Consider the following 72,089-nt stretch of genomic DNA (forward strand, 5'->3'; position numbering starts at 1 on the left):
AATGTGATATCGGTATTGAGGGCTGAAAAGTGGATTCGGAAAGGGTGTGAGGCCTATTTGGCATTTGTAAGTCAAACAGAGGTAGAGGGGCTGACAGTGGATAAGGTTAGAACTGTAAAAGAGTTCCAAGATGTCTTCCCGGAAGAGCTTCCGGGATTGCCTCTAAATCGGGAAGTCGAATTTAGAATCGACCTGTTGCTTGGGACAGCACCAGTGTCCATTGCACCATATAGGATGGCACCAAAGGAGTTAGTAGAGTTAAAGGCGCAAATTCAAGAATTATTGGATAGGGGCTTTATTAGGCCAAGTGTGACTCCATGGGGAGCACCGGTGCTATTCGTGAAGAAGAAGGATGGGATGATGTGCATGTGCATTGACTATCGCCAGTTGAACAAACTGACAATTAAGAATAAGTACCCTCTGCCAAGGATTGACGATCTGTTCGACCAGCTTAAAGGAGCTTCTGTATTTTCCAAGATCGATCTTGATCCGGGTATCATCGATTAAGGGTCAAGGAGGCAGATATTCATAAGACAGCATTCAGGACTCGTTATGGTCATTATGAGTTTCTGGTTATGCCATTTGGACTAACAAACGCTCCTGCAGCATTTATGGATCTGATGAATCGTGTGTTCCAACCATTTCTGGATTGGTTCGTGGTCGTCTTTATTGACGATATTCTGGTATATTCTGAGACCGAAGCAAAACATGATGAGCATCTCCACACTGTGTTGCAAGTGTTAAGGGAGAAGGAACTTTATACGAAGTTCAGCAAGAGTGAGTTCTGGTTGAGGGAGGTAACCTTTTTGGGGTATGTGGTCTCTGCAGAGGGGATTAGAGTGGATCCTCAAAAGATTGAAGTAATTTTGGAATGGAAGCCACCTAGGTCGGTTTCAGAAATTCGAAGTTTCCTAGGGTTGGCAGGATACTACAGAAGGTTTGTGGAAGGTTTTTCTGTGATGGCAGCACCTCTCACAAAACTCATAAGGAAAGGAGTACTGTTTGTATGGACCGAGAAGCAGCAAGAAGCTTTTGAGAGGTTGAAGAAAGTTCTGACTGAAGCACCTGTGTTAATTCAACCAGAGTTTGGGAAAGATTTTACTGTGTACAGTGATGTATCACACGTAGGTTTGGGTTGTGTGTTGATGCAAGAGGGTAAGGTGGTTGCTTATGCATCTCGACAACTTAAGCCTCACGAAGGGAACTATCCTACTCAAGATTTGGAGTTAGCAGCAGTGATCTTTGCGCTTAAAATCTGGAGACATTACTTGTATGGAGAAAGGTGTATTAGATACACAGATCATAAGAGTCTCAAGTATTTGCTGACTCAGAAGGAACTGAACCTTAGGCAAAGAAGATGGATCGAGTTGCTTAAGGATTATGACTGTTCGATCGAATACCACCCAGGCAAGGCTAATGTCGTAGCCGATTCTCTAAGTCGTAGAGCTGTGTCTGATCTGAGAGCAATGTTTGCTCGTCTAAGTCTGTATGATGATGGAAGTCTGTTGGCTGAATTGCAAGTAAGGCCAACCTGGGTGGATCAGATTAAGGAAAAGCAGTTGAAAGATGAGTCTTTGGTCCCTCGATTTCAACAAGTTAAGGAAGGGGGAACTTCTGAGTTTGGGATAAATGATGGTGGGGTTCTGTGTTTTCGAGGTAGAATTTGTGTTCCGAAGGACCCTGACTTGAGACAGTCAATTTTGAAGGAAGCTCATGGGGGACTTTGTGCCATGCATCCTGGAGGGAATAAGTTGTACCATGACTTGTGAGAACTGTATTGGTCGCCTGGACTTAAGCGGGAGGTAACGGAATTTGTGGGGAAATGTCTGACATGCCAGCAAGTGAAAGCTGAGCATCAGTTACCTTCTGGATTATTGCATCCAGTAAAAATACCACTTTGGAAGTAGGAGAGGGTAACCATGGACTTTGTGAGTGGGCTACCCTTGACACCATCGAAGAAAGACTCGATATGGGTGATTGTGGATAGGTTGACCAAGTCGACTCATTTTATACCTGTTCGCACAGACTTTTCTCTTCAAAAGTTAGCCAAGTTGTATGTGGCGGAGATTGTGCAACTGCATGGAGTTTCAATTTCGATTATCTCTGATCGGGATCCTAGATTCACATATCGGTTTTGGCAAAAGTTGCATGAGGCGTTGGGAACGCGATTGAACTTTAGTACGGCTTTCCATCCCCAAACTGATGGTCAGTCGGAAAGAGTTATTCAAATTCTGGAAGACATGCTGAGGGGATGTGTTATTGATTTTCGAGGTAGTTGGGCGGATTACTTGCCTTTGGCAGAGTTTGCATACAACAATAGTTATCAGTCGAGTATTCAAATGGCACCTTATGAAGCTCTATATGGGCGAAGGTGTCGAACACCTAGTTGTTAGACTGAACTGGGGGAGCGACAAGTTCTTGGACCTGAGTTGGTGGCGAATCTTGAGGATAAGGTCAAGTTAATTAGAGATCGCTTAAAGGAAGCGTCGATAGGCAAAAGTCGTATCACGGTCTGAAGCGTAAGGAGATTGAATACTCGATTAGGCGATATAGTCTTCTTGAAGGTTTCACCTTGGAAGAAGATACTAAGGTTTGGTAAGAAGGGCAAGTTGAGTCTGCGGTCTATTGGGCCTTATCGGGTTTTGAAGCGAATAAGCCCAGTGGCTTATCAGTTGGAATTGCCTTCAGAGTTAGACAGGATTCACGATGTTTTTCACGTCTCCATGTTAAGGCGCTATCATTCTGACCCTACTCATGTCGTGCCGGTTGCAGAAATTGAGGTGCGAACTGATTTGACCTTTGAGGAGGAGCCTGTACAAATATTGGATCGAGACGTTAAGGTTCTGACGAGGAAATCGGTACCATTAGTGAAAGTGCTTTGGCGTAACCATGGCAGAGAAGAAGCTAATTGGGAGCCAAAGGATGCAATGCAACAACAATACCCTCATCTGTTCGGATCAGGTAAATTTCGAGGACGAAATTTCTTTAAGGAGGGTAGAGTTGTAACGCCCCAATTTTCGAGAATTCTCTAAAAGTTGTAAAATTTAAAATTCTGTGTTCTGTTTGTTATGTGTAGGATTAATCATGTTGGTGGGCCTCTAGAAGGCCCAAGCTTAGGATAAAACCCGGTAGTTTTAACTAAATTTAATTCTATAAGAAAGGGGTTCGATAAATTGGGCTTTTAGGAATTATTTGTGAAAATGGATCACAAGGAAGCAAGTGGTAAAGTGGCATGTGACACCACCGGGAAGGATGTAGTGGCGTGTGGAAGCTTGGGGAGGACCTGTGTTCAAGTCACAATGACAAAGAAATTAAGTGATTAATTTTATGTACAGAAAGGGAAGTGATGGAACTGAAATAAAAGTCATCGGGGAAGAGTTTAAGAGGGTAAGGGATTGAATAAGGATAGAGATAAGGGAGGAAATCTAGGAGCTGATTGGGGTGAGTGTGTTGGCGAATTTTAGACTCTTGAGGAGCAAGAGGTGGCCGACCAAGGGTTTCTTTAGGGGTAAATTCGACTAGGTTAAAGTGCCAAGATAAATTCGGCAATAGGGAGGGAGTTGTGCCGCTTGTTGCTTTTCTCACCTTCTCCTTTAGCCATTTTGCTTTCTTCTTATTCTCTTTCTCCATAGCCAAACCTTTCAAACCTCTTGTCCATCTCCACCCTACTCTACATCACTTTCCTCAATTAATTTTCTTAGACTAAAGCCGAACCTCAAATCTCAAAATCCCGAAAGCTATATTCTTGTGTCGTTTTTTTTCCAAAGCCATATTCCTCAATATGTTTTCCTTTTTGACCAACATTCCTCTCCTCTAAACCCCTAGCATCTGTCGACAACATTACCCAGGGTTATAGCCTCAAATCATTATTTTCTATATCACCTAGAAAAATTGAAACTACTATAGAGTTAGGGACTTGTAGCCGAAACTTCAAAGCTTCTAGATTCAAGTTTCTTGTCGTTTAAAGGTTGAATCAGACGATCTACATGGAAAGCGGGAAGGAATAAGTGGTAAGTGCTCATCACTCCAAATCTAGTCTTATTTTTCAAGTTAGGAAAAGCCGAAGTCCCTAAAATCTAGGGAGGCTATCGATTTGGGCATAGGGCATAAAGGGTCTTTAACCAATGATTTATTTTGATGATTAGTGTCTTCTCAAGGGTTGGATCAAAGGCTTTGATCTTTGGAGCGATCAGACTTGGATCTAGCCATCGGATTTCGGCAAGAAGGTAAAGTTTTAAAGGCTTTTAGGGACATAGTCGAATATGGGTAAGTAATTATGGAGATTAGTGTTGTGATTTGCAATCTAAGAATTGTAGCAACGTAATTGTAGGCAGTTCGATGCGTGGATCTTGTCGACAAGTCGTCACAAAGCAATGTGTAATCGACACCCTTTCATAGGCTAGATCGGCAAAAGTCGAAAAGTCAAATACCTAAAAAAGCGGTATTTTGGGCGCTATGTGTGCGAATGCTCGTGAGACGTATGGGTAATTATTACTGGTAATCGGTGATAAAACTGCAATGCGCGATTTAAATGCGTTTTGATATTTTGGGCTTAATGGGCCAAAATCGGGTTAATGGGCCAACGGCCCAATTGATAAGAACACTCGGTAAGTGTTTACGGCTAAACGTAATGGCTACGATATGCATGAAAACCTTAGAAATAGTTAAATGTACTAGAATACCCTATCTATGCAAAATTACCATTATACCCCTATGTATGCAAAATGACCTTTATACCCCTAGGGTTAATTTTGTCTGAAAAGCATGATGAATTAAATCTGTATGATGTATGCCATGAATGTATATCTTTTGCATGGGGACATGGGTTATATTATGGAGGAAGCGTCCTGGTGGCTATGCCACAAATTATCTGTTCTGGTGGCCCTACCACAAATTATCTGTTCTGGTGGCACTACCACAAAATATCTGTATCTGGTGACTCTGTCACATTCTCTGTATCTGGCAGCCATGCTGCATATTTCTGTGGCATGTAGCGGTTGGGTGGGTCGAGTAGTCTCCCCACATGGTGAAAGGATGGTATGGGGGTGTATGTGGCTGGATATGGTTGGGTTTCTGCATAAGCATGATATATCTGTTTTGATCTATTCTGGGCTTATGGGCTTTATTCTGATATCTGTTCTGGGCTGAGGCCAACTTATTTTGTCTCTGTGGTTTGAACTGATTTAGGCTATGGTTGGGTTGAATTACACACTGAGTTTCCCAAAACTCACCCCTTATTTTCATCCTCGCAGGTAATCCTCAACCATAGTGGGCTTGGAGCTGTGAGGGATTCGGACTGGCCACATGTTTTTACGAGCCTAGTTTCTTTCTGGTGAACTGGACGTCCTTTTAATTTCATTTATGGTTTTGGGTTTTGTTATGTAATAAGGCCGCTTATGATTATTCTTATTTGGGTTTTGATCTATAACTTATCATGACGATCTTAAATTATATTAACTATCAAAATGGGCTAGATCTAGGGTTCGTTTCCAAAAACATTAAGTGATTTCAAAATAACACGATTACAAGTAAAACTTCCGCTAAGCAAACGTTTTCAAACTTAATCATTTTCTTAAGATAGACATAACCAGACGATTTTTCTCAAAATTATACGAGTCGTTAAGGTGTGGCAATGGTGGTGTGCATGTCTAGGATTGGATCCGAAAGGAGATTGGTACTTAAGCAGTCCGACGGACTCACCTCCTCTTCTTCCTAGTTTCCTACCTGGTGCACGACTTCTATTCACCTTAACCTCGCTTTAAAAGTATCTTTACATTTCAACTAAGTTTTCCAAACTAAGTAAAACGGAACGTTTTGAATGCATCGATGTGGCGCACCGGATCCGGTCATAACGTTTAGGCCGGGTTTGGGGTGTTACAACAAAAATATACATTATTAGGGCGTTACACTTTGTATATTTTTACAGTATATGTTGAAAAATATACCATTAAAATATAAGTTATTTTGTACCTTGATCCACTTATAAACATCTCTATGTTTAGCTCACAAAAATTGTCATTGAAATATTAAAAAAATATTATTTTGTACCCTAGTCCGACTTATAAACAACTCTAATTTTTTGCTCACTCATTAAATGTATAAGGGTTAATTTTTCCCATTTTTCAATAGAGAGACTGAAATTCAATAGTGTATAGTTCAAGGGGTTTTGTGATACTTTAACCACCTATACTCTCTAACCTCAATATTTAAACCTCGCTTTGGTTTCTCAAGATATTTTCTATTTTTTCTTTTTCATTTTCAAAAATATTTTTATTTTAAAAATGAAAACATGTTTGATAAAAAGAAATAAAATTTGTTTTAATAATGAAAATTGAAAACTTGTTTGGTAATTATTTTTCTTTAACTGAAATAAAATGTAATTTTTATATTTATATAATTGAATCAGATACTAGATTTAATATTTAAAAATTGTTGAAAAAACATAATATTTTTTGCATTTATATGGGTTTGAACCAAAATCAATTCATCAAAAGCTAAAAACAGGGATGAGAAAAACTCGATTTAATTCGAAAAAATAAAAAAAATCAAATTGAATTATTCAAATAAATTCGAGTTTTGAGTTCAAGTCGAGTTGAATTTTACAACTTGAGTAATTCAAATAATTTGAATAACATATTGGTGTAAATATCCTTTTGGTCCCTGTCAATTTTGACAATGAGATTGAGTCAAGTTGGATTTTACAATTTAAATAACTTGAATAATTCAAATAACAGATTGGTATAAATACCTTTTTGGTCCCTGTCAATTTTGAAAATGAGCAAATTGGTCTCTCCCAACAAAACTTACAAAAAATTAAAATAAATTTTAAAATTCAAAATATTTAAAAAATTTAAAATTTATATTTTTAAAAATAATAAAAATTCTAAAGAATATATAAATAAATTTTAAAATTTTCTAAAATAATAATTTTGGGACCTAAATAAGTTAATTAATGATCCAAGTTTATCATACTAAAGCATTTTATATTTTTTACTATTTTGCTTTGTAAAAGATTTGAATATATATGGTTTCAAATTTATGTGCTCTAACATGAAATTAGTTATATTGTAATAAGTTTTTAATTTGACATGTTTAATTTTTTTAATTTAACTTGAACAATTTCACTTGACTCGATTCGACTCGACTCAAATTTCATTTCACTTAGCTTGGAAAAATTTCAAATCGAGTTAGGATGATAAAATAAGACTCGTGAACTCAAATTTTTATCACTCAATTCGATCGAACGCTCACCCTAGTTAAAAGCATTGTTTTCATCTTTTTCACTTTTACAATGTATTTTACTTTTACAATGTATTTTTGGTGAAAACAATTATTTATTATTTTCTAATTTTCACATATTTTCTTTTTTTTTATTTTTCAAAATTATTTTTAAAATTTTCAACTAAACATGTTTTCTTCAATATTTTTTATTTTCTAAGAAAATGAAAATGACCTCTATTTCTTGAAACCAAACGAAGCCTACACTACAAGAAAACAGGTTTTTAGCGGCATTTTTTTGGCCCTATAACGACGCTTATAAATGTTGCTAAAATAATTTGTTGCGCTTATAAGCACCACTAAAACAATTTTTGGTGCTTAATAGATAACGCCACTAAATTTTGCAGCGTTTATGTGGGAAAATGCTGCTATAGAACATGATCTTTAGCGGCGCTTCTCATAAAAATGCTGCTAAAGAACATGATCTTTAGCGGCGCTTTTCCTACAAATGTCGCTAACATGATTTTTAGCGGTGCTTTTTTACAAAAGTCACAAAAGTTCATGTTCTTTAGCAGCATTTGTAGGAAAAGCGCCACTAAAGACCTTGCTCTATAGCGGCATTTGTGAGTAAACGCCACTAAAGACCTTGTTCTATAGCGGCATTTGTGAGTAAACGCCACTAACTTTAGTAGATTTTACAAACCCATTTTATTTCATATAGAACCCAAATTTTCAACATATTTTCCGGTGACATCAAATCCAACCAAAAACTTCAAATCTAAATGATACTATCACAAAAGAAATATGTATATGATATAAATTAATAAATGAAATAAAAATATATTATATTCAAAAGTTATATTAAGATATTCTCACAATAAGAAAACAAATGTCTAAGATGACAAATTTTGCGATTGATTCTACTGAAACATCTTCATCATATTTTGAAGCTGTGGCTAGAGTTCGTCATATTTTCTTGTTGCCTTACTTCCCTTACTGCTTCCTTCACTGCGGCCTCCTCTTTAAGTTGTAGCTGGAGTTCATCATATTTTCTTTGAGCCTCTACTTCTCTCGATGCTGCCTCAGCTTTAAGTTGAGCAATTTGCTCAACTGTGCTCGCTCGCATCTGAGCCATCTGATCTTTTAACCTTTGAACTTCAACTTGAGTCTGATTCGCTGAAGGCATGTATTGTTGCTAGCTGGATCCAAAATATTGGGTTGGGTTAACAAAAAATTCTTGAAATCGAACCCGACCATACCTTTCAGGACCCAAAACTTCCGTAATAATTCGGTTATCAATGTTGTCCAGATTAACATAACTATCACTTGAAGCGATCGCTTCATACTTTGCCCTTTTATCCTTTAGTTTCTCCTAATAAAACAATCAAGGAGTTACAAATGAAATATATAATCAAACAAATGCAACATAACTTTGCATTATTTGCATTACAAAAGATGAATTAAATCATTATAATTAAACATGATAAATATTTAAAATAATTCAAATTTTATCAAGTAAATATACCATAATTTCTGCAGCTTCAATAGTCATAGGAGATCCATCTTTCTTTCTATGTGTAATGTCAAAAAGTTGAAGGCGTCCAACTTTTTGACCAGAAAACAGTTCCTACAATATAGTAGGAAAAATATTATTTAATTAGTAGAAAGTAATTAATATTTGACACAGTTAATAAATTCAAAATGCCTCGTCATCAGCTACACAAGCAAAACTTTTCGACCCAGCTGTGTGCATGAATTTTTGTTTTTGCCTACTTGTAGTTCCTACATTATGAAATTATTATTACATATATAGTAAATACTATGAACTGAAATAATTATAAGAGTTTAGAAGTACATAATACCTCTCCTTTCTTTGAATTCCAAAATCTAATTGCATCTTCCCATTAGTACCTCAGCATTCCCAGCCGGACATTTCACAATTTCTCTTCGAGGCTTATATTTTTCTTAAAATATTCCTTCTTTAAAGTAATTTTTTTATCTCTCCATTTCTTTCCTAATGCTTTCTTCACACAATTATCCGAGACCTCTAAAGCAAATCTCTCCTGCAAATAACACAAGTTTAGAAAGTAAATATAAATAAAACTTAAACTAAAGTATTATAAAGTACATTCACGTTATTACCTTAATATTATTGAGAGCTTGATTTTTCTTACTATCAAGCATATGATGCCATGACTCGTAGTTGATTTACAACAGATTGACATTTCATGCTATAATGCCCAAATATCCTGTTAAAAGTCGAGCTTCTGATCCAATAGGCTGACCATGATTGTTTCTAGATACTTTGACATGCTCCACAAAATTTAGATCGTATAAATCCTTTAATAGCGTACGTTCTCATGTTTTGAGCCCCCACCACTTTCAGCTAAAAAAATGGTATATGATAATATAAGAATTTGAAACAAAAATAAATAATAAAAGTCAACATGCATGTAAATTAACGTTAACATTACTTTGAATTTCTACAGGTTTGTCAACTGTATTCTGAACATTCAAAGATCCAATAGCAGTATGTTAATCACTATTTGTTTCTTTCGAATTTGGAGGATTTTGAATAATACTTAGATCTCACAATCTTTTTCTAGGCATATAATCTAAAATTCACATAAAATAGTTGAAATATTAGTAACTAATTACAACAATAATAGTATATATAAAATAGTTGAAATATTTAACATGATCAAGATTTAAATTATAATATTACATATAATTAAAAAATCATAAAATTTTACTACATCATGATTCGTAAATATCTTCATCCATATCCTAGCAAACCCATTGAAATTGTGTACTAGTACTAGGGATAGTTTCATTTAAGTTTTGTTCTGGAAAAGGTAAAGTTTCTAATCTTTCGTCAATCTCATATCTACTTCCATTGCCCATGTCAAACAAGTCTCTAGGGGTATTACAGAGTACAACGTACCAACCCTCATCAGTTGGATCTTTCGAGTAAAAAACTTGTTTGAATTGAGAAGAAAATACATACGGCTCGTCTATCAATTATCGTCCAGTGTGAATTAATCGAGAGAAGTTCACCATTGTAAAACCAAAATGATCTTTTTGAATTTCGCGAGCAGTATTAACATCAGCCCAATCACATCAAAATAAGACAACCTTTTGTTTGCCATAGTAATCCAACTCAATAATGTCCATAAGTCTGTAATACTCCACATAGAGCTGATCATGGGCTGGGCGGCTCGGCTCGGCCCAAAGGCCCGCCCGAAAAATGGGAGGGTTTGGGTAAAAATATAGGCCCGAAAAATGGGCTTGGGCAAAAAAATGAGGCCCATTTAGAAAACGGGCAGACCTCGTAAGAGTTTTTTGGCCGGGCCCGGCCCAATTATATATTAATATATATTTTATTTTATTTTTAATCATTTTAAATTTTAATATAACTATTTTTTATTATATTGTCAATTTATGTATTGTTTTAAGAATTGTTTTAGTATTATTTTATTTGTTTTAATATTTGTTTTTATATTTTTAAATATATTTGATTTATTATATTTTTAAAATTTTTATTTAATGAAATAAGTAAAAAATTAATATGGGTCGGGCTGGGCCGGGCTCGAGCTTAGCAATTTTATTTCGGGCTGGGCTTGGACAAATTTTTAGGCCCATATTTTCGGTCGGGCCGGGCCCGGGCCTAGTAGACAGCCTAAAATTTTGTCTGGGCCCGGCCCGGCCCATGATCACCTCTAACTCCACATTTCCCTCAACAGGGTTACTGTCCTTAGCACTAGCATAAGTTGTAATTGAAGAATTAACAACTATTCTACAATTTTGAGTCCTCCTCAATCTTACGCGAGATTTTGTATGAAACATGAATCCATTAATGAGGAAGGCATTATATCTTTTTACTACTCTATTCCTATCTTGGGAAAGCCATTTAACTTCTTTATTGACGTCCTTTCCACTCCAAACCTATTGAATTGAAAGTAAATTGATTAATTATAATGTTATATGAAAACATTATTATTTGTCATTGAAAGCTTCAGTTGCATACCATCTGCCCTAACCATTCATGAAAAGATTCTTTTAATTTTTTTTCGGCATGCTCTAATTGAAAAGAATAGAGGAAACTAAAAAAAAATGAAAAGAAGAGAGGAAGAGGAAAATAAAAGATATTTTATTCTCTAAAAAAGGTTGTATATGGAAATTAAAATTTAAAGAATTGAAGAGTTTGGAATGAAATTTTTATTATAAAATTAAATCACATTAATTAATGCAATTAAACCATTTAAACATTAAAAAACCATGGAAAGTTTAAATTTTTTTATGCAATTAAACTATTTAAATGTTAAAAAACCCATTAATTCATGAAATAAAATTTCCGTGCAATAAAAACTATTTATTGTAAAAAGTTGTATATGATTTTGCATATAAAAAATCATTTAAATGGTAAAAAGTTATATATTGTTTCCATGCGATAAATCCTTTAAACGTTATAAAAGATATTAATTCTATTAATTATTTCCATGTAGTTTAATTTCATGCATTTACTTTACCTTCTTCTCTTTCTCTCTCCTTTTCATTTTTCCTTTACTTCCTCACCTTCTCTCTTCTTTTCACCGGTCACGACAACTAGAGTACACTGGTAAAAAAAAAAAACTATAACCACATTGGTGCCAACCAAAAGAACGCCGGCACCAAAAAATCAAATAGTCATTTTTTCTTAAATTTGAACCGGTGCCAGCAACGTGAACGCCGACACCAGAAAAGTAAAAAATCATTTTTTTAAAATTTAAATCGATGCTGACAACGAGAACGCTGACACTTATTAAAATATTATTTTTATTTTTTATCCCTAGATACCCGTATTTTTTAAGTGCATTTGAAAAATAAAATGTTCGTCGACACCAAAAAAATCATTTCTTAAAGATCAAGCAATCATCGGATAATCATTAGGGGATGATGGAAGGTGGTGTCGGCAGTGAGATGACCAACACCAGCATGCACTGTAGAAGACAGATCATTTTTGTACTAGATTTTGAACCTGGGTCATTTTCATAAATAATCAATTTAGTTAGTTGCTTCAATTATGTTTTGATGCTTTTCACCATGTATTTTGAAATTAAAAAATATTAAATGTAAAAATGTGATATTTTAATAAAAGTTATTTTAAAGATAAAATGTGAAATTGATACTAATAGAAAATTTTAACATGAATATTTTATGACACCATCAATAATTCAATTTTAACATAAATTGATAACGATTCGGATGATTAAACAATTCAATAATATAAATAGTATAAAATGTTAAATTTAATTCAATAATATAAATAGTAGACATAAATTGAAAAAAAATTTGGGGTTTGAAAAGAAGTAAAAGTTTTTTGAGAGAAAGCAAAAGGAAAAAAAAATGGGGTTTGGGAAAGTAAACATTTTGGGGAGAAAGTAAAAGGAAAAAGTTTTTAAGGGAAATTAAGAGAAAAAATTTTTGAGGGTTTGGAGAAGTAAATTTTTTTGGGGAAAGTAAAATGGTATGAGAGGAGGGGGATTGGGAGGAAAAGAAGTAAAAGGGTTTGGTATTTAGTTTATTCGAATTATTTGAGTTATTTGAATTGAAAAATTTAACTCGATTTGAACTTAAAATTTGAAAAAAGAATCGAGTTGAAGGAAATCAAGGGAATAGAATGATAAAATGAAGTTAAAGGAAATATTAATTTCAGGTTTGGATAGTTAAATTTAACAAAAGAAAGGAAAATAAATTTTAATTTTTTCCTTTGATTAAGACAGGAATTTTAATATTAGCTTCACTAGTAAAAATTAGGCCGATTAAGAGTTGCAAAGGAAAGTAAATGATTTACTTAAATAATTTTTAGTTATAACTTCATTTAAATAATATATAATAACTAAATCAAATAAAATTATAAAAAATCAATGTTCTTCATAACACTAATTATAAGTGTTAACTAAAAAGTATAAATTAATTTGATAAATTTGTTAATTTGATACCATTTTATAAAAAAAAATTAAAGAGTCTTAACAATTCCAAAAAGTAAAAATAGTTTTGATATTTTGTTAATTTGATAAAAAAAAGAGTAAAAGGAACCCTTACAATAATCTAAAAGGTAAAATGATAATTTAAAAGAATAATTAGAACTAGTCACAGAAAATTAAGAAGCTATTAAAAAAGAGAAATTTTTAATGTATTGGTGAGAGAAAATTCAAAATAAAAAATCATTAAAAACCAAAAGATAAAATGAAATTTTAAATAATAAAATATTATTATATTCTCTTTTCTCCCACTATCCTCATTTTAAAAATGAAGTAAAACAAAGAAAAGTGAGATTTTTTTTTATGGAAACAAACAAAGGAAATTAAACTAAATTAACATGTCCACAAATGCATTTTAATTTATCGGAAACCAAGACTTCTATTATCTCCTTACGTGGCCTCTCGATCACTTGTAAATCTTCCTTCCTAATAAAAGACATTTTTGCTATGCCGTTAGCAGCTTGATTCTTTTCTATAGGGATATGTCTTAAAAGCCAAAATCTTTCATGTTGCGAAACTTGTTGAATATGCCTGACCAAAGCTGAATTTGATTCTTCCAATGAAGTGTCTTGGATAGCTTTGGCCACCTACAAACTATCTGATTAAATCACTACATTTTTATAGCCTTCTTTTTTGAAGGAGTACCAGACCGTCTAAGATACCCCATAATTTTGCATCAAACACCAAGCACTATCCCACATATCGATTGTATCTGAGAATCCAATTACCATTTCAGTCACACATCACTCCTTTAGTTGTTTCAATTCCTGAGTCCAATTTAATAGCACCATAATTATTTAAAAGATCCTAATTATCTGTCAAAACCTGATTTGAGTTGTCCTCATGTTGACTAATCTGAGTGCTCTTCTGAATTGAAATGTATTGCTTTGCCTAACTATAGGAAACTTTGACGATCTCAGTCAGGCTCTAAGAAATACCTTGAAAAGTGAGAAGACTCTTGTTCTTCCAAATACACCATGCCAACAAACCAAAAAGACAAGGCCAAGGAATCCTTCCTAAAAACGTCTTCGAGTTACTATGTAAATTAGAAACAAACCACTCATAAAAATTAACTGAGAAAAATCTATTTTGATGATTATTGGGAATAACCCACAACCAATCTTCCTTGGCAGCTTGACAGTCTCTAAAGCTTGACAGTCTCTAAACACATGTAAAATATATTTTGATGCATGTCCACAAAACGAACAAAGAGCTATCATTTCCAATTCCTTCCTTAACTCGTTCTCCATTGGTAAGTAATCGTTGTTTGAGTACTAACCAAATGAAAAATCTCACCCTTTGTAGACCTTGAAACTTCCATGCGAATTTCCATATTGCATCTTTGGAAGACCAAGTACACTTTCATAATAACCAGTATGCGCTTTTAATAGATAAAGTTTTGTTTGAAGTTCTTGTCCACATAATTTTTTCCGGTCCCGTTATAGGATGAGGTGGGGGAATACTCACAATACATCTTATGAAGTCTTTCGATACCCAAACCCAAAAGAGATCAAGATTCCACATACCTTCGTCCATTACCATTTCACTAAGGAAGCAATATAGAAAAAAGTTTGCTTAAGAAGGAATTTGTGTAGATAAGGGGCCTACTTATGGGATCCAAGAGTCTATCTAACACAGAATATTGTTTCCATTTCCTATAGACTAAGCTAGATTACCATGAAACAAAGGCCAGATCTTGGAAAGGACCTTCCAAAGAAAGGAACACCTACCTCAAGTAATACTTTCCAATAGTCTCTGTTTCATGTTATATTTAGATCGAAGAACATTAACCCACAAAGCATTCCTTTGAAGCTATGTTGAATCCACATTTCAACAAAAATGATGTATTATGGTCACGCAATTGTCTAAAGAAAAGACCATCTCAACACCTAGGTTGACAAACCAAATCCCAACCTACAAGAGTCAATTTTTGAGGCCTCCCAAATGAATTGCCTAGCCATACGCTCGATCTCTTCACAGATACCTTTGGGAATCATTATGGATTGCATGAAATAGGTAGGAATCGATAAGAAGACTGCTTGTACCAAAATAGCTCTTCCAGCTAAAGAAAGTTGTTTGGCCTCCCAACTTTGTAACTTGCTACTAACCTTCTCCACTACAATTCTCAAGGTACTATTAGTAACTCTCCCATGGAATAAAGGCACACCTAAATAGTGTCCAAATTATCCACTATTTGAAACCCAAGAATATGTTTCCCCAGCTCATTAACAATTGTATTGGAAAAGAAGATATTTGTTTTTCGAGCGTTGATCCTATGTCTAGAGAAAGCACAGAAACACTCAAGAGTATCCTTAAGGAGTCAAGCTTGTTGCATGTCCACTTTGCTAAAAATAACCAAATCATCGGCAAAGAATAAATGAGATATGATTGGGCCAGGCTGGGATAATTGGATAGATACCGCTTACCGTCATATATAGTAGAGTGGAGGTTATGGCAAAGCCATTCTATACACAAAACAAAGAGGTAAGAAAATAAAAGAGCAACCTTGTCTAATCCCTTTAGCTGGCCTGAATTTCTGTGTCGCAATACCATTCCACAATACCCACATGGTAGAATTAGAAATAGAAAACATTATTACATTCTTGAGGAAGTCCAGAATACCAGCTGCTTGGAGAGAGATGTCAATAAATTCCCGTCGCACTCTGTCATATGCTTTCTCTAAGTCAATTTTCACTGCCATCCACTTTTTCCTGTTCTATTTACCTTTCATGGAATGAGTTGCTTCCTGTGCTATGATAACATTATCTTTGAAGCTCCTCATCATAATGAAATCAGCTTGCTCTTGAGCTATGATCTTAGGAAAAATAAGGTTAAAACGGTTAGTGATTACCTCTATAGCCAACTTGTAAAAAATAGAGCGCAAACTAATAGGCCAAAATTGAGTGAAACTCTCAAGGCTAGCTACCTTGGGAATAAGCACAATCAAAGTATTATTCAACTCTAGATCACTAACTTCTCTAGCAAAAATCTTTTTGACCCAAGCACAAATATTAGCACCAACTACCTCCCATTGATTCTAAAAAAAGAAAGCATGAAACCTGTCACTACCTGGGGCCTTCAAATGGGTCATATCAAAAAGTGTCTTTTTTATTTCCTCATTGGAGAACTCTCTACCCAAAAACTCAATATCAGAGACAACAAGCTGAGGAGAAGAATTTGTAAGTAGATCACTCATAAGCTTCGAAACATCCCCATATAATTTTTGAAAGAAATCAACTACTTCAACTTTTAGTATTTATGGATCAAATATCCAATAACCATCAAGATTACGCAGAGTAGTGATTTTGTTGCACTTCCTCCTCTAAGCCTACGTTTGTGAAAAAACTTAGTATTCTGATCCCCAAACTTAAGCTAATCACATCTAGCTTTTTGCTTCCATAAAAGTTCCTCATGATGAAGAACTGTCTCCAATCTTTTCCCGTATATGTATTTCCAACTGAAATAAGTGATCCAAGCTAGAAAATTCCATTGCCCTTTGAATATCCGCCAACTTATTAATCAACTATTTTTTATGAGTCTTAAAGTGCCTGTATACCGATTTATTCGAATGTTTGACGCCATAAGTAAAATTGGATAAAGAATATGACATACTCCTATTGAAACACTACTTGCTTTGAACAAAAGCCGCAAAATTTGGATGTTCAACCCACCTAGCTAAGAACCTCAAAAGCCTTCTTTAGACATGGTGAATTCTGGATTTAACGAAAGGAGAGGTTTATGATCAGAGTTAATTCATAGAAGATGAGTAACCATACTGTTGGGAAATGGTTTCAACCAAGTATCATTACCAATGGCTAGATCTAACCTTTCAAGAATACCACTTTTCTGCTAAGTGAAAGAACCCTTGAAACCCAAATCATGTAACTCAGCCGAATCAACAAATTCTCTGAAAAAAGGACATATCCTCCTACTAGAACGCCCACCTTTCTTTTCATTTATGGATAAAATAACATTGAAATTTCCAATAGCCACCCAAGGATCTGATTTGGATGGAATTAAAGATTTCAAAGCCTCCTAAAGAAATTTGTGTTTCTGTTTATCAGGACTGCCATAAACAAATGAAATAAAAAATAAACTTTGAAGGGATACCACATGATACCCGTACTAAAATAAATTGAGGGTGATTTCAAGCCACATCCACTTGAATCGAGTCCTTCCAACCTATCCAAATACCCCCAGAATATCCAATTGCTTCCACCCGGTCGGAACACTAGAAACCCAACTTAGTAGTAATAGAGTCTGTGTTGTCTCCACTCACTCTCGGTTCAAGAAGGCCAACAATATCTGATTTATACTCTATGTTATACTCATAAAAATACGAGGAAATTAACACTAGCACACCCTTGACAATTCTAAGAAAAAAAAGATAAGTTCATAATAAAAACACAAAATGGGAGAATACCAACCTTAACTACCAATTACTGTAGAATCTGCCAAGCTATTCTCTACTTTCTTGGAGCCACTGTCCCCACCTTCAATTGCCAATTAAGAAGCAATAAGCTCAACCATAAAGTTCATTGAGTCAGATAAAGGAACTCGAGAACTTCCTGACATCTTAAACTGACTCCCACGGCTACCTAGAGATTTGTTAAGTTTCTTCCCTCTCTAACAAAATTAATTTTTCCACCCGCACCTCTCCCTTTGAAACTCAAGTCGTCTTTTTCACCATTAGTAAGACTCCCACTAATGCTTACACTTTTGTTATTCGATTGTAAATTTTCTTTAAAAATTAATGCCAAATGTTTGTTAGGATCTAAACCACCTTTGCTCATTGAAATACCAACCTTCACCAACCCTTCGAACATTGGATTAAAGTGGGAAATAATTCCAGTAGTGTTGTCTTCACCTATGTTTGTACCATCAATATCAGCCGAATTTTTATGGGATTATGTTAATCAAAGCCTAAAACCATTCGTTCTTTCTTTTTAACCCAATAGAGTTTGGGTCACCGAATTTTTGCCTGCTGGCACAATTAACTCTCCTTGGTCCCCCCTAGACTTGTCCACTGATTGCCTACTTGGGCCCTTTGATGAGCTACCAGCTTCCTTTGTTACCATACTACTACCCACCTCATAAGATCCCCCACTCAGGCCCACCAATCCAACATTCCTTCGTTGGCCCACCTGAACTGTCTTTTCATTACCCCCAAATTTATCCAAAAACTTGTCTGTTAGATTTTGCCTAAAACCCTAAGGAATCCCTACCCATAGGTTCTTTTCCTTTATTTCAGGCCTCTTTAGATTTCTTAATCTCTTGACTGAAATCCCCTTTTTTCTTATCAGTCGAAATCAAAGCCATAAATCGGGATCCCATAGCCTTGTTCTCCTGATTAACCATTCTTGAATTTTGCAAATTACTTGATTTTCGCCTGGATTTCTTCTCAACAACCATCCAAGGCCCGTAAACCGCTATTCTTATTGACACGCCAACCTCCGTCATAACCATATCAGACGATGGCGTTTGATTTTTCGGTGAAACTAAATTCCCTACTATGGTGCATGACTCCTTCAGTTGTCCATACCGGCCACAAATGAAGCAAACCATCAGTAAGGATTCATACTCAATGTTTTGGAGATTACCATTTATCAACACATGTGAAACTAAAGGTTTATCCAAATGAACATATACCACCATACAGGCAAAACGACCCCTCGAACCTTTATCCATATTAAAATCCAATTTAGCGACTCTCCCTACCATTTCACCTATCTCCATAGAACTTTTTTCATGTACAAATCCCTAGGAGGCCTGGTGATTTGACCCAAGTCATTACAACGTTAGGGTAAGGTTGTGCAGGATTGAAGTCTATAGTCCAAGGTTACGTAGCCAAGTATTGGTCATAAATGACCCATGGCCCTTGAGAAATCACTTTGTCGAAATCCTTTTGATCCTGAAAATTTGCCAAATAGTACCCATTCTCAATGTCCATCAGCTGGAACAGCAGGGAAGGCTTCCAGAGACTATGAACCCTATTTTGGAGAGCCACATATCCTATACTCCTCCCCAAGAGCTTTAGCACCATCGTAGTGGACCAAGAGTTTTATCACCATCGTAGTGGACATATCTTTGATGAGAAGTTGATTAACCTTATCCGAGAATTCAATTGAAGGAATTCCATTAACCGTAGATTTCTTGATATCCCTGTTGGAGAGATTGAAATCATCGTCCCCTTCTTTTTCCAAGATATTCAGTCACCTTCTTCAAATTTGAAAAGCCTTTTCCCAAAAGTCAATCTTTCCACAAGAGGTTCAGATCAGATGACATATCCATATCCTCAACAACATCAGATCCCGCTTGCTGCTTCTTAAATCTCACCTTCTTGGTGCGTCGATCTTCAATAGCACGTTCGTCAATCCTATCCATTTCATAGACAGAGCTTGACATCGTAGAGACAGAAAAGATGCTTGTTTGGTACATATTTTAAGGTTAGAAGGCAAACCTATTAAAGTATAGAAAAGTGAGATTTTTATCAAAAGTAAAAATACATAATAAAAAAAGAAGTATACGAAAAACGCATACCAAATTAATGTAATTTTTTCCTTTTTGAATTATGTACCACTAATCTTATATGTAGATGAGATTAATAATTAAACTAATTTGTTATATTTCCCTTAATAATTAGTTTTAATTATTATGTGGTAAAATATAGTTGAGGTTAATAATATATATGTATTTAATGTCAAATTTTACTTTTTTTACTAGTCTGAGTGGTTTAAAACTGAGAGGTTTTTGCTAATAAGTTTAATTTCTAAGTTGGAATTTTAGAATGAAGGTTAATGTAGAATTTGAGCAAAAAAAAAAAAAAAAAGAGGTTAATCTAGAAAAGAAAACAATAACATTCAAATACCGATGTTGCAATCTATTGGTGGCGTTAAAGAATTCTCTAAAATCATTTACTCCTTTTGTTTTGACATTCAACCATACAAAACAAAAAGTCCTTACGTGACTTTCAAATGTATACATAGTTATTTTACATTATGATTAACGTGTATTCATTATTGATATGTTCTTATTTTATTTTATATGCCACATCAGTAACTAATTAAAATATTATAAAAGTAAAAATTATATAATTATAAAAATTCAAAAATATTAAAATTGTAAAAAAATTAAAAAACTTGAATACAATCTTATTTCTTATCAGCCATACCTGAATATATAAATTCAAAGCAATCAATATACATTACAAAGAAACTTGATCATGTGGATTAATGAAGTTGAGTGCCTTTGACTCAGTCACACCATCTTGGGCCAAGCACTGCAGATTTCACTTTCTCTTGCAAAATCAACATTTCATTTTTCTTCCAAATGGCCCATATCCATATAAGTTTATATCATTGATAACAAAAATAAGCAAAGCAGATGCACCGTAAATTTTTACAATTTTAAGGTGCTGATCCTGGAATTCAGTGTCCGTAGAAAAAATTCCACACTAGAATAATTGATGTCTACCATATGTCAATCACGGCGGCCATAGTGACTATGATTTTCCTAAGAGTGGTGAAAGAAATCAAGGCCGATCAACTAGCTTTGTTGAAAAACACAAATGGGATGAAATTTTGTGGTTTATGATTCATGGATGGGACCCAAAAATATAGGATACATTAAGCACTAAGCAGCTATATTGTTGAAAAACACAAATGGGATTAAACTTTTGTGGTTTATGATTGGTGAATGGAACTCAAAAGTATATTGTGCAGTAAGCACTAAGCAGTTATATATGTAGCCCTTAATCCCCTTAAAAAAATCACTAAGTACCCCTATCAGATCAAAGCTTCCAAACATCGGCTTCAACCCAACATGGGGTGTAAGATGATCCCTGTGCTGTCAATACTTGTTCTACTGTTATCACTTTCGCTGCTCTTACCTCTATCTTCAACCACAAACACCCACTTAATTGGTAAGCACACCTAAAACATTCTTAATTACTTATATATACATATATCTATTTGGTTTATTTTTCAGTGATTTGTTTTTATTGTTGGGGTTACTACTATAGGAAAGAAGATGAAGCAAGAGATTCGGAGAAATCTGATAGGTGTACGCTCAGGAAGAGGTGGTCATCCAGGAGGTGGTGCACCCGGCCATGATCGTGGCCGTGCTGCTGCTGATAATAGCGGGAAGGAAAACCTTACTCCCGCCACCCAAACTCAGGGCCATAATTAATGCTCAGTAGGCCGTATTTGTATCGTATATCTACTTTTGTATTTCATATCAAAATGAACTCTCATGAGGAAAACAAAGTTTGAACCTTAGAGAATATTTTACGCACCTCAAAATCATTATATTTTAATAATATATTTTACTTTTCTTGTTTATATTTTCCTAAGGTTTTATACATCTTCAATACACAATAGAAAGTTATTTATATAGACACCTAATAGGTGTATCTTTCCATGAGATAGCCTTTCATAAAGGATATATCTTTTAATGAGATGTCCTTTTATAGGATTGTGTTATTTTACAAAAAAACTTTGCATAAAGTTATATTTTATAATATAACTTTATGTATAAAATATACGTCGTTACAACACAACTATTTGATCAATAATTATAATTTGTTAGACTTTTCTACATAATAAAATATTATTACGACCAACATTATAAACTACTAACAACCCCCTAGTTTAAAATGTTAGTAACTTACTTTATAGTCTTTCACACAAACAAATATTATGTATATACAAGATGATATCTCTTGATTTGAACCATCAATTAGCGGATGTTCTTTGGATTTCTAATGAGGTTGTAGGTGTTCGAAGATTGAACCATAACTCTTAGTATTAGGAGCGAAAGTACATCACATATAATATTTATTTATATTTCTGTCAAAGGTTGTTCACTTTTAGTACTAATATGATCATGTGCTTATCTTGCTCATAATAAATATTTACAAGAGAGACGGCACCCCTACTTGTTGAAGCGAAATCACTTCTTATGTTTATATAGGTAGAGTTCCTCTAATGTCTCTATTACTTTAGACATTTAAATAATAAACAATAAACTAAATTCGGAGTACTCAAACTCATCCTCTATATGCAATGGACCGCACTAGTTTCCATTAAACTTGTTTTTAACCATTGAACTTTAAAATTAGAGGTTACTAATTAAAGGTTGGGTTCTTATTATCAGTGTTTAATAATAGGGTTGAAACTCATTCTAATTATAATACTACTAAACAAAGAAAATTATTTTCTCACATTCATTATCATAAATTAGAGATTGAATCTCTAGTATAATCAATTCATAGGCTAACATGTCCAAATTATTTTATAACACATTTTTGGACATCATTTCCTTTTTTTAGGAAATAGATGGCATCACTTGTCACCACAACTCTAATTCTTATTAATTCAATTTTTCTACCATTTTATTTACATAACTTTAATCCAACTTGAAGTTGGATAAATGAATAAGTAATCCAATTACTTTAATTCTTCAATATTAAGAGTCAATCAACTCAATGACTTTTCTTTAACAAGATAGCTAAACTTATTAGCTCGTATAATTTCAATATGCAATTATACCAAATATTACAACACTATGGTGATAAATATTATTTCTTTGATTTGTTCTTCCAATACACTCACCATGTGCAAAATGTACACTCTTTTATTAAAGAATATTTAATTCAACATTCAACACACTCATCATGTGTAAAATGTACACCCTTTTAAACATTCAAGATACAATATATATTAATATGCTCATTCATTCATCTTTTTACTATTTAGTGAATTCTTAAATGTTATTGTTTACATAACTATGAAACCTTCAACTATCCATCCTTAGTAAAATATCACTAACACAACTCAATATGAGAGTGCACAAAAGTAATTATATATTAATATGCTCATTCATTCATCTTTTACTATTTAGTGAATTCTTAAATATTATTGTTCACATAACTATGAGACTTTCAACTATCCATCCTTAGTAAATTATCACCGACACAACTCATTATGAGACTACAAAAAATAAGTATATATCAAATATAATTATTCTCAAAACAAAATGTTTAATTCCATGACATTTTTGTGCTTTTCAAAAATATAATTTAAATCTCTACTTTTGAACTTATTAGTCTTTCACGTTGACTAATTTTTCTTTGTTGGTATTCAAGTTTGCATTATTGATCAATCCTTCTATATATAGATTATTGTTACACAATTATCATGAATATCTCAAGATTATCCCAATACAATTATTTTGGCTAAATTCTTATCTATGAAACTTTTTATTCACAAAACACTACAAAATATCCATTTACTAATGAATAATAACCCGCAATAAGCATAAATCCTATCGGCATATGTAACACCCCAAACTCGGCCTAGACGTTATGGCCGAATCTGGAAGTGTCACAAGGTAGGGGCTTTGCAAACGGAGTTGTCTCATTAAAACATTCACATTTTTAATTGAAAACACCGTTTAGTTAGTCCTTTTGCCAAAAACTTATTACAACAGAAGCTTTAAACAGTCATATTTTGAAAATGCCGTCGAGTTTTAGAAAAACCTTTGTTTGCATATAAATTGTCATTTTTAGATGGAAACGTTTTGTTAAAGCATGCAATTTAACAACATATGATACCAAAACCAACAGTTATAAACCCATAAAGTCTAGAATTACAAACTCTCAAATATAAACCAAAATCATAAATAACCCGAAAATAATTATATTTTAACAATTTACGGTCGAGTGGTCACCGCTGAGGCTCTGTTGCACCAATTCACCTAAATCTGTGGATTACCTGACAAAACAGACAAGCAGATGTGAGTTTACGTAAACTCAGTGTGTAACCCAACAGAATTAAGCATGCAAACATACAGAATCATATGCACAATCAGATACAGATATAGATACAGGTTCAGTTTTAGATTCAGATTCAGATATGCAAAATCCTATCCCCATCTTCTACAAAACAACTCCGACCATCCTATCACACCATATGGGGTTAAAAACACCCACCCATCCTTACACACCATATTGCGCCATAGAGCCACATATCAGATAATATGCAGCCAAGCTTCCAGAATTAAGGCGAATAACGTTGAACAAAATACTTCTTCTGCAAATACAAATCCCGACCTAATAACGATACAAAATTTCAAATACAGATATATTGAATTAAACATGTTTTATACAATTAACGAATATACATACATCAGTATAGTCCGATATACATTTAGTATCCTACTCAGATCAGTCTATCAAAATATCATAGCATGCAAATCAAGGCCGTGTGGCCCACACGGCCACACTCGAGCCACCACATGGCCGTGTGTTGTGCACGGCCATGCCTTCATCGACCGTACGACCTTGTCTCATACATGGTCATCCATACGGACGACCACACACCCGTGTGGCGACTACAGATTCATTTTTTGGCTTTTGCCGAAGCCTCATTTTCTATGTTTCGAGTACACACCTGGTTTCGATTTGATGCTAAAATGACCCCGAGCCTTTTGTAACCTAAAAACAGAGTACCCATCATCTAAATTAGCAATTAAATCACAAATTCCTCAAACCCAAATCGAGCCAAACACACTCACTTACCGCGATCACACCTGTCTACTCGCACAAATCAGACCGTTGGAGTGGCAACCACTGCCTCACCGCCTTCTCCTACACTACAGAATTCAACTATTACTACCATTTATCGGTGATCAATAAGATTGCCCAAAATTCCAACAGTCAACTGTTAACAATAAACCCAATTTCACTTACCACGTCGATTAACGAATCCAAAAGAAATCGTAGTAACAATAGTTACACTAGGAAATAGCAGAAATCTTAGGAAGAAGCAAAAAGAGATTGAAAGTGGAAAGAAAACAACAGAGAGCAAAAGAAAATAAATAACGTCAAATCTTTTTGGGGATTTTTGAAAAGAGAGGAATTTTGAAACAAATAAAATACGAGATATAACACAAAATCCCTTAATTTCCTCCCACTTACCCACTATCTCAACCTTCTTAGACTTTCAACTCAACCGAGACTCTACAAGTCAAACGAGCAAAAATTAACTCCCACGCTCGCACAGGGATTTAAAAATAGAACCTCCAACACACCAACCCCCTTACCACTCAAACCAGCAGACTCATTCTAATGTGAACTAACAAAAAATTTAATATAAGCCCACCGAACAATGATAAGGCTTGGATTCAAAAATAACAAAATTTGCCAAATATGAGACTTGAACCCAAGACCTCTCAGACACTCCTAAAACACTTAACCACTAAAGCAAATACACATTTATATCAAATTTCACAGAAGCATAAATAAATTATTTGAGGCGTTACAACATATGTCTAAAAACTTATTCTGGCAGTCAAATAGGATACAATACCAATAGAAAACATTGCTGTAGGTTTTGTTAATATAAAACTTTACCGACGGTAATTTACCATCGATATATACCTTATGGTCTAAATGACGCTTATCCGTCAGTAAAAGTACTATCATCTATTTTTATCGTATCATTTTTAACAGCCTTTTTACTGATGATTTTGTTACCAATAGTATATTACCATATGATTTTGTGACAATAATTTATTGAAGAAAACTTTTTATTTGTCAACAAATGTTATTAAAATAAGTAATAGTTTTCAAACATTACATGATAATGGAGATATATTAGAGTACCATATACAATATATATATATATATATATATATGTAACAACCATAAATAAGCATACAAATATATATATTAGAAGTTAAAAATCTTATCTTAAGTTAAAAATCTTATCTTACTTTCTTGATGATAAACAATCATTTCATCTTTGAAGTCATCAATATTCCATAGTTTCAGATGCAGCATTTGAAAATTGTTTAATGCGAAATTATTTCTTACTATATTGCACTTAATAACCACAAAATAATTATTGCTTCATAAAATTTATCTTAAAGACTTAAAATTGTTAGAAAAATAAATAATTGGAACATAATCAAGAAAAATAAAATATGTTACTAAAATATAACAATTTTGAGGCGTAGAATACTTTCTTTTAAGGTTTTTATATGCCTCTAGGATATAATAAAGCCCTCAACATTCTAAACAGAACAATTAAAATGATTAATAGAAAAGTCCTTTCTATAGACATCAAATTGGTATATCTTTCCTTGAGAGACTCTTTCATAGGGATATATCTTTTAATGAGATGTCATTTCATAGGATTATATTGTTTTATGTAAAGTTATATTTTATAAGATAATTTTACGTTCAAAAATATATCTTTACAATACAGTTATATGATCAATAATATAATTTAGTATAAGTTATTAAACTTTTCTACATAATAAATTATTATTAACATTATAAACTACTAACATATATAATATAGGAGAAAATGTACTTAATGAAATTGAATTATTCATATAATACTTCTAGTACAATAAGCCGAAACAACAGGTCGCTAAGCGGATAAGTATAAAACCATGACATGTCAAGCTATGGGGCGATTTTAGCACCTCAAGCTTTAAAAAATCCTTCAAAATTTTTTTAGGGAAAAATCCTCAGTTGAGTATTCTACAAATTTATTGAGGAAAAAGGAACAAATATTAAAGTCTCAATAGAGTATTCTACTAATTCCTGATGCTGTTGCAAAGGGCATGCTTTAATTATCTAAGAGTTATGGAGTTTTTAAGTTTAAACCTTTTCTCCTAAGGAATGAGTGTAACGGGGCACCAGAGGCATACTCCCAAAACTTCTTGGTGGCATACAAAATGCTTCATATGATGCTTTTGCAAGAAAATTATGAAGCCATTATGTTTGGACTATTGGAATTTTGTTCTCTAAGTATAGTTATTTCGTAATAAATATTTATAACTTATCAAACCATTGATTAATAAAATTATGTAGTTAAATTATTATATTTTCTGTTTTTTTATTTTTCATGAAAAATAAAATAAACTAAAAAATTGGCTCATTGATTATTTAAGATTTAACTAATATTAAGTTGCATAATAGGGATGAGTTATGATTTGACAAGACAACTTATATTAGTAGGTAATTCAAATAGTTTATAGTTCAATAATCAAAATGAACAACTAATTTTAAGGTCTATTATGTTGCCTATCAAATCTAATTTAACAGATATCTTAAGTAGCCTACAACGCAAATGTATTAATTATTGTTTTTAGGAAATGTATTAATTATATTTTATTAAATAAAACGAATGTTAATTAAGATATTATTTCAATTAATGTTATACGCATTTCAATAAAATTTATCTTGATTTGCCTACAAGGAAAGCTATCGAGTTCTCACTTACCTATAACAGGGATTGAATTCTTTGCCAATATAAGTGTTATATTACTACCAAGAGAATGAAATCTATCAAACAAGCTATCATTAAAAACTTCTTTAAATAATTTTTGAATTTTAATCTTGGCATTTAAGTAGCTTCTTTTTATTTATTAATAAAATGTAAATATAATTAAAATTTATTTAAATATAATTTTATTTTGAGATAAATATTAAACTTATACATAAACTTGGATCTAATGTGCAATGTTATCTATGAACTTTGATTTTATCTTATTTTTATATGAAATTTTATTTGATTTAATTTTTTACAAATCACTAACAACATTATCAAATTAATACCATTTTACGTTGATATAGCATACATAAACAATTATATTAATCCAATATGAAAGTAAATATATGTATCTATTTTTAAATGTGTAAAATTAATTAAAATAAGTTCCATGTATATATACAAACCATAGTTAAAGTTTCATGTGTATAATTGCACCAAATAAAAGTTGATGTATCAAATTACACATTGGACCAAAGTTCATGTATAAAATTGATATTTATCCCTTTTATCTTGTATAAGATGAACAAAATAGTTGCATAACAACTGCTTTTCTATAACATTCAAATGATATTATAGGCATATACCAATTATTTTATCGGTTATAGAGAAATAATTGGTATATGCCTATAATATATGTAAAGGGAGTGGATAATGGTTTAGAATTGGATAGGGCCAAGAAGGATTTGTTAAACATGAGCCTTATTATCCAAGTGGACCTGAATGAGGATTGTGGGCAGCAAAAGAGTTTGGGTCTGGGTGCGGGTTCTACAAGTGAAACTGGACAGTCTCTAAGGAAAAATAGTAGCCCAATTGCTACTGAAGAAGGTGGTAATTGTTCGGGGGGTAGGAGTGTAACGCCCCAATTTTTGGGAATTCTGTGAATGTTGGCATAAGTTTAATTATGTTAGTGGGCCTCTAGAAGGCCTAAGCTTAAGATAGAACCCGGCAATTTTAGTTAATTTTTGTTCCATAAGAAAAAGGGGGTGAAATTATGAAATAGAACCTATGTGAAAATGTTTGAAAATGCTATAGGCTAAATTGAAGTGGCCAAATAAATAGGAGTGCAAAATAGGAGGATTTGCATGACAAACCTCCCATTTTACATGAAGTGGCCAGCCATCATGTTGTTGTAGACAATATGAGCACTTGATATCCATAATTCATGGTACAAATTGATAATGGGTTAGGTAAATGTTCCATGATAATGGATTAGGTAAATATTCCATGATAATGGGTTAGGTAAATGTTCCATGATAATGGTTTAGGTAAATGTTCCATGATGGGCATTTCATGTCTTTTGTATTAAAGAATTAAATGGATGAAATATGAAATTTTATTTAAAAAAAAGGGGTGAAAAGAACAAAGTTTTGTCCATCTTTGTTCATCATAGCCTAAAGTTAGAGAAGAGAAAGGAGAGGAGAAAGCTCTTGAATGTTCGGTCACTTGGGGAAGAAAATTGAAGGTAAGTTCATGGTAGTTTGCTTCTATCTTGATGTTCATGAGTTCTTCTTGATTCTACCTTAACTCTTGAAGCATATTTTGGTTTTTTGTTGTGTTGTGAGCATTTGGTCATGAATTAAAATGAAGGAAATGGTTGTTGTTTCATGTTCTTTTGATGACACTACAGGAGAATAGACTTTTAGCGGCGTTTTTTTTACCTTTAGCGGCGTTTTCACAAGCGCCGCAAAAAACGTCACTATAGCACACACCGCAAAATTTTGCATCGTTATTTTCTCAAAAACGCCGCTAAAGATCGGGACCTTTAGCGGCGCTTCCCCAGAAACGCCGCTAAAGATCGTGACCTATAGCGACGCTTTCCCCAAAAACGCCGCTAAAGATTGTGACCTATAGCGGCGCTTTCCCCAAAAACGCCGCTAAAGATCGTGACCTATAGCGACGCTTTCCCCAAAAACGCCGCTAAAGACCATATATATTTCAACTTTTCATACAAAATTTACATACTTACCTTAAATGATCATACAAAATTTAAATAACCTAACAATAGAAACATTTTAAATTGTTTTTGAGTTCAAAAACATTAATAAGAGAACTTTTCATTTGTTCAAAATGTTAACATAATCAATCTTTGGAAACCCAATCTAATGAGTACAATACACTTTCTTCTAAAAAGTAAAATCTTTGAAACTTCTGCCGAATAAACAACATGATGTTCACTATAAGAAACTTCAACTACAAGCATACTACAATTACTTGTCAGTTTAATTCCAGCAGAGCTTCTTGATTGACCTGCTCCAGACCTGTACAAGTCTTGTCAGTTGAAGCTACTGCACCCATGATCATACCTAAAATTGCAAAAACATAGAATCAATGAACTCATATAGAGTATAACAAATCATTTGTGAGCTTTGAAGTTCTTAAAATACTACACAAAGAACATTTAAACACTTCAATTTACAGATTTAAATTCTTCATTTACAACATTTAAACACTTCAATTTACAGATTTAAACACTTCAATTTACAAAGATTTAAACAAAGAAGAACCATCAATTAAATAAAAGGAATTTTAAACATTTAATAGCCATTTCCATCATAATCGACAAAGAAATTATCCACCATTTAATTAGCTTAGTTTCAGATTAATTCGGTAATGAGCAACAATATATAGCAAGATTCAATCCACCACACAAAGATATTTCAAACATCAATTTACTCACTTCCGGACCTCATTAACAGCAGCAATTTAACTAATTTCTTTCATACAGTTCTTCCAACCCGAAACAGCAAGATTAAACCACCAAGGATTGAGCATTTTATGTGACAAAGACCACGAAAAGCTCACCAAAAGATCTGTTCAAAGTACCGAGATCCTCACGCTAGCATTTTAAGTGACAAAGACCAAGAAAGGCTTGAAACACTGTGTTTCAATCCCTAATAGCTTCCTTAAAAAAAAATCTGTAAACTAGCAAAACCAACCAAGTGACACTAAAGGGTAAAAAATGAATTAAAAACAAAACAAAGATCCTGACCTGAGACCAATACTTAAACTGTATATATATTATACATGAACTATTTTAGAATTCAACACTTCAAACAAAATATAAGCACAAACTATTTCATGCATGCTCAACAAATCAACAAGCATTTAGTTCAGTCACATATTAAAATAACACGAAACTTATTAAAGATTTCTTGAGGAATAATCATGAACATTAAAGCTTCAATAACCATTAAACAGCAAAAATGCAAAAAATAAGAGAAAATTGACTCAAAAAACATACCAGTCCAGCACTCCATTCTTGCGCAAGGAGATATTTTTATTACATCAGGTGGATCAACACTAATATTTAAACATAAAACGAGGGCCAAACATCCTGTCTTCATCTCCATATCAAGACAAATTTAAGGAAAAATAGTTCTTAGGGGATGGTTTCTAATATTTATTAAGAAGAAACATACTATTATCTAAGAATCAAATTCAGTTCCAAGAAAGAAAATATTACTTAATGTATTGCAAAGAAACCCTAGCAATTTAGCAATCCTTTCGTTAAGTTTTAACCTCCTATTGAAGTAAACCAAAGTTGTAAACCAAAGAACTATGTACCACTCATTTACGTAAATCGCAAAAGATGATAAGAACAAATTTAAAATATGTTATTCTAATCATCTAGGCAACGGGCATGACACTGCAGTAGAAGAAAATACCCTTTAACAAATTACAAAATGCAACCAGTCTCAAGTAGCAGGTAAGGATACTTACAGCAATTAGCTCAATTGTCACCTGAGCAAGTTCAATCGATACAAGTGATACATTGAGATACATTGAGCAATTAAAATGAAAAGCAAGCCATTCAATCGATGCAAGTGATACATTGAGGGAAAGACATACAGAATATAGCGAACATACCCAAGAAGTCCAAATGCATAGAGACTCGCAAAGTGGAAACTCCAAAAGGAAAGAGCAAGCAAGGAAATCTGATATATTCAACAGGAAATAATCTTAAGAACACAAAACAACTTCTGTGAAGGTAAGACAAATTCGATCCATATGTCCGAAGAAAAGAAATTACCTAAAGGTTCACTCCAACCCTTTGGTTCCTGTTGGACATACAAGATAGATTAAAATGAAAACATGACTACTGACCCTGTCATCCATTGATGTCCCTACTATAGCCAGTAATGATTGAAAAAAAATAGTTCTCATGGGACATATCTATAATTTTTTGGGGTTTTATTACTCTTATTACTACTATTTTATGGCATAGAATTTGCATTAGTTCACATCTGTATGTAGTTCCAGAGATATTATGATTGTAAACACAATCAATACAAAAGGGATAAAAGTTCTATAAAGTAAAAGAAATGTTCTATACTTACTGGAAAACCATAAGTAAAATAGTTAATGCCGAAAGTCCGTAAGATTGGTCCTCTTAACAAAATATTAGTGTGCCTAACACCAGATCTGCAAAGCATTTTCCACAGGGGGAGAGAGAGAGAGATGTTAAAATTGTAGATATCAATGCAAATCCTATCATGTTATGCAATGATAAATATAAAAACAACCTTATATCATGTTGAATACCAAACTTATAAATACAAGGTGTGCATGGTTTCATGTTTTGCTGTTCCATTAAATTTTCAATACCAAAACCAACTAAAATGTGCTGAAAAAATCAAAATAAACTGTAAGTTAGTCAATTTGGAAAACCTCCCCAATTAAATACCTTGATTTACGAATAAAGAATGAATGCTTTGAAGAAAGAAGTTGCCTAGTCAAGCTGCTTGCTCTTGCCGACATGATGAAATCCATTTCTATAAGATCACATCTAATCCAAGATAGCTGAAAAAGAATTAAGAGTTACAGAAAGGTTAGCGATTGTAGCACCCCAAACCCGGCCCAGAAGTTATGGCCGGATCCGGCATGCCACATCAAAACGTAAAAAAAAAAAATTCCATTTTAAGTCCAGAAAATCGTACTTGATGTTCAAAAGATTAATTCATTAAGGGTTAAAGTGAAAGGAAGCTGTGCACCAGGTAGGAAACCGGAAAAGAGGTGGTGAGTCCATCGGACTGCTTAAGTACCAAGCTCCCTTCGAATCCAATCTTAGACATGCATACCGCCATTGCCACACCTTAACGTCATGGATATTTCTAGGAAACCGATTTGATTAAGTCATTTTTAGGAAAAGTGATTAATTTTGGAAAATACTTTCATTATGGAAGCTTTGCTTGTTGTCGTGTTATTTTGAAATCAACTGTTGTTTTTAAAACGCGCCTAAAGCTATCCAAATTCAACAGTTAAAATAAGTATTACCTATCTTAGTAATACATATTAAAACCATAAAAATAATTAAGCGCCTTATTACATTTAAAAACCCAAAACTTCAAACGTAAATAAAAGGATGTCCAATTCACCAGAAGAAAATCAAACTTTCAGAACGGGTGGCCACTCCGAATTCCCTCACAGCTCCAAGCCCACTATGGTTGGGGATTTCCTGCGTGGATGAAAATAAAAGGGGTGAGTTTGGGGAAACTCAGTGTGTAAGGAAAACCCATTTAAAGCCCAAGTCAGCTCAAGCCTATTGGGCCTAAGCCCATTCAGGTAACAGTGGTACTGGGCCAGAGCCCTTTTCAGATTACAATAAACTAGGCCTTAGCCCCTTATTCAGATAATGAAGATGGCCCATAGGCCCATTTCAAAATACATGCAACATCAAGTAAACATATGCAAGCCCATTTGGGAGACTACTCAACCCACCAACCACTACACTCCACCCGTACCAGCCATACACTCCATGTGGGAATAGCTCAACCCACCCAAATTTAACACTCCACGATTTTGCCCTTGTTTGCTCAGCTATCAATAAATTGAGGCAAAGCCTCCAAGACGTGGACAAGCCACTTTCAGATTTCCTCCATCAATATCCCAATCCCATGCATTAGATAATAACAACATGGCATGCAGTAAATAACAACAGTCAAATATGCATTTAGGTCAATTTAACCCTAGGGGTATTTCGATAATTTATCACCTAGGGGTAAAACTGTAAATTTTTCACTTTTAAATGTATTTCAGTTATTTATCTATTTTAGGGTTTTTCATGCATATTCTTACTTTTCACGTACTAACAGAATTACGTACCAAGGGTTCTTACCGAATTGGGCCCGTTGGCCCATCATTCCAATTTTGGCCCATTAAGCCCAAAAATATCGAGGGCACAGAAATCATGCACTTTACAGTCTAAATTTTGCAGCTTACCAAAAACATTAATCGATTTACCTCACGAGCATTCGCACACTCGCAAATCTACAAAATACCGGTTTTCGGCATTTCGACTTTTCGACTTTTGCCGATCCAGACTAAGAAAGAGGGTGTTAGTTACACACTTGTCTGCGACGATATGCTGACGAGATCCACACACGAACTGCCTACAATTGGATTACTAACACGTTAATCTAACTATTCAAATACGAACTACGTATTAACCCCTTACAATATTCGGCCAACCACACCTACAGATCATAGTAAGCTTATAAGAAATCAATAAGCAACTCATTAACAAATTTTTGTCAATGTTTACCACATAATCAAAATTTCACTGCAAGCTGTCTTCCTGAGCAACAGTCACTAAATCATTTATAACTGGAGCTACGAAACTCCAAATAAAGTTCCGTTAATTTTCCCTGAAAATAGACTCATATATCTTCTATCCATAAAATTTTCAGAATTTTTGGTTTATCCAATCAATACCAGATTTTTCTCAAAGTTTCCCATGTTTCACTGTTTGACTAATCTGACCACTCTTCATTACGAATCAAATTTCTCATTGTAAAGAATTCAAAATATGTTCTTGTTTATTTCATTAGAAACTAGACTCAATAAGCTTTAATTACATAATTTATTCAGCTTCTAATTCATCTCCCACAATTTATGGTGATTTTCCAAAGTCACATTACTGCTGCTGTCCCAAGCAGATTTATTACCAAATCACTCTTTCACACCTAACTTGCATGCTTGTTATTTAAACATGTATATCACCAATCAATCATCACATATCTATGATTTTACTTAAGTATAATCTCCATTTCATCATTTTAAAGCACAACATGTTAGATGATTTTTCCCTTTAACATCTAAGGCACATGCATGCTCATTTGTTTGGCTCAACTTCACCTATCTTCCATTTTTCATCAAAAGAACATGAAACAACAACCATTTCCTTCATTTTAATTCATGAGTAAATGCTCACAACACAACTAAAATCAAAATATACTTCAAGAGTTAAGTTAGAATCAAGAAGAACTCATGAACCTCAAAATAGAAGCAAGGTACCAAGAACTTACCTTCAATTTTCCTCCTCCTAATGACCGAATACTCAAGAGTTTTCTCCTCTCCTTTCTCTTCTCTAACTTTCAGCTATGATGAACAAAGATGGACAAAACTTTGTTCTTTTCACCCTTTTTCTTTTAATAAAACTTCATATTTCATCCATTTAATTCTTTAATACAAAAGACATGAAATTCTTATCATGAAACATTTACCTAACACATTATCATGAAACATTTACCTAACCCATTATCATGAAACATTTACCTAACCCATTATCATGAAACATTTACCTAACCTATTATCAATTTGTATCAATTTGTACCATAAATTATGGGTATCAAGTGTACATTTTGTCTATATTCAACATGATGGCTGGCCACTTCATGTAAAATGGGAGGTTTGTCATGCAAATCCTCCTATTTTGCACTCCTATTTATTTGGCCATTTCAATTTAGCCTATAGCATTTTCAAACATTTTCACATAGGCCCTATTTCATAATTTCACCCCCTTTTTCTTATGGAACAAAAATTAACTAAAATTGTCGGGTTCTATCTTAAGTTTGGGCTTTCTAGAGGCCCACTAACATAATTAAACCTATGCCAACATTCACAGAATTCCCAAAATTGGGGCGTTACAACTCTACCCTCCTTAAAGAAATTTCGTCCTCTAAATTTACCTAATCCAAACAGATGAGGGTATTGTTGTTGCATCGCCTCTTCGCTCCCAAACTCGAAGTTTCCTTCCTTAACTTGTTGAAAACGAGTGACCAAAGACTCATCGTTCAACTGCTTTTTCCTTAATCGATCCACCAGTTTGGCCTCACTTGCAACTCACCAACAGACTTCCATCATCATACAGACTTAGACGAGCAAACATTGCTCTCGGATCGACATCTGACTCTACGACTTAGAGCATCGGCTACCACATTAGCCTTGCTTGGGTGATACTCGATCGAACAGTCATAATCCTTAAGCAACTCAATCCATCTCCTTTGCCTAAGGTTCAGCTCCTTCTGAGTCATCAAATACTTAAGACTCTTATGGTCAGTGTATATAATACACCTTTCTCCGTACAAGTAATGTCTCCAAATCTTAAGTGCAAATATCACTGCTGCCAACTCTAAATCATGAGTCAAATAGTTTCCCTCATGAGGCTTAAGCTATCGTGATGCATATGCAACCACCTTACCCTCTTGCATTAACACGCAGCCTAAACCCACGTGTGATGCTTCACTGTACACAATAAAATCCTTCCCAGACTCCGGTTGAATTAACACAGGTGCTTCAGTCAGAACTTTCTTCAACTTCTCAAAAGCTTCTTACTGCTTCTTAGTTCATACAAATGGTACTCCTTTCCTTATGAGTTTTGTTAAAGGTGCTGCCATCACAGAAAAACCTTTTACAAACCTTCTGTAGTATCCTGCCAGTCCTAGGAAACTCCGTATTTCCGACACTGACCTAGGTGGCTTCCATTCCAAAATCGCTTCAATTTTCTGAGGGTCCACCTTAATCCCCTTAGCAGAGACCACATGTCCTAAGAAGGTTACCTCCCTCAACCAAAATTCACACTTGTTGAATTTCGCAAAGAGTTCCTTCTCCCTTAATACTTACAGCACTATACGGAGATGCTCATCATGTTTCGCTTTGATTCGAATATACCAGATATCGTCAATAAAGACGACTACGAACTGATCCAAAAATGGTTGGAACACACGATTCATCAGATCCATAAACGCTGCAGGAGCGTTCTTTAGTCCAAATGGCATAACCAGAAACTCGTAATGACCATACCGAGTCCTGAATGTCGTCTTTTGGATATCTGCCTCCTTGACCCTTAACTGATGATATCCAGATCGAAGGTCGATCTTGGAAAATACAGAAGCTCCTCTAAGCTGGTCGAATAGATCGTCAATCCTTGGCAGTGGATACTTATTCTTAATTGTCAGTTTGTTCAACTGGCGATAATCAATGCACATCCGCATCGTACCATCCTTCTTTTTCACGAATAGCACTAGTGCTCCCCATGAAGACACGCTTGGCCTAATAAAGCCCCTATCCAACAACTCTTGAATTTGAGCATTTAACTCTACTAACTCCTTCGGTGCCATCCTATACGGTGCGATAGACACAGGCGCCGTTCCAGGCAATAAATCTATTCCAAACTCAACTTCTCGGTTCGGAGGCAATCCTGGAAGCTCCCCTGGAAAAACATCTTGGAACTCCTTTACGGTCCTAACCTTATCCACTGTCAGTCCCTTCTTTTTCGACTGACTTACAAATACCAATTAGGCCTCACAACCTTTCCGAATCCACTTTTCGGCTCTTAATGCCGACACCACATTGGACAAATAATCCCTTCTCTCACCTATCACCATAACTTCCTCATCCTTTGTAGTTCTTAACACCATTCGTTTAGCAGCACAATCCAGAGTCGCCTTATGCTTAACAAGCCAATCCATTCCCAGAATGAGGTCAAACTCTCCGAATGGTAACTCCATCAGATCTCCAGGAAAAATCTTACCTTGAGTTTCTAAGGGTACATCCCTATACAGTTTGTCTACCCTAACCGAGTGACTCAAATGACTTAGTACAGATACCCCACTCACAATCTCCTCAGAGCAGTCCAAGTCGTCCATAATCCGTTCTGTGGCCTCCAACCAATATTCCGCCACATTCGGGCTATACCAGACACGCCCTTAAAGATCTCCGTTCCGTTAATCCCGAAGTCATTCAGAAATAGATCCCTGAATTTCGTTGCCCGAACTTGCTCCGGTAACCCTTTCCAGAACACGAAGCATTGCCTGTGACAGGGAATCATCCTCGGTGGCTCTATCATACAGCCCATTCTCATCCGTCGGTGGTGGTCGTGCCACTCCAGTGGGTATGTGTTCAGAAGACGAAGATCCAGCTTGAGTACTACCTCGGCCTCAACCACAGCCTCTTCCCTAAGTAGCTCTCGTACTCATATCGATTTATCTTGATTACGAATTTTTATGCATCAATTCAATATTCCAGTGTTTATTACAGATGTTTTATGAATCGACATGAATTTCAAAGTTTGTTTTCGCAGAATCAAGTTTAGCTACGCTTCATCTCTTATCGATTTTCCTATAGTTTTAGTATCATTCTATCTAGAGTATCCTAACAGGTTTCAAAGATGCATGATAATTCAGAAAATATTCGAAAAATTCGAATACTTACAGACTTGAGCCGAGATTCTAATGCCACCTTCTAAAGATCTAAATTCAAAATCGAGTTTTCGCATTCTTTATAAAATTTTCGCTTTGAAAATCTTTGTTTTTGTAAACCCATTCCACACCGAGTTGTTGTAATCTGGCTCGATACCACTAAATGTAGCACCCCAAACCCGCCCGAAGTTATGGCTTGATCCAGATGCCACATCAAAACGTAAAAAAATTTCCATTTTAAGTCCGTAAAATCGTATTTGATGTTCAAAAGATTAATTCATTAAGGGTTAAAGTGAAAGGAAGTCAGCACCGTAGGAAACCGGAAAGAGGTGGTGAGTCCATCGGATCGCTATACCAAGCTCCTTCGGATCCAATCCTGACATGCATACCGCCATTGCCACACCTTAACGTCATGGATATTTCTAGGAAACCGATTTGATTAAGTCATTTTAGGAAAAGTGATTAATTTTGGAAAATACTTTCATTACGGAAGCTTTGCTTGTTGTCGTGTTATTTTGAAATCAACTGCTTTTTTTTAAAACGCCTAAAGCTATCCAAATTCAACAGCTTAAAATAAGTATTACCTATCTTAGTAATACATATTAAAACCATAAAAATAATTAAGCTGCCTTATTACATTTAAAACCCAAAACTTCAAACGTAAATAAAAGGATGTCCAATTCACCGAAGAAAATCAAACTTTCGAACGGTGGCAACTCCGAATTCCCTCACGACTCCAAGCCCACTATGGTTGGGGATTTCTGCGTGGATGAAAATAAAAGGGTGAGTTTGGGGAAACTCAGTGTGTAAGGAAAACCCATTTAAAGCCCAAGTCACTCAAGCCTATTGGGCCTAAGCCCATTCAGTAATAGTGGTATCGGGCCGAGCCCTTTTCAGACACAATAAACTAGGCCTTAGCCCTTATTCAGATAATGATGATGGCCCATAGGCCCATTTCAAAATACATGCAACATCAAGAACATATGCAAGCCCATTTGGGAGACTACTCAACCCACCAACCACTACACTCCACCCGTACCACCATACACTCCATGTGGGAATAGCTCAACCCACCCAAATTAACACTCCACGATTTGCGACCTTGTCACTCAGCTTATCAAAGAATTGAGGCAAAGCCTCCAAGACGTGACAAGCCACTTTCAGATTTCCTCCATCAATATCCCAATCCCATGCATTAGATAATAACAACATGGCATGCAAGAATAACAACAAATAAATATGCATTTAGGTCAATTTAACCCTAGGGGTATTTCGATAATTTATCACCTAGGGGTAAACCGTAAATTTTTCACTTTTAAATGTATTTCAGTTATTTATCTATTTTAGGTTTTTCATGCATATTCTTACTTTTCACGTACTAATGTAATTACGCATCAAGGGTTCTTACCGAATTGGGCCGCTGGCCCATCATTCCAATTTTGGCCCATTAAGCCCAAAAATATCGAGGCACGTAAATCATGCACTTTACGCCTAAATTTTGCAGCTTACCAAAAACATTAATCGATTTACCTCACGAGCATTCGCACACTCGCAAATCTACAAAATACCGGTTTTGGCATTTCGACTTTTCGACTTTTGCCGATCCGCACTAAGAAAGAGGGTGTTAGTTACACACTTGTTCTGCGATTTATATCTTGACGAGATCCACACACTAACCGCCTACAATTGGATTACTAACACGTTAATCTAACTATTCAAATACGAACTACGATTAACCCCTTACAATATTCGCCAACCACACCTACAGATCATAGTAAGCTTATAAGAAATCAATAAGCAACTCATTAACAAATTTTTGTCAATGTTTACCACATAATCAAAATTTCACTGCAAGCTGTCTTCCTGAGCAACAGTCACTAAATCATTTATAACTGGAGCTACGAAACTCCAAATAAAGTTCCGTTAATTTTCCCTGAAAATAGACTCATATATATTCTATCCATAAAATTTTCAGAATTTTTGGTTTATCCAATCAATACCAGATTTTTCTCAAAGTTTCCCATGTTTCACTGTTTGACTAATCTGACCACTCTTCATTACGAATCAAATTTCTCATTGTAAAGAATTCAAAATATGTTCTTGTTTATTTCATTAGAAACTAGACTCAATAAGCTTTAATTACATAATTTATTCAGCTTCTAATTCATCTCCCACAATTTATGGTGATTTTCCAAAGTCACATTACTGCTGCTGTCCCAAGCAGATTTATTACCAAATCACTCTTTCACACCTAACTTGCATGCTTGTTATTTAAACATGTATATCACCAATCAATCATCACATATCTATGATTTTACTTAAGTATAATCTCCATTTCATCATTTTAAAGCACAACATGTTAGATGATTTTTCCCTTTAACATCTAAGGCACATGCATGCTCATTTGTTTGGCTCAACTTCACCTATCTTCCATTTTTCATCAAAAGAACATGAAACAACAACCATTTCCTTCATTTTAATTCATGAGTAAATGCTCACAACACAACTAAAAATCAAAATATACTTCAAGAGTTAAGTTAGAATCAAGAAGAACTCATGAACCTCAAAATAGAAGCAAGGTACCAAGAACTTACCTTCAATTTTCCTCCTCCTAATGACCGAATACTCAAGAGTTTTCTCCTCTCCTTTCTCTTCTCTAACTTTCAGCTATGATGAACAAAGATGGACAAAACTTTGTTCTTTTCACCCCTTTTTCTTTTAATAAAACTTCATATTTCATCCATTTAATTCTTTAATACAAAAGACATGAAATTCTTATCATGAAACATTTACCTAACACATTATCATGAAACATTTACCTAACCCATTATCATGAAACATTTACCTAACCCATTATCATGAAACATTTACCTAACCTATTATCAATTTGTATCAATTTGTACCATAAATTATGGGTATCAAGTGTACATTTTGTCTATATTCAACATGATGGCTGGCCACTTCATGTAAAATGGGAGGTTTGTCATGCAAATCCTCCTATTTTGCACTCCTATTTATTTGGCCATTTCAATTTAGCCTATAGCATTTTCAAACATTTTCACATAGGCCCTATTTCATAATTTCACCCCCTTTTTCTTATGGAACAAAAATTAACTAAAATTGTCGGGTTCTATCTTAAGTTTGGGCTTTCTAGAGGCCCACTAACATAATTAAACCTATGCCAACATTCACGTAATTCCCAAAATTGGGGCGTTATAACTCTACCCTCCTTAAAGAAATTTCGTCCTCGAAATTTACCTAATCCAAACAGATGAGGGTATTGTTTGTTGCATCGTCTCTTCGGCTCCCAAACTCGAAGTTTCCTTCCTTAACTTGTTGAAAACGAGTGACCAAAGACTCATCGTTCAACTGTTTTTCCTTAATCGATCCACCAGTGTTGGCCTCACTTGCAACTCACCAACAGACTTCCATCATCATACAGACTTAGACGAGCAAACATTGCTCTCGGATCGACATGACTCTACGACTTAGAGCATCGGCTACCACATTAGCCTTGCTTGGGTGATACTCGATCGAGCAGTCATAATCCTTAAGCAACTCAATCCATCTCCTTTGCCTAAGGTTCAGCTCCTTCCGAGTCATCAAATACTTAAGACTCTTATGGTCGCAGTATATAATACACCTTTCTCCGCATAAGTAATGTCTCCAAATCTTAAGTGCAAATATCATCGCCGCTAACTCTAAATCATGAGTCAAATAGTTTCCCTCATGAGGCTTAAGCTATCGTGATGCATATGCAACCACCTTACCCTCTTGCATTAACACGCAGCCTAAACCCACGTGTGATGCTTCACTGTACACAATAAAATCCTTCCTGCTCGGTTGAATTAACACAGTGCTTCATGAACTTTCTTCAACTTCTCAAAAGCTTCTTACCGCTTCTTAGTTCATACAAATGGTACTCCTTTCCTTATGAGTTTTGTTAAAGGTGCCGCCATCACGTAAAAACCTTTACAAACCTTCAGAGTATCCTGCCAAATCCTAGGAAACTCCGTATTCGACACCGACCTAGGTGGCTTCCATTCCAAAATCGCTTCAATTTTCTCGAGGGTCCACCTTAATCCCTTAGCAGAGACCACATGTCCTAAGAAGGTTACCTCCTCAACCAAAATTCACACTTGTTGAATTTCGCAAAGAGTTCCTTCTCCTTAATACTTACAAAGACTATACTGGAGATGCTCATCATGTTTCGCTTTGATTCGAATATACCAGATATCGCCAATAAAGACGACTACTTAACCGATCCAAAATGGTTGGAACACACGATTCATCAGATCCATAAACGCCGCAGAGCGTTCTTTAGTCCAAATGGCATAACCGAAACTCGTAATGACCATACCGAGTCCCGAATGTCGCCTTTTGGATATCCGCCTCCTTGACCCTTAATCGATGATATCTAGATCAAGGTCGATCTTGGAAAATACGTAAGCTCCTCTAAGCTGGTCGAATAGATCGTCAATCCTTGGCGGTGGATACTTATTCTTAATTGTCGGTTTGTTCAATGGCGATAATCAATGCACATCCGCATCGCATCATCCTTCTTTTTCACGAATAGCACTAGTGCTCCCCATGAAGACACGCTTGGCCTAATAAAGCCCCTATCCAACAACTCTTGAATTTGAGCATTTAACTCTACTAACTCCTTGGTGCCATCCTATACGGTGCGATAGACACAAAGCGCCGCTCCGTGCAATAAATCTATTCCAAACTCAACTTCTGGTTCGAGGCAATCCCGAAGCTCCCCGAAAAACATCTTGGAACTCCTTTACGGTCCTAACCTTATCCAATCGGTCCCTTCTTTTCGACCGACTTACAAATACCAATTAGGCCTCACAACCTTCCGAATCCACTTTTCGGCTCTTAATGCCGACACCACATTGGACAAATAATCCTTCTCTCACCTATCACCATAACTTCCTCATCCTTTGTAGTTCTTAACACCATTCGCTTAGCGGACAATCCAGTCGCCTTATGCTTAACAAGCCAATCCATTCCTGAATGAGGTCAAACTCTCCGAATGGTAACTCCATCGATCTCCGGAAAAATCTTACCTTGAGTTTCTAAGGGTACATCCCTATACGCTTTGTCTACCCTAACCGAGTGACTCAAATGACTTAGTACAGATACCCCACTCACAATCTCCTCGGAGCGGTCCAAGTCGTCCATAATCCGCTCGTGGCCTCCAACCAATATTCCGCCACATTCGGGCTATACCGACACGCCCTTAAAGATCTCCGTTCGTTAATCCCAAGTCATTCGAAATAGATCCACAATTTCGTTGCGAACTTGCTCGGTAACCCTTTCCGAACACGAAGCATTGCTCGTGACAGGAATCATCCTCGGTGGCTCTATCATACACCCCATTCTCATCCGTCGGTGGTGGTCGTGCCACTCCGGTGGGTATGTGTTCAAGACGAAGATCCAAATTGAGTACTACCTCGGCCTCAACCACAGCCTCTTCCCTAAGTAGCTCTCGTACTCATATCGATTTATCTTGATTACGAATTTTTATGCATCAATTCAATATTCCAGTGTTTATTACAGATGTTTTATGAATCAGACAGTAATTTCAAAGTTTGTTTTCGCAGAATCGAAGTTTAGCTACAGTTTCAGTCTCTTATCAGATTTTCCTATAGTTTTAGTATCATTCTATCTAGAGTATCCTAATAGGGTTTCAAGATGCATGATAATTCAGAAAATATTCGTAAAAATTCGAATACTTACAGACTTGAGCCGAGATTGAATGCCACCTTCTAAAGATCTAAATTCAAAATCGAGTTTTTCGCATTCTTTATAAAATTTTCGCTTTCGAAAATCTTTGTTTTTGTAAACCCATTCCACACCGAGTTGTTGTAATCGGCTCGATACCACTAAATGTAGCACCCCAAACCCGCCCGAAGTTATGGCGGATCCGCATGCCACATCAAAACGTAAAAAAATTTCCATTTTAAGTCCGTAAAATCGTATTTGATGTTCAAAAGATTAATTCATTAAGGGTTAAAGTGAAAGGAAGTCAGGCACCGTAGGAAACCGGAAAAGAGGTGGTGAGTCCATCGGACCGCTAAGTACCAAGCTCCTTCGGATCCAATCCTAGACATGCATACCGCCATTGCCACACCTTAACGTCATGGATATTTCTAGAAACCGATTTGATTAAGTCATTTTTAGGAAAAGTGATTAATTTTGGAAAATACTTTCATTGCGGAAGCTTTGCTTGTTGTCGTGTTATTTTGAAATCAACTTGTTTTTTTAAAACGCTACTCTAAAGCTATCCAAATTCAACAGTTAAAATAAGTATTACCTATCTTAGTAATACATATTAAAACCATAAAAATAATTAAGCGCCTTATTACATTTAAAACCCAAAACTTCAAACGTAAATAAAAGGATGTCCAATTCACGGAAGAAAATCAAACTTTCGAATCGGTGGCCACTCCAATTCCCTCACAGCTCCAAGCCCACTATGGTTGGGGATTTCTGCGTGGATGAAAATAAAAGGGTGAGTTTGGGGAAACTCGTGTGTAAGGAAAACCCATTTAAAGCCCAAGTCACTCAAGCCTATTGGGCCTAAGCCCATTCAGTAATAGATGGTACTGGGCCGAGCCCTTTTCAGATTACAATAAACTAGGCCTTAGCCCTTATTCAGATAATGATGGCCCATAGGCCCATTTCAAAATACATGCAACATCAAGAAACATATGCAAGCCCATTTGGGGAGACTACTCAACCCACCAACCACTACACTCCACCCGCACCAGCCATACACTCCATGTGGGAATAGCTCAACCCACCCAAATTTCAACACTCCACAAATTGGTGCCTTGTCGCTCAGGCTATCATAGAATTGAGGCAAAGCCTCCAGTACGTGGACAAGCCACTTTCAGTACTTCCTCCATCAATATCCCAATCCCATGCATTAGATAATAACAACATGGCATGCAGTAAATAACAACAGTCAAATATGCATTTAGGTCAATTTAACCCTAGGGGTATTTCGATAATTTATCACCTAGGGGTAAAACTGTAAATTTTTCACTTTTAAATGTATTTCAGTAATTTATCTATTTTAGGTTTTTCATGCATATTCTTACTTTTCACGTACTAATGTAATTACGCATCAAGGGTTCTTACCGAATTGGGCCTGCTGGCCCATCATTCCAATTTTGGCCCATTAAGCCCAAAAATATCGAGGGCACGTAAATCATGCACTTTACGTCTAAATTTTGCAGCTTACCAAAACATTAATCGATTTACCTCACGAGCATTCGCACACTCAAAAATCTACAAAATACCGTTTTCGGCATTTCGACTTTTCGACTTTTGCCGATCCGACTAAGAAAGAGGGTGTTAGTTACACACTTGTGCTGATTTATATGTCGAGATCCACACACCTAACCGCCTACAATTGGATTACTAACACGTTAATCTAACTATTCAAATACGAACTACGATTAACCCCTTACAATATTCGCCAACCACACCTACAGATCATAGTGTTTATAAGAAATCAATAAGCAACTCATTAACAAATTTTTGTCAATGTTTACCACATAATCAAAATTTCACTGCAAGCTGTCTTCCTGAGCAACAGTCACTAAATCATTTATAACTGGAGCTACGAAACTCCAAATAAAGTTCCGTTAATTTTCCTGAAAATAGACTCATATATCTTCTATCCATAAAATTTTCAGAATTTTGGTTTATCCAATCAATACCAGATTTTTCTCAAAGTTTCCCATGTTTCAACGAACCGTGTGACTTGCAACTCAGATTCGTGATCACTCTTTCAGACTTCATCTGGTTCTGTGTCGACAACTTACACTACCTCTCTAGTATTTGATATCTTATTCTTATAATCATATCTTAAGATGTTAGAATCAATCATTGTTCAATCTTTCTACTACTTACGATCCTATGTTGTATTCATTAGTATCTCATAGAATAAATTTAAATTATAGTGAAGCCTCAAACAAATTCAATTGATCATAATCTTAATCTTTACCATTCGTAGTATGGCGTCAGTGCACACGTTATTCTAAGAAATCTATCAACTCTTTTCAAAAGATATCTTAAGGAATAGCTAACAGATGAGCATCTAACCTCATCACATGACCGCCTTCAATACTATCACTTAATCATGGAAAAATTGGAATCTTTAACTTTCTTTGTCTTTTTTTAAATCAATTTTTACTACTCATGAAAATATTACCTATCATAATCTATCCATTAACCCATTCTTTAAAACAACTTAAAATCATTCGAAAAAATCATCACGAATCTACAAGCCCTATGTGATCGGTGATAAGGTGATAAAAACTACTTGGCTAACATATACTGCAGCCCTTAAACTGCCTTACCTATTATAATGCATTTCAACTCACGACATTGAGCGGAACTCTCCACACCACTCACTCCATGTGGGATGTAACATACATCACCACTAAGATTGACATCACATATTCATCTCATCTTAGATTAATGGATGAAAATCAATATGCTTGGTCTTACTAGTTTTGATTTATCTAGTATATTACTTAATATAGATTCATAGTTATTATTACAAAACGAGTTTTTTTTCATTGATACCCAACAGGGTTGCCTACTAAATTGCACCTTAAGTTTCTCCGATTCCACAACTAAAATCTTTGGATACTTTTCATTTTCAGAAGAAAGAGTGTTGTAACCGAATGACAACGTCAATGATCTACACTTACTACATATAACCTATCAATATAAATCATAGAACTCTTGTCTGTTAATAATTTTAGCTCTTCCACAACAGTAAAATATTTATACTAGCTAAACAAAAAATAATTCATACATAACAAATTCAAATTAATCAATCCGATCAAATTTCGTCACTTCTACTACCCTTTTGATTCTCTGTAAATAATGTTGATCTTAGAAACATAAGCAATACTAATATTGCTAACATTCATTGGGATTTAAATATAGCTGCCAGATATTACCTTTCACAACTGACTTGATTTACATACACCAACATCACATACATATTACTAGTATCTCACACAAACACATTTGATTTCTTTAATTAGGCAGCTCATGTGGCAACACTTCATTCTCAATCAACCATCTTATAATAAAAATGCTCACAAAAACAATCAATATCTAGATAATAGATGAATATACCTATAGCATATATTATTTTTCTATAGTTCAGATTTCTCTCTCTAATCACAGTAAATGCCTGCTTCATTCTTAAAAATTCATCATCATATTATGCAGTCACATACATTTACTACACATTATTAAATACACTACATACTTACTCATACAGAAAATTTATAACCTATCTGACAATTTGACCAATATGTACAATGATTCTAACTATTCATTCATATAGTCTCAAATTTACTCATATGCATCAATAGCATCATTCAATTTCAATCCCTATCAATTTCACCTTTCTAGAACAAAATTTATAATGGGCTCACATAATTATCCAATTCAATTCCCAAAATGTTACTCTAGATTCTCTAGTATGCTCTCTCGTCAAATATTTTCAATGTAATGAAAAGACTCATAAGTTTTTCTAATATCACTTCTCATAGATCCATCAAACTTGCGCACATTACATCTCTCACAGCATGCTATACTGTTATACATCACATCATATCTTAAGATCTCCATCCTGCCAGTTCCTACATCAACTAGCTCTTGTATCACCTCTCATTCTCAACTACAAACATCATATCATGAGTAAATGTCATATATATCTGATGAACAACTTACCTAAACAGTAGCTTCTCATTCCTCCATGATTAAGTTTCTTTCTCTTCTCAACTTCGCTTAATACAATTCTTCCTTTTTTTTTAATCATCAACTTTTACAACTATTCTGCACCAATATACTACCTACTTCATAAATCTCATTCGATCACTAGACATAATTATACAATACATGTTAATAGTCCCTTAATGTCGATCTCATGTCTTATTCATACCAATCAAACATCATAATTTCCTCTGACAAACGGGCTTTAGTTCACACTAATACCATCCACATTCTTGTCTCTACCCTCAGATAGTATACTAATAGTCGTGATGTCTCTCCGAATTCTTTCTGTTAGCGTACACCACAGCTCTTTCACGTGCCTATGCCATGACACTGGCTTAGCACACACTCTGAATGACATAACTCCTACTCTTCGGATACCACGTCATATCTAACTCAACTCTTCAGGCAGCTCGAAAACTTACTCTTTGTAACCTTCCAGTCCTTTGTCAAATACATTGCTCAACTGTCATTTTCTCTAGCAACATGGACATAACCCTACTCATAACTCCTACTGTAGTTCTTAACAATCTCTCGTGTATGCTTAACTCTTCCTAGTCACATGGTACCTCCATTTAGTTTCAAGACTACTTTGCCCTAAAAGACTATGTCCATCATCTCGCACTTAATCTCGCCACCAAATTCCCCATTACAATAAAGTCTCTACTCTTATGTCATTCGTGGAATACTCAAGCATTCTGCAAATGGCATCATCGCATCACGGTTGTCGCACGGTGCACAGACGATATACTCAGCCTTCTAATGTGTAATCGATATCTTGATTACTTTAATATCCTTTGATTTTTAATGCTTAGTTCAATCAAGTGTACATTACGATCCTATGTTAGATTCTATAGTATTTGATATAATATATCTACTGACGCGTTGAACTTCAATCAATGACTAAATCTAATCTTGTTACTCAGTTTTCTAACATTAGCCACCCGATGTCATCCACACAGAAAATCCTTTTATCAATCTTGAGTTCAAATTCTAGGGAAGTGAGAACAGCACCTGGAAAAAAAATGGTATCCATCATCCAACTCTCATATCATACGTGCACTAGTATATCTGAAGATTATCTTGGAGTAATTAATCTCTCATTTGCTTCGTATGACAGTTAAAACTGTATCATCAGAAAATAGATCCACGATCTAACTTTACTTCAAAACACTTAGTATGGTGCCATCACAATCACTCGTGGCCTATTAACAAGCACTTGGTTGGTGTAATAGTATGATCGAAATTAAACATCTGTATTGTGTAGTATGTAGTTCAGATACTGTAGCTATATAAGTAGCATTTCAATACTATGTATGCAAGATGATATAAAAACTACACTCACCACTCAGTATAGACATATAGTGCTGTTACATGAGTAGCGGCAACCACTAGTCCCAATATCATCAGCATAATAACAAACAAACAATGTTAGTCATAACTGGTATGAAAATGGGAAAATTATATGATTAATACTTGTTCTGCATATCTTCTTACGCATGATCAAGTTGATTGCTTGGATTATTTTGATACATAGGCGATCTGATGAATTGTACAACTACATATCAGCATTATATCTAATACTTATATATTGCGCCATAAAATACTGATATAAACACTCAGTCACGTTTCTACTACATGGATCCTAATAATAATCTGTAAAAACATAAGCAACTCACATTGCAAGCACATTAATTGCAGCTCTTCAACAGCCTACTTAAATGAGTACACCCATAATCCATCGAAAATAGACATACTTCACAAATTCATGACACATCCATTAAAGTCCCACGTGACAATCTGACACCTTCTTCGATAACTTATTGAAATCACATGTTCATTTATATTCATAAAATAACTATTCTTTTATTCATTAAAATGATCAAAATTTAAGATAATATCATTTATCTCTCCCAAAGTATTTCCAAATTTACACCTGCTTCAGCTGATTTTTAAACATTATCATATCTATTCATGCTTTTATTTACTTATGTATATCACCTCAACATTTAACAATTTGCTTGTTATCTCCATTCCATTTAAGCACAACATGTAGATATTTCTAACTTAAATTTCATTTATTAATTTAAATTCACCTTCCTTCCATTTTCATAAAACAAACAACAAATCAATCATTTAATTGATTAATCACAAACAACTAAAAACTCAAAATTATTAGAATAAGTTACAACAAATTCCCTCAAATACAAGTACCAAACTTTCCTCACTTTCTCTCTAATTTACAATATAAATTCACTTTTCTTTCTCAACTTTTCATTTTATAACTAATACAACTTTTATTCTTTTCTAAAAATATATTTCATATTTAATTCTAAAAAATGAAATCAATTTCCTTAACATTTCAAATAACCATAATCATTTCTAACATTTTAAATAATTTATAATCAATTCAATTTTTCAATTAACCAAGTTTCCTCAATGTACATGTTTTCACAAATCTGCCATTCATTAATTATTTTTTGCAATTTCCTTAAATTTTGACTCATTTATTGCCTTTAATTTACCCTTTACATTTAACATTTCACAATTGGTTTCATATTTACTTTGTTTGGCCCAAATTTAACTAAACTTTTCCTAATTTTTCCCAAAATTATAACCTATCCAACATTCAAAAATTTCCCTAAATTGGTTCATCACATTTGAGATTTCTCGATTTCCACAACAATGAGTTTCTTCTTGAACTCTCTTCCACCAAAGTTTCTTCCTTAACTTGTTAATTCCAAATCACTCAATTTCCTAATCGAAAATCCTTCTTAATTCAAAAATTCCATTCACTAATTGGCAAACTAAGCATCGGTCACATTGCCTTCATGAGATCGGCTACTTACCTTCTTGTATATCATTCCTTAAATTAACTACTCGACATCTTTCTTAGTTCGGCTCCACTCATAATACCTTAATTTAATGCAAAATAACTTCAATACAGTAACTCAATATAGTCAAATATCCCTGCCAACTCAAATTATCAAAACGTTACCCTCTTGCTTTACCATCATATGAACCACTGTACTTTCATACACATAACCCCTGGTTGTTACACAATTAAAATCCTTCATCTTGCTTACAAGGCTTATCGAACTTCTTAATTCAAAAGCTTCTTTCCTTATTTTTTAAAATGTACCCTTCTTAGAATTTTAAATTCTCACGGAAAACTTTTAAAACTTCGAGTAGCCTCTAGAAATTCCAAATTCGACAACCAACCTTGGGGCTTCACTCAAACCCTTCAATTTCGTCCACAAATCCTTCAGAACTTGTTAAAGTTCTTCTCCAAAATTACTTCTTAATTTAAAACTTCTTTCTTAATTTCCTTTTGAATGCCATTGTATATCGTTATAACCTCAAAGTTAAAACGATCTGAGATCCAAAATGCTGGACACGATCTCATCCATAAGCATCGAACGTCTTAGTCCATGGCATAAAACTTGGATATCCCCAACCAATGGCTTTGGATTGCTCCTACAGAATAATCCTTAAGGTCGATGAAATAACCTTGGCTGGAATAATCTCAATCTTAGGGTTTTCAATAAATCATTGACACGATTCATCCTGCAAGCCCCTTGATGCACGATAGCACTATACCCCATCAAACAACCTTGTAAGCCCATTTCAAACCTTCATTTGCCATTATACTTCATCCTTTGAAATTTCCAATTCATCACCAATTCGATTTTTAAAAACTTTCTCGCTAGGAATCTTGAACTCCCCGAAAACCTTCATCCTTTACTTTTTCCAATCCTTCAAATCCCTTCACAACTTCCAATCCAATTTCTTCCAACTTTCGAATCCACATTTAATGCCTACCTCATCACACATAATCCCTTCCTTGATCCAATAACTTCTCTCCTTTGAAGTCTTAACCATCTTTGCGAACAATCACCCTTCGTTGATCAACCCCATTAATGACTCAAACTCCAAATTTACCTGAGTTTGTACTACCTCGGCCTCAACCACGACCTCTTCCCTAAGTAGCTCTCGTACTCATATCGATTTATCTTGATTACGAATTTTTATGCATCAATTCAATATTCCAGTGTTTATTACAGATGTTTTATGAATCAGACAGTAATTTCAAAGTTTGTTTTCGCAGAATCGAAGTTTAGCTACAGTTTCAGTCTCTTATCAGATTTTCCTATAGTTTTAGTATCATTCTATCTAGAGTATCCTAATAGGGTTTCAGTACAGACAGATAATTCAGGAAAATATTCAGAAAAATTCAGAATACTTACAGACTTGAGCCGGAGATTCGGAATGCCACCTTCTAAAGATCTAAATTCTGAAAATCGAGTTTTTCGCATTCTTTATAAAATTTTCGCTTTCGAAAATCTTTGTTTTTGTAAACCCATTCCACAGCCGAGTTGTTGTAATCGGGCTCGATACCACTAAATGTAGCACCCAAACCCGGCCCGAAGTTATGGTAGGATCCGCATGCCACATCAAAGCGTAAAAAAATTTCCATTTTAAGTCCGGAAAATCGTACTTGATGTTCAAAAGATTAATTCATTAAGGGTTAAAGTGAAAGGAAGTCATGCACCGGTAGGAAACCGGAAAAGAGGTGGTGAGTCCATCGGATCGCTATACCAAGCTCCTTCGGATCCAATCCTAGACATGCATACCGCCATTGCCACACCTTAACGTCATGGATATTTCTAGGAAACCGATTTGATTAAGTCATTTTTAGGAAAAGTGATTAATTTTGGAAAATACTTTCATTGCGGAAGCTTTGCTTGTTGTCGTGTTATTTTGAAATCAACTGTTTTTTTTTAAAACGCGCCCTAAAGCTATCCAAATTCAACAGTTAAAATAAGTATTACCTATCTTAGTAATACATATTAAAACCATAAAAAATAATTAAGCGGCCTTATTACATTTAAAAACCCAAAACTTCAAACGTAAATAAAAGGATGTCCAATTCACCAGAAGAAAATCAAACTTTCAGAACGGGTGGCCACTCCGAATTCCCTCACAGCTCCAAGCCCACTATGGTTGGGGATTTCCTGCGTGGATGAAAATAAAAGGGGTGAGTTTGGGGAAACTCAGTGTGTAAGGAAAACCCATTTAAAGCCCAAGTCACTCAAGCCTATTGGGCCTAAGCCCATTCAATAACAGTGGTCTTGGGCGAGCCCTTTTCAGATTACAATAAACTAGGCCTTAGCCCTTATTCAGATAACAGATGGCCCATAGGCCCATTTCAAAATACATGCAACATCAAGAAACATATGCAAGCCCATTTGGGAGACTACTCAACCCACCAACCACTACACTCCACCCGTACCAGCCATACACTCCATGTGGGTAATAGCTCAACCCACCTAGCCCAACACTCCACAGATTGCTTGACCTTCTTTGCTCAGCTTAACGATAAATTGAGGCAAAGCCTCCATCGTGGACAAGCCACTTTCAGACTTCCTCCATCAATATCCCAATCCCATGCATTAGATAATAACAACATGGCATGCAATAAATAACAACGATCAAATATGCATTTAGGTCAATTTAACCTAGGGGTATTTGATAATTTATCACCTAGGGGTAAACCGTAAATTTTCACTTTTAAATGTATTTCAGTTATTTATCTATTTTAGGGTTTTTCATGCATATTCTTACTTTTCACGTACTAATGTAATTACGTACCAAGGGTTCTTACCGAATTGGGCCGTTGGCCCATCATTCCAATTTTGGCCCATTAAGCCCAAAAATATCGAGGCACGTAAATCATGCACTTTACGGTCTAAATTTTGCAGCTTACCAAAACATTAATCGATTTACCTCACGAGCATTCGCACACTCAAAAATCTACAAAATACCGGTTTTCGGCATTTCGACTTTTCGACTTTTGCCGATCCGGACTAAGAAAGAGGGTGTTAGTTACACACTTGTTTGCGACGATATCTTGATTTAGATCCACACACGAACTGCCTACAATTGGATTACTAACACGTTAATCTAACTATTCAAATACGAACTACGTATTAACCCCTTACAATATTCGGCCAACCACACCTACAGATCATAGTAAGCTTATAAGAAATCAATAAACAACTCATTAACAAATTTTTGTCAATGTTTACCACATAATCAAAATTTCACTGCAAGCTGTCTTCCTGAGCAACAGTCACTAAATCATTTATAACTGGAGCTACGAAACTCCAAATCAAGTTCCGTTAATTTTCCCTGAAAATAGACTCATATATCTTCTATCCATAAAATTTTCAGAATTTTTGGTTTATCCAATCAATACCAGATTTTTCTCAAAATTTCCCATGTTTCACTGTTTGACTAATCTGACCACTCTTCATTACGAATCAAATTTCTCATTGTAAAGAATTCAAAATATGTTCTTGTTTATTTCATTAGAAACTAGACTCAATAAGATTTAATTACATAATTTATTCAGCTTCTAATTCATCTCCCACAATTTATGGTGATTTTCCAAAGTCACATTACTGCTGCTGTCCCAAGCAGATTTATTACCAAATCACTCTTTCACACCTAACTTGCATGCTTGTTATTTAAACATGTATATCACCAATCAATCATCACATATCTATGATTTTACTTAAGTATAATCTCCATTTCATCATTTTAAAGCACAACATGTTAGATGATTTTTCCCTTTAACATCTAAGGCACATGCATGCTCATTTGTTTGGCTCAACTTCACCTATCTTCCATTTTTCATCAAAAGAACATGAAACAACAACCATTTCCTTCATTTTAATTCATGAGTAAATGCTCACAACACAACTAAAAATCAAAATATACTTCAAGAGTTAAGTTAGAATCAAGAAGAACTCATGAACCTCAAAATAGAAGCAAGGTACCAAGAACTTACCTTCAATTTTCCTCCTCCTAATGACCGAATACTCAAGAGTTTTCTCCTCTCCTTTCTCTTCTCTAACTTTCAGCTATGATGAACAAAGATGGACAAAACTTTGTTCTTTTCACCCTTTTTCTTTTAATAAAACTTCATATTTCATCCATTTAATTCTTTAATACAAAAGACATGAAATTCTTATCATGAAACATTTACCTAACACATTATCATGAAACATTTACCTAACCCATTATCATGAAACATTTATCTAACCCATTATCATGAAACATTTACCTAACCTATTATCAATTTGTATCAATTTGTACCATAAATTATGGATATCAAGTGTACATTTTGTCTATATTCAACATGATGGCTGGCCACTTCATGTAAAATGGGAGGTTTGTCATGCAAATCCTCCTATTTTGCACTCCTATTTATTCAATTTAGCCTATAGCATTTTCAAACATTTTCACATAGGTCCTATTTCATAATTTCACCCCCTTTTTCTTATGGAACAAAAATTAACTAAAATTGTCGGGTTCTATCTTAAGTTTGGGCTTTCTAGAGGCCCACTAACATAATTAAACCTATGCCAACATTCACAGAATTCCCAAAAATTGGGGCGTTACAGCGATAATAAAAAAATGATGGAAACAATAGCTTTGAAGTTTAGCAGTAAGTTATACTCACAATGATGTAAAAGACTATAAGAGAAAGACCAGAACAAATTTCTGACCACTCTGATTTAGCAGATATCTTATAGAGTCCAAGAAAATCAGCTAGCCACTTAAAGATCCCAGAATACTCGATAGGGAGTTGGTATATGTAGAGTAAGACAATGTTCAAGCAGCATACAACAAAAGGTACCGCCAAGATCTTTGAAACCAGACCAAAAATAAAAATCAATCAGTAAACCAGATAACACTAAATGCTAACAAACTGTAATCGTAAACTCATCTCTAGCCATAGGAATTATAAGATGCTTGCCTGAAAAGGCCAAGAAAGTTGCTTGTTAAAGACCAATCAACAAGTCCAATACTACTACAAATAAAAAATGGTAAAGATGCCCAAGAGGGATGACTAATTCCAACAAGAAGTTGTACAGCAGGCAACAATAAGCAGCATAAAACCCTGAGATGGGAACCTGCAATGAAAAAAAAAAAGAATAGGACAATGGCTTCAATGAAAAAAAAGACTGGTTACTGTATGTATCACTGAGCAATTAAATGAAATAAGGAAAGAATTTTGTTGTTGTTGTTCTTTTTAAACCTAGAGATTCAGGAAAGATAGAACAAAGGTAAAATTAGAATAATTAAGACATTTCATAGGAAAACAGTTGATATTACTTTAGGCATAGAACATACAAGATAAAAAAGAAAAAAGAAACATAAACAACTGACCACATCACATAGAATTGCACCAACAAATTGAAGCTATAGCAGGAAACTAGAAAACTAATATAATAGAAATAAGAAACCCAAACAAAAAAAATCAAAAATTTCTAAGACGATTGAAAACTAATATAATAGAAAATAAGAAACACAAATTAAAATTTCTAAAATTTTAAGATGAGTGAAAATTAAAGGAAGTAAATTTCAACAAACCCAAACAAAAAAGATCAAAAACCTCACATACTTGCTAAAACTGAGTTCGCTGCTGGGTAGAGTGGCTAGGCATCGGGAAACTGGGTGTTTAGGGTTTCGGGAAATTAAAGAACAGACTGAGAAATAAAATAAAACAACAGGTTGAGAGGATTTTCGGGTATAAAATATTGAGAAAGACTGAGAAAAAAAAGGAAATTGGGAAAGAAAAGGGAATCGGGGGAGAGAAATAGAGGAACTGAGAATGGCTGAGAAAGAAAAGGAATCGGAAAGAAGAGAAAATTGGGAGGGGGAGAGAGAGAAATAAAACAGCGTCTTTTCAATCAAAACAAAAAATGAGTGGCATTTATATCAAAAGCACGCCGTTTTCTTTATAATAAATTGATTTTTTGTATGCTTTTATAATAAATGCCGCTATTGCTTACTTTTTTATGCTTTTTACCATAAACGCCACTAATATTTGAGTTTTTATAATTTTATATTAAATTATTATCTCTTTCATTTCAATTTTAAATAAATATTTTTAACAATTTAAGTAATATTTAAAAGAATTAGATAAAATTTTAAATTTTAAATAATAAAAACTTTATAATTATTTTAAATAATAGTATTTTAATTGATTAAATATTTTAAAATTCAAAATAATCAATCATATACCCAATATATGAAATGGTTTAGATTAAATATTTTTAAATATAAAAGCATTAATTGATTGTCTAAAATTTCATCATTTAACAAATTAATCTTAAGTAAACCTTAAATCCTAAATCATTTAATATATATAAAATTTATCTATTATCTCTTAAATAATTTAAACGATAGTCATAATTTTAATATATTAAAATTAATATTATATCTTTACAAATATATAAAAATTATTTAATATATAAATTAAAAACACTAATTAATCTAAACCCTAAATCATAAGCATAATCTATAAACCCTAAAACCTAACACTTAACCCCTACCCCTAAGCCTTAAACCCAACCCTTAAACCATAAATCATAATCCCTAAACCCATAATCCATAAACCCATATTTCATTTTTATTTTGTATTTCATTTTATTTGTTATCAATGTTTTTATTTATTATCAATGTTTTTATTTATTTATCAATGTTTTTTAAATCTAATATTTAAATATATCAAATGGTTTAGATTAAATATTTTTAAAATAAAAGCATTAATTGGTTGTATAAAATTTCATATATCATTTAACAAATATCAAGTAAACCTTAAATCCTAAACCATTTAATATATATAAAGTATATCTATTATCTCTTAAATAATTTAAACTATAATCATAATTTTAAGATATTAAAATTAAAATTATCTCTTTACAATTATATAAGAAATTATTTAATATATAAATTAAAAACACTAATTAATCTAAACCTTTAATCTCTAAACTCTAAACCCTAAAATCTTAAAATATAAATCATTAACCCTAAACCCATAATCCATAACCCTTAACCTTAAGCCCCAACCCTTAAACCATAATACATAAACCTTAAAATAGTAGTTCATAAACCTTAAACCCTTAACCATATACCTTAAATCGTAAACCCTAAACTATAATGATTAATTGATTCAATATTTTTAAATTAATATTATCTCTTTTACAATTATATAAGAAAATATTTATCATATAAATTAAAACACTAATTAACTAAACCCTAAACTCCTAACCCTTAACCCCTAACCCATAAACCCTAAATCTTAAAATATAAACTCTTAATCCTAGACCCCTAACCCCTAACCCCAACCCTTAAACCATAATCCCTAAACCCAATAATTCATAAAACTTAAAATAGTAACTCATAAACCTTAAACCCTTAACCATATGCCCTAAATTGTAAAACCCTAAACTATAATGATAATTAATTCAATATTTTAAAATTAATACCATCTCTTTTACAATTATATAAGAAAATATTTAACATACAACATCTACGTGATGTTTTTTGGGGTTTAGAGTTTTAGAGGCTATATTTTAGTGTTTAGGGGTTTAGTATTTTAGGGGTTATAGATTAGTATTTATGTTTTTTTAAGGTTTAGGGTTTTAGGGGTTATATGACTTTTAGCGGCGTTTTATCGAAAGCGCCGCTAATGCTCCGGTTTTTAGCGGCGTTTTACCGAAAGCGCCGCTATTGCTTCGGTTTTTAGCTGCGTTTTACCGAAAGTGCCGCTATTGCTCCGGTTTTTAGGGGCGTTTTACCGAAAGCGCCGCTAATGCTCTAGTTTTAGCGGCGTTTTACCGAAAGCGCCGCTATTGCTCTGTTTTTAGCGGCGTTTTAACAAAAAACGCCGCTATTGCTCTGTTTTTAGCGGCGCTTTTGGTAAAACGCCGCTATTGCTCTGTGTTTTACAATTTTTGCGGTGTTTTTTGATAAAACGCTGCTAAAAATGCCGCTAAAGCCCTATTTTCCTGTAGTGTGAAAAATGGAAGATATGTGAAGTTGAGCCAAACAAATGAGCATGCATGTGCTTAGATGCTAAGGGGAAAAATCGGCTAATATGCTGTGCTTTAAAATGATGAAATGGAGATTATACTTAAGTAAAATCATAGATATGTGATGATTGATTGGTGATATACATGTTTAAAAAAAACATGCATGCAAGTTATATATGAAAGAGTGATTTGGTAATAAATCTGCTTGGGACAGCAGCAGTAACGTGAATTTGAAAAATCACCATAAATTGTGGGAGATGATTTAGAAGCTGGATAAATTATGTAATTAAAGCTTAATGAGTCTATTTTCAAATGAAATAAACGAGAACATATTTTGAATTCTGTACAATGAGAAATTTGATTTGTAATGAAGAGTGGTCAGATTAGTCAAACAGTGAAACATGGGAAACTTTAAGAAAAATCTGGTATTGATTGGCTAAACCAAAAATTCTGAAAATTTTATGGATAGAAGATATATGAGTCTATTTTAAGGTAAAATTAACGGCACTTGATTTGGAGTTTCGTAGCTCTAGTTATAAATGATTTAGTGACTGTTGTTCAGGAAGACAGCTTGCAGTGAGATTATGATTATGTGGTAAACATTGACAAAAATTTGTTAATGAGTTGCTTATTGATTTCTTATAAGCTTACTATGATCTGTAGGTGTGGTTGGCCGAATATTGTAAGGGGTTAATACGTAGTTCGTATTTGAATAGTTAGATTAATGTGTTAGTAATCCAATTGTAGGCAGTTCGTGTATGGATCTCGTCAGCATATCGTCGCAAACAGGTGTGTAACTAACACCCTCTTTCTTAGTCTGGATCGGCAAAAGTCGAAAAGCCGAAATGCCGAAAACTGGTATTTTGTAGATTTGCGAGTGTGCGAATGCTCGTGAGGTAAATCGATTAATGTTTTTGGTAAGCTGCAAAATTTGGACTGCAAAGTGCATGATTTCCGTGCCCTCGATATTTTTGGGCTTAATGGGCCAAAATTGGAATGATGGGCCAACGGGCCCAATTCGGTAAGAAACCTCGGTACGTGATTCTGTTAGTACGTGAAGAGTAGGAATATTCATGAAAAACCATAAAATAGATAAATTACTGAAATACCTTTAAAAGTGGAAAATTTACAGTTTTACCCCTAGTAGATAAATTACTGAAATACCCTTAGGGTTAAATTGACCTAAATGCATGTTTGACTGTTGTTATTTACTGCATGCCATGTTGTTATTATCTGATGCATGGGATTGGAATATTGACGGAGGAAGTATGAAAGTGGCTTGTCAACGTCTTGGAGGCTTTGCCTCAATTCTTCGATAATGAGCGAAGAAGGTCAAGAATCAAACTGGAGTGTTGGGTTTGGGTGGGTTGAGCTATTCCCACATTGAGTGTAGGGCTGGTACGGGTGAAGTGTATTGGTTGGTGGGTTGAGTAGTCTCCCAAATGGGCTTGCATATGTTATTGATGTTGCATGTATTTTGAAATGGGCCTATGGGCCATATCATTATCTGAATAAGGGCTAAGGCCCGGTTTATTGTAATCTTAAAGGGCTCGTCCAAGACCACTTTATTACCTAAATGGGCTTAGGCCCAATAGGCTTGAGTGACTTGGGCTTTGAATGGGTTTTCCTTACACACCGAGTTTCCCAAACTCACCCTTTTATTTTCATCCACGCAGAAATCCCCAACCATAGTGGGCTTGGAGTCATGAGGGAATTGAGTGGCCACCCGCTCGAAAGTTTGATTTTCTTCTGGTGAACTGGACATCCTTTTATTTACGTTTGAAGTTTTGTGTTTTTAAATGTAATAAGGCCGCTTAATTATTTTTGATAGTTTTAATATGTATTACTAAGATAGGTATTACTTATTTTAACTGTTGAAATTGGATAGCTTTAGGGCGCATTTTCAAAAACAACAATTGATTTCAAAATAACACGACAACAAGCAAAGCTTCCGCAGTGAAAGTATTTTCTAAAATTAATCACTTTTCCTAAAAATGACTTAATCAAATCGGTTTTCTAGAAATATCCATGACGTTAAGGTGTGGCAATGGCGGTATGCATGTCTAGGATTGGATCCGAAGGGAGCTTGGTACTTAAGCAGTCCGATGGACTCACTACCTCTTTTCCGGTTTCCTACCTGGTCACAGCTTCCATTCACTTTAACCTATAATGAAATTATCTTTTAAAACACTAAGTAAGTTTTTCTGGATCAACAATATAAAATGTTTTGAACGCTTCGATGTGGCATGTTGGATCCGGTCATAACATCTGGGCCGAGTTTGGGGTGTTACACGGAGTGTGGTAGAAGCGGAAGCAAGGTTTAGTATTGAAGAGGAATTTTTTCAACTAAGTCAAAATAGAAGAAAAAAAAGTCTTCGAACAAAAAGATTCGATCGATGCGCGAAATTCAAGACGGTGTTTTGTCGAGAAAGGAAAAGTAGAAGAGGGATAGAAGGGAGAAGTTTGAGAAGGGTAAAATGATAACAAGGTGTGAAGAGTCAATGACAAATTTATTGCTATCTGATTCAGACATTAACAATCGTAGGAGGGTTATTTTAAGGGAGGCAAAGAGAACTTGGGAAGTAGGGAAGAAGTTGGGGCTTAGTGTGAGGGGGGATAAGGAAGAAGTAATCAATGAAATTAGGATATTAGAGGGGCAGTATAGGGAGGAAGATAAAGGATTCGAACGCGTCATAGATAAGAATGTTGGTGAGTTTTTTGAATTTTGAATTTCTGTATTTGTTCTTGTAGTGTAGATTGATTTAGTTAGGGTATGAGAATTTTATCATGGAATATTAGGGGGTTAGGGTTGGAGGTGAAAATGGAATCTGTCAAAAGAATGTCGTTTGTCTAGAGTGAATGTTTGTTTTCTCCAGGAAACAAAACTAGATGTGGTAACTAAGGAAGCTGTGAGTAAAATATGAGGGGTTGATATTTGTCAGTTTAGATTCGCTACAACTATAGGTAGGTCGCATGGTCTATTGACAATATGGAATAAAGATGAATTCAAATTATCTAAAGAGTGGAGTGATGATAGATTGATAGTTATTGAAGGAAAATGGGTTAAGGAGGACTTAGATGTAGTTTTAATCAATGTTTATGCTCTTAACATTGTGTCTAAGTAGAGTACTTTATGGAGGGATTTAATGGAGTAAAGAACCTAGTTTGCAAGCCCATAGATTGTGGGAGGAGATTTTAATGTGGTGCGTTGCAGAAGTGAAAGGAGCAATTATTTGGGAACAGAGAAGGGGTCTAGAGAGTTCGATAGTTTTATTCATAAGTGTAATCTCATTGATTTGCCAATGTTGGGAAAGAAATTCACATGGTACAACCCGGATAACAAAAAAAGCAGGCTTGACAGGTTCTTATTGGAAGAATATTGGTTGATTCAGATTAAAGGTTGATTCAGATTAAAGATTTACAGCAGCTGGGGTTAAAGAGATCAGTTTTAGGCCACATACCAATTTTGTTAGCAGATACTGAAATCAATTGGGGTCCTAGGCCATTTAAGTTTATTAATAGGTGGTTTAAAAAAAATGTGCGGGCTTGATAGAGAAAGAATGGTCTAACATGGGTAGTTTGAATGGTCAAGTAGCAAGAAAATTGAGAAAACTTAAGGGGGTCTTGAGGAAGTGGAACGAGGATAATTGCAATGTGTTAGAGAATATAACTATAGAGTGTGAAGATAGGATTAAAGTGTTAGATGAAATTAATGAATAGTGAATGTTGAGTGAGAGTGAAACGGAGGAGCTTAAAAGATTGAATTCTGATGTTTGGGACGTAAAGAAATTCAAAAAATCGTTATGGTGACAAAAATCTAGAATGATGTGGTTGAAAGAAGGCGATGCGAATACAACTTTTTTCCATATAGCTGTTAAGATAAAAGAAAAAAGAAAGACTATATACAGAATGAAAATTGGGACATTTCGGTGTAATGAACCAAGGGAGTTAAAAAAGAGAGTGTCTGAATTCTTTAAAAATCATTTTCAGGGGCAGTCGAGGAATTGAAGGACGGAAATGGAGCTTAATTTTAGGAGATTAAAGGATGGTGAAGTTGAAAAGCTGGAGGAACCTTTTTCAAGAGAGGAGATTAGAGATGCAGTATAGGTTGTGAGGAATCGAAAGCTCCTGGTTTGGATGGGTTTAGCATGTGTTTTTTCAGGAAATGCTGGAATACAGTTAAAGATGATCTGTTTAGAATGATGTTAGATTTTTATAATTCTGGGAAGCTTGAAAGATCCATCAATTGTTCGTTTATTGCTTTAATTCCTAAAATGGAAAATTTGAGTGATATTATTGATTTTCGTCCAGTTTTTCTGGTTAGTTCTCTGTATAAAATTATTGCAAAAGTCCTTTCTCGAAGATTAAGGGTGGTTATTGGTGAATTGGTGAGTAAGACACAATGCGCCTTTATTAGAGGGAGGTAGCTTTTTGATGGTATCCTTGTTACTAATGAAGTGATTCATTGGATGAAGAAAATGGAAAGAAATAGGGGAAATTTGATCTTCAAACTAGGTTTCTCGAAGGCGTACGATTGTGTTTGTTGGGATTTTTTAGAATTAGTTTTATGATAGATGGTTTTTAGGGACAGATGGATTGGATGGTCGATGGAGTGTGTTTCAACTACGAGAATAGTTGTCCTTGTAAATGGATCGTCTACAAAAGAATTTAATTTTGGTAGACGGCTGCGCCAAGGAGATCCTTTATCTCCATTCCTTTTCATTCTAGTAACAGAAGTGTTACATTTGTTACTAGAAAAAGCAGGGGCATTGGGATTTATTGAAGGTATTCAAGGTGTTATTCCGGGTCAGATGATCTCGCATTTACAGTTTGCGGATGACACTATTTTGTTTTTAAAGGTAGAGGAAAAGGTGGTGGAAAATATGAAATTCATTCTCCGTTGTTTTGAGATTTTTTCGGGATTGAGTATAAACTTCAAAAAATTGTGTATTGTAGGGTTTGGTGTGAATGAGGAATTTCTTTATTGTATGGCAGCTATTTGTAAATGTAAGATTGAGGTGTTGCCTTTTTGTTATCTGGGTATCCCATTAGGAGCGAATTCGAGGAGAATTGTTACGTGGGAGGTTGTGGTTGAGAGATTTAGAAAGAAATTGTCGGGATGGAAATGTAGAACTATGTCGTGGGCAGCTAGGATAGTTTTGATTAATGCAGCGTTATCATTTCTGCCTATTTACTTCATGTCCTTATTTCAGGCACCGGTGACAATAATTAAAAAATTGATAAAATTAGGAGAAACTTTCTGTGGGGTAGTTTTGATGGCAAACGAAAAATGGCGAAAGTTAGTTGGAAACAGATATGCAGTCCAAAAGAAAAAGGTAGAGTCGGAGTGGTTAACCTTGCGATAAAGAACAAAGCTCTGTTAGCAAAACGGAGATGGCGTTTAGTGCTTGATAAAAAGGCGTTATGGAGTAAAGTGATATTAGCTAAGTATGGCACTAATGCGAAACAGTGGAGATTTAGTGCGAACAAATTGAAAGAAATATCGACGGTTTGGAGAGGGATAGTTGAGAATTCGTTGGATGCTAGAGTGGCTAGATGGATGGGGGATAAAGATTTTAGTTGGAAGATTGGGAATGGAAAGGTAACATTTTTTTGGGTGGATAAATAGTGTAGTAATGGTCCATTAAATCTAGATTTCCCTAGACTTTTTCGTTTGGCTAAACTCAAAAATGGTTCGGTTTTTTATTATTCGTTCAATAGTGGTTTTTGTAATGTTAAATGGAAAGATCTTTTTGTATAACCTCTGTTGGATAAGGAATTAGGGATTTTTAGTCATCTCATTGATAGGGTGAGTTGTTTGGTTTTAGTTTTAGAGGTGGAGGATCAGATATTATGGGTGCACAATAGTAAATGGGAGTTCTCAGTGAAACAGTTATCTAAACTGCTGATTGAGGATGATCGGGATGATTCCATCTTTTCTTTTGATAAAATATGGAAATTAAAGGTTCCTCCAAGGGTGCGTTGTTTTCTTTGGTTGTTAGCTATTAACAGAGTACCCACGAAGGATTTTTTAATAAAAAAAAAGGGGTGAATCTACAAGCCATTTTGCATGTGTGTCCTTTGTATAATCGGGAGCTGGAGAGGGCAGCCATTTGTTCTTTAATTGTAATTTTATTGTTGGGTTCTGGAGGAGGATTTTTAATTGGTGGGACATTGGATGGAAAATGGTGAGCAACTTTGAAGAATTTTACTCGTTATGTTTCAAAGTGAAGATTCATGGTTCTTGCAAGAGTATGTGGTTGATTGCAATTTGGGCTTCTTGTTGGTCTATTGGGCTTGCTAGGAATGAGATGATGTTTAAAAATAAGGTGTTGTCGATGGATACTCTGATTTTTCATTCCAAGATGAAGGCATTATTGTGGGTAAGAGCTGCTTTCGATGAGGGCATGATTCAAGGGAGATTATTATGGTTTTGTCTGTATAAGTGCAGTTTTCCAAATCCTGTTTCAAGAGGCTGATGTTATCCTCCACATGGGTGGCTGAAATTTAACGTTAGTGGAATTGCTTCAGAGTTTGCTTTGGGAGGTGGAGGTGTGGTAAGAGATGAGGAAGGTATTGTTAGAGCTTTATTCTCAGGTCCAAGTGATGCCTGTGATGTAGAGTCAGCTGAATTAGGAGCAATTATCACAGCCTTGGATGTTTTTATTGAGATAGGATGGAAGGGATTAGGTTTATTAATTGTTGAAATGGGTTCAGGGTGGTGTATAATTGGATTTTGGACAAAACAAGAAGACCTTAGTCGCAACAAGCTACATTTACAAATTTAGAAAGGAGGATTGTCTGTGTGGGAGAGTTATCGTTTTCATTAGTTGAGTTGAATGGTAATGAAATGGCAGATACATTAGCAACTGCTGGAATGAGTAGGCCTTGCATGTTTAAGGCTTGATGGTGAGTCTGGTCTGTGGTAATTATGACAGTACAAGGGTGTGGGTTTGTTGTTGTTGGAGTCTTATGGTGTTTCGATGTTGGTTTTTCATTCTTTTGATCCGGGGGCTACATTTTCAAGGGGGTTTTTAGGTTTTCTGTAATGCTTTTGTGGTTTTTTGGTTGTGAGTGGTTTTTGTTCTTGAGTGTGGTCTGTTTTGCTAGAGGGTATGTGTGCTTGTCTATTTTTTACTGCATTTGCGGTATGGTAATACCAATATTGAGCAAAAAAAAAAAAAAAAAAAGAAGAAGAAGAAGATAAAATCTTGGTAGACAAATGAGGCTATCATTAAGAAGGTTTGTATATATTATATATATTATTAAAAATGAAAAATATATATGAAAATGATTAAAAACCAATTAACATAATAATAAAAGTTAGGGTAAACTATAGCCAATGTCACAAAAATATCAGTAACTTTATGTTTTGTTCACTTAATGGTTACAAATTTGTCATTGAATTATTCAAAATTTTTCATTTAAGTCACTACTACTCAAAAGTTTTTATTTAAGTCACAAGGTTGTCAAGTGTTTTTTTTTTGTTTAAAAAGTCCAGCTAGGGAGCTTCAAGCTCTGATTCGATGATTGGTGTGGTGGATCAGTACCCATCAATGAGTAGAAGAACATACCTTAGATTGAAAGATGTTTGGATTTTGGTTAGAAATTCTTAATGTTCAAAATTGTTTCATAAAAAAAATATTGAACTGTAGGAAAGAATGGGGATGAGAGCTTTCCATTGGTGTAGGTGGTGCGAATAGAAAATGTCATACATCAACGATTTTAACAATATGTGACTTAAATAAAAACTTTTGAATAGTTTAGTGATCATTTTGTTTAAAGTCGAATGACTAAAATGTAAACTTATAAATAGTTTAGTGAGTAGTTTACCCCAAAAGTAGAAGCATCAGTAGAAAGTTAAAAATTAACAATAATGAATGAGCATGCGAAGAAAAAGAGACCAAGAGAAAACGAGGTTTCGTTGTAATAATAATAATAAAACTAATTGACCTCCAAAATAAATAAGAACATGAACCTCGTCGTCATGGTAAATAATGTCCTCATCCTTCACGTTGCTGATAGCCAGAAGCTAAGAAATTGCGTTACCAGGGCAACCAAATGAATGGTTATTAGACATGATTACTTGTGATTTGTATTATTATGTTTTTCATATTTCTAATCCTACTTAAGAGCGTTTATATGGTTTAAATAAATTTAGCGGGGTAAAATTTTATATGATGTGTATTTTGATATATTCATGTATTTATATTATGTTTGATACATTTAATCATTGTAATGTCTAATTATGAGTTTTAAAGACTTCAGCCTTAATATTTATATGTGTTCAATTACTCTCCAAATACGCTTTTTGATTATGTGCGACGAATAAAATATATATACTCTTGAGGTTAATAATTAAACAAATTTGTCCCATTATTAATAATTAATTAGTTTTAATTATTATGTGATAAATAATCAAGGTTTATATATTTTAGTTGAATTTAGCATCTTTAATTTTTCAAAGAGAGAATAATATATATATATATATATATACCTCTGACTAGCTTCTACCGAGAAATTGTTGAAAAACACAAATGGGATCAAAATTTGATTTTACTTAATGTAGCAATTATTATGATAATATATACACTCACACTTAATTAAGAAATAGTTTTTTAATGAGATGTTAAGAATTATTACGTGTTTCACTATAAATATATAAATTTATATATAGATAATGTTTAATTTTGTTTAAATAATAAGTTTTTTAAGAAATAATAAAAGTTAAGAGAGATTTAATGTTTAAATTTTTACAAATAATTATTTAAAAGATAATCATCCACAAAGCTACATAAAAAGTAAAAATAAAATAAAATAAAATAAAAGTAAGAACAATGATATTTCAACGACGGATTGTCAAAAAAAGTAATAATAAAAAACTAATTTAGTCTTCTTTCTCCTACAAAAGAAAGTCGACAAGCGAGTCCGACGAAGTCATTGAATAATAATAATAATATTAATAATAATACCAATAGACTTCCAGTCTTGTTTCTCCTCCAAAATAAATAAAGTCGTATGAAGCAGCCAAAAACATCAGCACAAAAATCAGATTCTGAGGAACGAAAGATGCTCTACAAGAAATCAGCGGTGCATTTGATACTAGTCCTACTGCTGTCATTTTCTCTACTCTTGCCTCTATCTTCAACAACAAACACTCACATAACCGGTAAGCTGAATTAAAACTATATATAAAACTTGTTCTTCATTACTTATTTTTATGATCTCTTTCTGAGTGTTTTTTAATTGAATATTTTGTGTTCATATTTGGGGTTAAAATTGTAGTTAAGGAGAAGAATGAAGTGATTCATAGAAATCTAGCATCAGGAAAACCAACTCCATGTCCTCCTCATGCTCGTCGTTGTCATGCAAATGGTCATGATTAGTTGTGATTTTGTATTCTATTAATGTTTTTCATATTACCAATACTGGTTAAAAGGTTTTATATATTTTAAATAAATTTAGCAGGTTAAAATTTTATATGATCATTTGTATTATGTTTGAAACATTTAATCATTGTAATGTCTAATTATGAGCTTGAAAGACATCAACCTTAATATTTACATGTATTCAATTACTCTTCAAATACGTCTTTTGGATTATGTGCTATATATATACTCTTGAGGTTAATAAATAAACAAATTTGTTATATTTCCCATTATAAATTATTAAAATAGTTTTAGTTATTATGCAATAAAATATAGTGAAGGTCAATTTAGCATCTTAAAATTTTCAAAGATAGAATAAAAAGAAAATATATGTAGGAGCGGCTAGCTTCCACAAAGAAATTGTTGAAAACACAAATGGGATCAAATTCTTGTGTCTATTTCTTGCTAACATGGTTCAATAATCAGTTTGAAGTAGCAAAACACTTGTGTCTAATTATTGTTAACATGGTTGAACCCTAGGATATATTATTTTTAATTATTTTATTTAAATATTATAATAACAAAAAGATAAAAGTACCATCATAAGTATAGACTAATATTAGGTATCATTTAAAAAATGACATGCATGAAATTTCTCTTAGGAAACAACTTAAAACTAAGTAAAAAAGAGGCTTAAAATATAGTCACGATGATCACTTATCAATAGCCAATTCTTGAATCTATTTTTATTTTTACTCTTTTAGTTGCTTATCTCTTGTTGCAACGGAATGTGCAACGAACTTGCAAACTCAACGAACTTTCGATCTAATCCTTTTAAATAAATGTGGATAAAGTTTTCAGTTTAAACTATAAATTTGACCATTGGATGGGTGCAATCGAGAGCTCTAATGTGACTGAAAGAACTCCACAATCCTTACTGTTGGCATATGGATCATGTCGATCATAATTGATGATATCTAACAAACATGTTAAGTAGGAAAAAATAGCATATGAAGGCATCCAAAACATCATGACAAATATTAGTAAAAGTCTACTACATTGCCTTATTCCCAAAACAAAAACAAATAATAATAACACCTAAAAAATAATGAAAAAGGACTTGCTTGGATCACCCCTTAAAATCACACCGCTCACACCGGCACACAACTAATTTGCAATGGTTTAAAAGGAGTGGGTGAGCTTAACAAGCTCAGTGAATGCTCAGAATAACCATAATGTACACACAATATCAAAGGTTAAACAAAAGCATACTACAACATGTTCACAACCATATTTTAATCAAGTCAAAATAGCATATTCATGTTTCATTAAATCGTAAAACTAACATATGATCCTGCATGCAATTACACTCCACTCGTTTATATATAATTCATTTAAGAATAATTCATCAAGACTAAACAACGTATACATGCTTCAACAACCGACAAATCTTGCTAATATATTCACATGCATTCAAAAGTTAAATAGAAACGATCCAAACCACAATTACATACAGAATTTACTATAAGAACATACTAACATTTTCATCAAACTTAAATCGACTCATTTAGCATATTATTCACATGTTTTTGCATCCATCTCACATCGTATTATTACAACATATAAGATCACATTTAAATGATAATTTGAATAGCAACCACATACTCATTTAGGCATACATCTCATTACACATATATACATTTTAAAGGTAATTTGCATAGCAACCACCTACTCATATAATTACATAATCATAAATTAAGATAATTTGACACTTGAGCTATGAAACGTAAAAATGAGCTCTATCATCACTCATCGAATACACAAATCTCCAACACACCACAAAGACTCATAAACTCAAGCATGTCCCATAAGTGAAGCATAAAGCTAACACTCTCCAACACACCAAACATGTCCCGATGAATGGAGCTTAGCTCACATTCCCTTATCTCTCCAAACATGTCTCAAGGCCTCAACGCCCAAATAAAAAAACACATATAGGTTAGTACTCACAATCCTATGGCATGCTAACTATATCCAATGGTCTCATAAGGTCACAAGGTCAAAATATCCACAATTACACAATTTTAATTACTAATTTAATGCACATCATCTTTGTTCATATTCATCAATTCACATCACAAACTTGTACACAATGCATGCTTATCGGATTCACATTTAATTGCACTTAAAGTGCCGAAATAATGCTCATTGAGCCATCACGTATCCAACCACATATGAGTGCATTAAAATCAATTTATCACATACATAACATGTTACATTAGCATCACATTTCACAGTTCAACACATACGTACTTACCGATTTTTGCACACTTTCACTACACATTTATATTGCTAACATAACATCACTATTATTTGGCATATTTAATATGCCCATAACACTATACAATTCACAACAGCCATCACACATATCTCATATCACAATATTGCATCATAATAATCCATCCATAAATATTCTCATAATCACATAATTTACTAAAAATAAAATAAAGGAAATAAAGAGTTTACGCTCGGAACATAGGATAGGGGTTTAGGCTATTCTTAAACTCCCAATTACCACTATGAATCATGTCTACTAGCAATGATTCCAAACACCCACTGATTATGCTTTCGCCGAAAAGTCGAAAGCTTAAACTAGCTTTTCCTTACCTTTTTCCTTCTTGAAGAAGATCCTATTGAATCTGGAACTTCAAAAAAAAATGCATCCAATAATGATCTAAGAACTCACCACAAGCAATAAAAAACATAAGCCTAAGCTATATTCCCATGTAACCGAAACTTATAACATAACAATCTTTACATTCGAATATCTCGGTCTATACTCAGTCTTTTCGCCTAAAACCAATTCTGTTCATCCTATAATTCACCTACAACTAATTGCTAACCTTTAAACTACACTAAATTACTCAATTCATAGTATCAAATTTTTTGACATGTTTTATGCCTATTTTTCAAGAATTCGTTAAATCCTTAGAAATCCTTAATGAAACTTTAAAGTAAGTTTAGAAACCTCTTAACCATGTCAAAACTAATTGAAAAACACTTTGAAACCATGTTTTTACCCAAAATCTCAAAATCCACCATGAACGACCCAATTTTTTGCTTTTATTTAAGACATGCGATTTAATAGCTAAAACTTCCACTTAAAAGACTATATAACATTGAAAACTAATTAGGATTTGAATCGTTACCTTAGACAACGAAAATCCAAGCATTTGATTGAAAGCCCGAAAAATCCACAAGCTTGACAATGGAGGAATCTATGGTGTTTTTGGGTGTTTTTTATTGGATTTTATGGATATATTTGGCTTGGGTAATGAAAAAAATCAAGAGTATTAAGGTTGAAGAACAAAAAATGGAATAGAGGAGCTTTGGGAGTAAGGGACGGCTAAAGCATGAATATGGAGAAGACTAACGTGAAACTTATAGGTAGGGGATGATTTTAGGTTGATTTTTAAAATCTGGTTTAATTTCCTCTTAAAAACTTACAATTTTAACTCTTTTACAAATCAGTCCTATGTTCAAAATTAACAGTATTTAAAACTCATTTTCAAAAATTGATTTAATTTTCTTAAAACCATAGTAAAAAACATTACCGATACATCATGTTACAAAATTCTGAACACTCTAAGGCTAAAATTCCTAAAATACCCCTAAAAATCCTAAGCCCAATTTTGGGGTGTTACATCAAGTATGTTGCGCTAACTCAAAATTTCATAAAACAGTGAAAAATTGAAACTATTGACACCACACGGGCATGTCCTTGGTTGTGTGTCAGGCCGTGTGGGCCCATTTTCAGTAAAATTTAGTTAGGGTCATGTTTTGAAGCACGTTTCGAGGTTAGTAATTCTATAGGTTCTGTTAAGTAATATATATGTTGTCTTACAAATGGAAATTGTTATTCTGATGTGATTGCATAAATTTTGGATGTATG

At 34.2% G+C, this 72,089-nt stretch overlaps 2 long non-coding RNA genes across 2 annotated transcripts; both read right to left on the bottom strand.

Moving 5' to 3' along the window:
* Positions 1 to 29,596: 29,596 nt before the first annotated feature.
* On the bottom strand, positions 29,597 to 31,957 carry LOC128282554 (uncharacterized). Its single transcript, XR_008272856.1, has 4 exons — positions 31,924 to 31,957; positions 31,617 to 31,644; positions 31,454 to 31,521; positions 29,597 to 29,889 (listed from the first exon to the last, which is right to left on the bottom strand). It is a non-coding gene; the product is annotated as an uncharacterized LOC128282554 (long non-coding RNA).
* Positions 31,958 to 52,680: 20,723 nt separating this feature from the next.
* LOC128282555 (uncharacterized) lies at positions 52,681 to 54,857 on the bottom strand. Its single transcript, XR_008272857.1, has 2 exons — positions 54,734 to 54,857; positions 52,681 to 52,895 (listed from the first exon to the last, which is right to left on the bottom strand). It is a non-coding gene; the product is annotated as an uncharacterized LOC128282555 (long non-coding RNA).
* Between the last annotated feature and the right edge of the window lie 17,232 nt (positions 54,858 to 72,089).

Source organism: Gossypium arboreum, chromosome 10, assembly GCF_025698485.1.
Source record: "Gossypium arboreum isolate Shixiya-1 chromosome 10, ASM2569848v2, whole genome shotgun sequence".
NCBI classification, from domain to species: Eukaryota; Viridiplantae; Streptophyta; class Magnoliopsida; order Malvales; family Malvaceae; genus Gossypium; species Gossypium arboreum.